Raw genomic sequence first — 52,557 nt, 5'->3', positions numbered from 1 at the left:
TAATATTAAGTACAATTGTATGTTGAAAATCAATAAAGATCTTTATTAGATTACGAATCGGAGTTATAGTTTTTTTACTTCTCTATTAACCAAACCTTGCAAAGAAAGTTGAATGAAATGTTATTAACGAGTGTATTTTTCTGTATCTGTATCTGATATCGTATAAGTCAAACAAAATTGTGTGACAGTGTGAGTTAGGCAAAGGTCTATACATAATAATATAATCTATACATAATATCAATGAAATGGATGTAGAAATATACGGTTTGTACCGCCCCTAGATTGTTATTGATTGTTCGACCATTTCCGTTCCTTGGATGAGCAAATTAAGCAGTCGCCAACCATCTCATTGGGTTATGAGCACTATTGAACAGGGATTGCACCTGTGGCTTTTCGTAATGCGTAAGCCAGTTTTAATATGGATTAGAATGAATACCTTGCTTGCTGATATTTACTCCACGCCCCACTGAGGGCGACAGTGTTTTTTTGAACTTCTTCTTTCTTTTATACTTCTTATGATGAAAAATGAGGGAAGTAAACACCGTCACAAAAAACCGACACTTCGAAGTTTGCATAGTCATCATTTTAAAATAAAAAATGTCCATTTCTATAATTATCTAGAAATATATTGTGATATTTAAATAAACTATGTTAAACTAAATAAATTACTGCAATGTATTGAATACCTTTTTTTCTATTGTTACTTGTTATGCCAAAGAAGTAAGTAGGTAAGTAATTCGAACGCATATACGTAAGTACACACACATGTTTAAAATTTTTTGTACTTGTAAAAGAGGCGAAAACCGTTTTAGGAGCAAATTAAGCGTAGAATACATACTCTATTCTGAATTCGGGCGAGTTGCCAATATGTTCCGTGTTTTAAATAACGTATGCAGACATTAATAGCTTCTAGATTTCCTTTCTTAGCTTTTATTGTATTGCCCAAAGATTCAGATAGCTTTGTAAAATAAAATGATACACGGATATTAGCATATATTTATGGCATTGCTTTTTAAACTGTCACACACTGCACCTTTTATACTTTCTGCAAAATCACTATAATGTACTCGTGTTGCGCCCACGTTGACTAAAATAACAAAATTTGTATATGTGTAAGGTGATACTATTGAACATATTTTTTTTTAATATTTTACAAAGATACTAGCTTTTGAAGTGCAACTTCTTTATCGGCGTTGTAAAAAAAAATTACCGTCACATTTTTCGGTTACGCGTCACATTTTTTCCGTTACACGCCATATTTTTCTTGTCCCTACCCCGGTTGATTCGAAGAGATTCGAAACCATTAATAACAAAAAATATTCAACATACACAAATATATAACAACGATAACAATGGTAGTAATAATTCTATTACAATTGATGAAATTCTGTCTGTCTTAGTAGTAATAAGGTAAAATGAAATAATTGTATAGTTTGTATTCATGTCTATGATAATAAAAGCCTTTTGTTAAACGTTATCATATTTAACTTTCTGTAAAGTTGCATATAGAAGATCATTTTTCTAAAAATAAGGTCATAAATAAATTTCACTTCTTACGTGTGTACACTAGTACACGCACAAATTCTTTTTTAATTGTCATTCAGCCAATTTTAAGTGTAATAAGCACATCAATTATATTTAATATATTTTAACACTATATTTAACCAAATATCAAATTAATAAACGTTGTTTATTTGAATAAATTTTCAATTAGGGTCCTTTGTTTACGTAAGATTCAGTCAATATTCGTTTCGCTTTTCAATTTCCGCTGTCCACGCTGATAATGACCGATGAATGCTAATATTCCAAAGCATATTTTGTCAATAAGTAAATTGACTTTTCATTCATAATTTTCATTATATTAAATTACGACGGTAATATTATATTCCAATGGTGCTACAACCTTTTAAGACTGGGCCTCAGATTTCTGTATCTGTTCTGTGAACATTTCTAATAGGCAAGTAGGTGATCAAAATTTCTGTACCTGTCAAATAAAAATCAACTAAATTTAGAATTAACATAACTTCTTTTCTGACGTTCATAAGTGTACTTGTTTACCTATATGAATAAAGGTATTTTTACTTTGACTATGACTTTAACCAACAAACTATTACTAACCAAGGAGGAACACGCCTTAGACCCAAAAAGATGACTGTGTGTGTATACACAAAGTGGATCAGTTAGAAAAAAACAAATGGTGACGAAACAGATACACACTCTGAGAACTAGATCGAAAAGGTTGTAGCGTGGGAGATTTATTTTCTTAATGTATTAAATCTTTAATCGTTTTTATAATTTGGAAATAATAATCTTAGTCAGGTCATGCAGCAGTCTAACGGTGTAATTAAAAATCGTTACATCGTTTATATGTTATAAAACATATCTTTCTTCTTTATTATTATTAAGATAATACTTAAATATTACAAACGAAGAAACTTAAAAAGGCGAAAGTTAGTTGTTTCGTCAAGGGTAACTTCAGCATAGTCCAAACCTATGCCACGCTTTATTAAATATTTTTCGTAAATGTAACTACTTAAACATAGGTTTAAACCATGTCAAATAGAAAAAAATAAGTAGTTGTCATCATTGACAAAAGAATTAAGAACTAAATAGGTACCAATAGTAAGCTTAACATCATTGTTCAACTCAAATTTTCCTCAATATATCAATAAGAGAAGTTCAAATGACAGATTTGGATGAGTTTCTAAGGGATAAAAATAGTTACAAATCACATATAAAATATAAATGAATCGCAAAATATGTTGCTAAACGCAAAACTCGAAGACAAGCTGGACAAATTCGAGTAATTTTTTTAAATTTATTCCTTGAACTGTAAGGAAAGTTTTAATAGAGTTTTTATTCTGGAATAGCAAACAGTCTCCATGGGTAAGCATACCAATATGTTCTACATGTAGTACTAAAAAGATAGGAAACAAAGTTCGAAAGGGCAGCTAGTATCGAATAAACATAAACTCATATTTCTTTCCAATATTCATATGCTTAAGATTATTACGTTTATTTTACATCCATTTCTTCTTTTGTTTCTTGCACTTCTTTATTTTACTCTACGCTATCCTTGAGCACTTGATTTGCCTTTTAAAGACCACTTGTCAGCTTCCGGCAGCAGTTTTATGTTCTTTTCGTAAAATAAATAACACATTGCCTTCGCAATCGTTTGACGCTGTCGCGTTAATTAGGAAAAAATACAACCCCTAATCTTGGGTCAGTTTGGCTTAAGAGGACACGTAAAAGATGTCAGCGAGTGTTTACTGGGTCATAACAGGTCCGATAGATAAGTCTCGTGAAGCTGTTATCGGACCACAAGGGCAGTAAAAGCTAATTGGCGGGGTGGCAGTTACGAGCGAACGTTAACGCCGCGTTGGGATTGGGAAAATTAACCTCTTCCGTGAAATCCAATTGGTGGACTATGATTAGTTTGTAATTTGCGACAGCCCTTTGTGACTTGCCGCTCATGAGTTTAATGTTAATTACGATGCGTGATAGCGGCAATAATACAACATTTCTAGGAATATACGTATTATACTTGTTATTATGATAATGTTTCGCACAAGTCTATCGTATATTTGTATGATGGATGAATGTTGACAAAATAGTGGATAAGGGCAAAGCAAACTACTGCTTTTAAGGCGAGAGTGTTGGTGAGGGACTCATCGTACGTCATTCGAGTTTAAAATATTGCTTTTAAGGTGGACGCCACTTTTAATGGCATCTGTGAGAAAAGAAATGCAAATTCAGAAGTAGTTTTTGAGATATGTGTTATTTTTTATTTCTTATGATATTTAAGGATAAGCTGGATTGCTCCAACCTTTCAACTAAATTTTGATTTCGTGTACCTTCTAGAGACCCCAGAAGACCGCGTTTTGGCCAAAACTCACCGATATTAAGATTGAGTATTCTGATAAACGTCCATTCATAGTTGCTACACTTTGAAATCAATATTTCGTTGGTATTTGTAATTTAAGAATTGATGTATTTTTTTCCTTCTCGTTTGTTGTGTTTGCCTACAACTGCTGGCAACATTTAATAATATTACTTTTCTTATGTATCAATGTAAGGTTGTGTCGAGCCCTTGCAAGCGTTTGTATATAAATAAATAATTGTATGGTACTTACACGAATTCGATACACGAATGATAAAGTCAGTTTTGTTTAAATCGTTAAGAAATAATGCTTTTTGTTTTTACTTCAGTAGAATTTTTTATAGTAATATCATGAGGGTTCATAAATTCATGATCGATGGTGATTAACATTTACTAACAATATTCACATACCGAATACAAATCCCTTTTAATCCGTGGGGTTTAAAAAGCTACTTTAGTCTCTGTTTACAGGTTACCAACTATATTATAAAAATATATTATTTATTCGAAAATGCAGGCTTATTTCGTACGTATTATACATGCAGTAAGTGTAATTTGTGTTTATAGTTTATTGTAATTCTACTATTAAAAAATTAGGATGAAACTGCTTGAAAAACCAATAAATGCTTTTAATTGAATTGTAAGGTAAGTTAGATTATTGTTCAACAAAATCGAGGCGATCTTATAAATTTTCAATGAAACACTGATTTTATATTTATTGTGAAAATTCAGAATTATTTAATTACATATTTAAACCTGATATCATTAAACTGTAACGTATCTATTAATAAACTTCACAATTCCCATTTAATTTGTATTGCAATAATAACCTGTATAACAATTTAATGTTTTTAGTCACTATTGTGTTTGCGGGTTTTGTAGTTTATATATTTATTGTTGGCAGGGCAATTTGTAATGTAGTGAAACCTAGAGTTTAAACATACATATTTATCATGTTGAACATCTTGTGAATAGGCCATCTCCTGCAATCGTATCTTTGAATCGAGCTGGCTTATAGATGGGAAACACCACGAGAAAACCCGTAAAGATGACAGTGTGAGTCCGGCACAGAACATTGATCACTTTTAAAAGAATATTGTCACAGATAATGAGGCTAGCGCAATTTGTATAAGAACATTATTTTAGGCAAGGAGGTTGAATTTTGAATAGGTGCATTCAAGTTACAGGGTAATTTATTTTGCCTGATAGACGTCAAATAATCGTATTTGCAAAGCCTCAATTGAGCAAGTTCGAAGGTCCAAAGGTTTTTACGTTCTATATTATTGGGCCATAAACCATAAAGCGGGGAGCTTTATAAGCGCTAAAACAAAACCCGCATTTCTCGTTTATACACTCGAAACAACTGCCGTACAATCAAATGAAGTGAGATTTTTACAAAGCTCTTTTAATCCTTTCAAAGCTTAGGCGAGGCAGAAAGTAGGATAATTGAATGCTGTGAGTCGATCTTAATTGTTACTAAGCGTAAATGGGTTATCTACCACGGTCGTAAGAAATTTTCACTTTCTCTGTTCTAAGATGAATTGAACACGTTCCTTTCTTGAATTATGAATCGAGCTACTTTTGTCTTGGAGCTGTAATTTTTGTAGTCTGTAACTGGGTAAACTGAAATTTCTAAACCTAACTGTAGTTATGCTATTTTTCATAAAAAATAAAATTAATACAATGGCGCTACAACCTTTTTAAGTCTTGGCCTCAGGTTTCTGTAAGTAGGTTATAAGCCTTCCGTGCCTGACGCACGTCGTCGACTTTTTGGGTCTACGGCAAGCCGGTTTCCTCACGATGTTTTCCTTTACCGTTCGAGCTCATGATAATGCGCACATAGAAAGAATATCCATTGGTGCACAGCTGGGGATCGAACCTACGCCCTCAGGGATGAGAGTCGCACGCTGAAGCCACTAGGCCAACACTACTCCATTTTTAATAGCTACTGCTATTTTAATAGCATACAATAAAAAAATGATTTAATAATTAACACTAAATCTTAATTTAAAAACAAAAATATTAATTCTATCGATCTATTTGATGATCATTTTTATAACTATCATTTATTTTTACGAAATATACAGTAATTTGCTAGTTACAAAGAAATATTATGAGTTGTTATATAAATGGCTGGTGTGAAATTGGGAACTGTGTTGACATATCATTGTTGTTTTCCATTTAACACACAGTTTACCGACGTTTAAATGAAGTTTCATTAAAAATTAATGACGTAATTACGAATAAGGATTCTTGTGTGACAGTTTGTTATTTATTTAATTAAATCGTTGTCTAAATAATGTATGTTCACGCTATTTACGATGATATTTCAGGTATACTTATGGTATATATTTTTTTTAACTAGTAACAATGTCAAATGGGTATATTTTAACCAATTCTGACTTACCACCTGTATCTCCAAGTCAGGTGTAGGCCTTTTTTTATATAAAAACTAGCTGCCCCCGCAAACTTCGTTTCTCCTTAATATGATTTTACTTAGCCTACCTTTTTAGTAAATAACGCATGGAACATTTTGCTATTCTACCACAGAGACTGTTTGGTTTTCCGGATTGAAAACTTTATAGGTTTTTCTGTGAATTTTATTCTATACAAACCTGAGAGTTCAAGTTATACTTTTTTTATTACAATACAAAACAGGGGTTGATCGTAGAGGATCGTTGAAAATAAAGGGTTGTATGTATTTTTGTATGCTGTATCATAAAAAAAAAAACTTTTTTTTTGTCAAAAATTAAAAAAATATATTTAGGGAGATGAAAAGTTGATGTTGTCATATTCACAAAACTAACCGATTTGCACACAAAATTTCACAAAAATCGGTTGAGCTTTTTCGGAGGAGTTTAATTACAAACACCGTGACTCGAAAATTTTATGTAAAAATTTGGTTTATACACATTAGATTATGAATTTCTTCTCTGTCTATAAAGTATAACTAGTTCTTGCTCAAGTCTTATCTACAAAACCCTCAACCTGCCAGATCCTCTACTGAATTGTTAGTCTCTATTCCAAAACGTCAAAAATAACTTTGTTATATAATAAAAAGGCATGGGATGGTACAATATATAAAACTTGGCATTCAATTGACAAATCTTAAACGTTATGACCTGTGTCGGAACTAAGTAAAGTTCGTTAAGTCAGTTATACAGTTTCTGTTTACATGGTTCTCAGATTATAGCTGACTGGTAATCTAGAGTGAGCCGACGTGGCGGTTTACCGATCGAGTGGCCAGCCGTGTTCAGAACCCGCAACAAACTAACTTTGCTTAAATTTCAAGCTCTGTCAACAACTAAAGGAGTTTGTGCATTCACCGTAGTTTATCTGACTATTTACTTAACAATATAAATATTTTGCTTCAATGTTTTCGATTGCGTCTAATTTAGTATTGGTTTGTAAAGTCCTTGGAAATGTATATATTAGGTCCTTACATATGAAATTGGCGTTTTGTATGGGTTGAACAAAAAGTCGAATATTTTTTAATTTAATATATTTAATTAATCAAAATATGAACCATTGTTTTCTATGTACTTTTGCGATCTCATAGGTAGTTCATGGATCCTTTTACTAAAAAAAACCAGTCGGACGGGAATCAATAAAATCTGTGAAGGGGATTTGGACTGCCCCATCAGAGTTAAATTTTTCCCTTGCAAGAAGTTGACAACTGAACTGAACTTCGAAAAAAATGGTAATCTGTTGGAGCAAGGTCCGGGGAGTACGGAGGATATCTTAGATATTCCAATTGGAGCTCTTCTAATTTGATAGCCGTCTGTTGTACAGAATGTGGTCTAACGTTGTCGTGAAGTAGCAGTGGCGTGGAGCGATTGACCAGCCTAGGTTGTTTAGCCGCTAGCTTTTCCATCATGGTTTGCAATTGCTGACAATAGACATCAGCCGTAATAGTCTGGCCAGATTAGAGAAAACTGCAATGAACAATACCGGCACTAGTCCACCAAACGCTTACAAGTAACTTTTTTGGGGTTAATTTCCGTTTGGGGCAGGATTTGGCTGGCTGGCCAGGATCAAACCATTGCGCTGAGCGCTTCCGATTATCGTAAAGAATACATTTTTAATCACAGGTTTCAGATTCAGTTAAAAATACCTTAATTATTGTGCCGGTTCAGTAATGTAACGCAGCAGTCGACGCGCGTTTACCGGTTTGCTTCAGTCAATTCGTGAGGTACCTACCTTTCAAGCTTTTTAATCATCCCAATTTGCTTCAAGTGAATTAAAACAGTTTTATCACTAACACCGCAACCTGCAGCTAACTCGGACGTGGTTTGCGATGGATCCGCTTCCACAATAGCCTTCAATACTTCATTATCAACTTAGGTCTCAGGCCATCCACAGGACTTGTTCTGCAGGTCGACATTTCCAGAACGAAAACGTTGGAACCAAAAACGAACTGTGTTTTCTTTTGCAACATGACCGCCATACACATTATTCAACCTTCGAGTCGTTTCCGCAGCACTAGTGCCACGGCGGAACTCGTACTCGTAAATAATGCGATACTTAATAAGTTTTCCATTTTGTAAAATGAGTGACGCAAACAGAAAAAAAACCGGAAGAAAAAAACAAATTAATGAAGGTCATCAAAGCACAAATACATGAGTAAATAGCTGTACAAATTTGAATTTGAAATTCCTAACCTAACCAAAGAGGAGGTGTTTGAGGTCAAAGTGGCCAGTACGACAAAACGCCAATTTCATATGTAAGGACCTAATATTTAAAGTTATTCAGTGTAATATTCTTTCTGTATTCATGAGAAATTAATTTCGTTTCGAGAACCAATACACATGGTTTGCAAAGTGAAGAAAAATATAGGAAACTGTAATATTTGAGCCCAAAAATTAACGTCCTAGACGTCTCATGTCTCAGTAATTTCAGTATCACTGGAATGGGGTTACTTAGTATCTAAATTGGACATATAAAAACATTATAATAGGTAATTAAGGCTTATAGTGTTGTTGGGAGCTATTTACATTCATAAATGATTTTACATACATATACTATAGTAAAGCTTCAAGGAAGTTTGGTAATATAGAACGTTGCTGACTACTGAAATATTTGTATTGTTACTAGTTCCTTGTAGGTATTGAATGTAACTGAAAAATATTATTTCATTGGTTGTTCGCATATATCACGACTTTACATACAACCAATTTTTTATTTCAGATTTAAGTCCATTCACTAATAGCTTAACTGTCTTATATATATATACTAGCACTAATGTGCACAGTGTTCACAGGCACTCGAGCGTATGAGGTTTATTAGCACAACTCTGATAGTAGCTAAAACGACACTAGTTTAAAAGGCTAGTCCTTTTAAGTCTACGCACTAGCCCCGAGGTGTCGAGCTGGCCGGCCTCGACTAACTCGTTGTAAAGAATCCTCTAATAGGCTTAGTAATATTTTCCTTCATTCACGGTTTCTGTGTTCAGATCCTAATGGATGTTGACATTCCGGACGTACCAAGTAGCATTTGATATAAACATATCGGAGTACCTATCTTGATTTTTCTATCTATAATAACTATCCTATATAACTAACCTAATTATTATAATAACTATCTTACAATACCAGGTGCCCACTGAAGTATAGCCGAACCAATTTGACTTAGGATCATTCCAGAAAAGACGTACCAATTCTGCGCTGACAGCGCGCTTGCGAGCCTTTTGGCAGTGCGAGTGTCCATGGGCGGAGGTATCACTTAACGTCAGTTGAGCCTGCAAAAAAAATCTTAACAGTTCATCAATGCCATAGTTATTGATCTTCATAAGATGTAATAATCTTAAAAACTATTCAAAAAGTAAAAGTTAATATATTATATGTTAATTATAAATCAAAATAAATTTAAAAAGTTTGATCCCTATATGACCTTTAACGCTGGCAACATTTCCTTGTTGTATTCCAATACTAATTCATTGGGCGAGCAAAGCATCAGCTGTGGTGTTACTGTCTACCAGGCGCAAAAATAAAGCTACTACTACCGCCTGTGCCCACGGTCCAAGAGTCTACTCCAAAGGAAATAAAACTTGGACAAAAGACTCTTATACTTTTACCTGCTCGGCGGCGGCCGCGCCAGTATTTGTGCTTGATCCAGGAGAGGGGCTATCGTATCCACACATGTTGCATACCAAAGCTCTTCCCATCCTCCAAGGGATCAAAGACATCGCATCCGGCCGCTTGCCTAAGTCACTAACAATGCCCGTTGGCTCCAAAATTACACTTAAGGCTAGCACATATACATGTACCTTAATATTTTACTATAGTATTAAACACGAGCAACGTCTTTTTTATGTAATTTATCAAAATTTTAGTTATGTTTTTTTTTTATAATTGTTACCGGTACTACAACTAGTTTTTAAATTATGATCACCAAACAATTCTTGTTACTAATAAAATTCATATTTGCATAATAGCTTGTACAACATAAATCGGATTACATTAAGTCCATGTCATTATGTTTAACGTTAGCACATGACCTCATATGGAGTGAAGTCCTCCAAATTCTTCCCCTTGTCTCTCATCCTCACCAACTCACTCTTTTTTCTTACCATTGAGCCATTCCAATATAAAGAGGCATATTCGTTATCCGTTTAGGTCCAAATTACGTATTACAACAGTAGCTTTGCGTAGAATTACGTCTTTTAAATTTGTGGACCAATCACAATCAAGCGACACGATCCATTGTTTCATATTTAACTTTTTAATTATTTTGTACTTATCGACAGGATTTTAAAGCATAAATGTGATCAATAGTGTATTATGTGTTCAGTGCACGCTAGGCTCTGGAAAAACGTTAGCTTTATCGCGCCAGCTGACATGAATGATAGCAAAACCAATCAGGAAATGCGAGCCGTAATAAGTGTAACAGCTCCCTAATTAAAATTTGCTTGCCGCAACTTTTTTGCTCGCTCCGTCCATCAAAAGTGCTTTGAAATAACCTTTTTTTTGCTGAAATTGTACTATACAATTTTCCCGATGGTAAAAATAGATTAGTATTTCGATTAAAAAATGGTCTTTTATTGAATTATTAGTAATTTTTAAAAATACAACTAATTCTTAGACTAGTTTCAAATTAAAATAGTTGTAACTTTGTTTTACCTAAACACATTTGTTTGAGAATTTTTTTACAATAATCCGACCGACCCACTTTGAAATAAAATTGACAAAACGTTTAAGTACGTACATATTACCTACGTTTGTAAGTTAGACCATAAGTATTTGTTAAGTAAATTAAACAGACGTTCATTAAGAGTTAACGATTACTTAAACAAACATTTAATAGTAGCAACAAATTTGATTAAGCGATGACAAGTAGGATTCATTTCAAGAATTAAGCTCATGGAATATACAAAACATATGCCCATGTACCAAAAATAATTGTGACCAGCCCCATCTTTGTACATATAACCGTGACAGCAATAAATTCTGTGCAGTATTTTTTTTATTTAACGCGACATACAGACGAGGAGGACTTGTTATTGAACGATGAACAGTGAAGAAAAACATCGCGAGGAAACCGGCTTGCCGTAGACTCAAAAAGTCAACAGCGTGTGTCAGGAACAGGAGGCTGATCATCTACTTGCGTATTAGATTGCCAAATCATGAAACAGATACAGAAATGTGAAGCCCACACCTAAAAAGGTTGTAGCGGATTTATTTATTTCATTATATCAAGTTATATGACTTTTTTCTAGAACTCTTCATATAGCTGTCATCGTTCAAGCAGCGTTCGTAAAAAACGTTTTCCTTCGATCGTTTTTTCTTCCATTAACTTTCCCAATGTACAACTACTACCATAAAAAAATATTTTAATTTTTCGGATTACTATTTAGCATGGCACTCACAAATAACGTGGATTTCTATTGGTCAAAGATTTTTCAAGTACAGTTTATTAGATCCTACAACCTTATATATTAATAATATTAGTATAGATAGTTAGATAGAGTTAATACAAAATATCCAGAACAAGCTTAAATAAAGTCTCCAGGAATTCAGTGTCTTATTTATTTACGACGTACTTGGGATGAGCGGGGCAAGTCACAGATGCTGCAACTGTAGCTCCAAGTACAATTTCATGTATCGTAACGATTTAAGCATCCAAGTCTCCACACTCCTTCAGTTTTCACACGAAATAATGCGAAAAGTTAGCTTTTACCGCGAGACTTTGGCTCAAATTTAATCCAATACACGAGATGTCTGTTTAAGTGTTTCCTTATTCCATTTTCAAATTATGCTTCTGTTTCCGTCATTATAGAAGCTCATTCATTTCAAAAATAGAAGCAGACTGACACGCCAGTCACAAAAAGGCTGAGTATCTTTTAAATTACACGGCTAGCAGATTAAAGTGAAAAGTTAGGAACTAACTTTACATATTCAAATGCGAGTTTTAATTAAACCATGACGTACGGACCGTCCGTCCTATTTACTTTACGGACATTCGCTTAATATTGGCTTTAATAAGTACTAATTTCTTATATAAAGATTGAATATAATGAAATGTTATATCATATTAATGGAAATATTTTTTATGTCTTTATAATTACCTGCAGTGTCTTTTAATAGCCTCTTTGATTCACTGGTTCTTGAAGATGTTTTATGAGTAACTAGCATCATTATTATTGTATTAATTTAAAGAAAATTATTATCATTCATAAATAAGTTTTATGCATATGGAAAATATAGACAATAAAAAATATATAATATAATATACAGGAGCAAATATACCTTGTATGTCAGGGCCACAGTTTATATGTTTTGTGTTATTTTTTTTAATAGGCATGTAGGTGAACAGCCTTCACAAGATCCGATTATCTGACACACACCAACGACTCTTTGCATTCCTTCATCGTACTAGAGTGTGTTAAATGCGCAGGCAAAAGTGCTTTGGTGTGACAGCCAGGCATCAAATCTACGATCTTAGGGCTACCACCAACGCGAATACTGCTAAGCCAACATTGCTTAAAATTTAATTTATAGTACTATAAATAAAAACTGAACATACTTATCACATTCCTCTAACTAATAATCTCTTTTCCTCACATAATAGGACAGAAAAGGATCACTACATTCAAATCAACTTGGATTCTGCATTTGTAGTAGTGTAATACATCAGTCCCTTATAAAACATTTATACATAAAACACGGTTACGAGACAGATTTAGTTTCTATGATTGGTGAAAATACTTATTGTAGACGCATTAAGCTCCTGTTTATATCTTTTAATTTTTAATACAAATTCCTGGCCATTTATTTCTCCATTATAATGTATGTCCTGAATAAATTCGATACACGGTATTAAGCTGATATTAGACGAGGTGATAACAAGCTTAACTGATGGTATTATGTGGCATTAAATAATTTGTGCATGATAAGCCGATAGGTTGCCAATGAACTAATAATGTGTAGCTCACTCGGCTACGTTAATACGTCTTAATACCCATACAAAGGTAGCACACTTATGAACAACATATTTAACTTATAAATAACTATCAAACATTTGATAGAAGACAGTATGTCTTTAATTTATAGAAATATAAGTAAATCGCAAAATTTGTTGCTAAGCGCCAAACTGGAAGATGCCAGCCATGTTACACTACATCTATTCGAGTTTTTTTTTTCATTTTACTGAGAGATGTTTATATAGAGAAAATATATTATAAAATCGCATTGTCTCCATATCTACACACAATTTGATGTTTAAGACCATGAGTAAGATTAAGGGATGTCCATTGCACGTGAGATTAAGGGGGGGGGGGTCCGGCAAAAATCACGGAGTATCACAAGCGGGAGGGGGCATAGTAAGATATCAGGTGTACTTATTATTTCGTCAAACGCGCGATTTCTAAACCGAAAAGTGGCTTGTAGTGTGTAGTGTGTACCTTGACTGACCGTTGCCAGGCAACGAACGAAGTGCAATATATGTTTTTCGCCTGATTACACGATTCCTTTAATATTATTTTTATGCCAGTCAAAATCTATCTGCAACCATTTTGTCTAGAAATTTTAACCTTGGTCCTTAATTTTCTAGAATTGGATTTGATTATACTTTTTACCGGTATTTGAAAATAATATTAAAAAATTTAAGATTCTTTGTAGGTGCTAAAAATACACGTGATTTTTGGTAGGGGGTAGTCCTAGACCTCTCCACGTATCACCATGGGGGAGGGAGGGGTTAAACAATGTTAAAAAAAACATTACGTGATTAATGGACAGCCCCGTATAGCGTGGGCGAATATTTAGACTATCGGTTTAATAACTATTATAAATAACTCGACTTATTATACGACATTATGTTAATGTTCTTATTATATGACATTATGAAAATTAATATGACATTTGCATGCCTATTTCTGTATGGCTGATTGTGCGGAATTGCATAATTAATCGATCTAAATTGATTTCTTTGATCGATATATCGAGCAGTTTTGGACAAGTGGCTTCAGCGTGCAACTCTCATCCCTGAGCCTAGCCTGAACCTACGACAGGTTCGATCCCCGGCTGTGCACCAATGGAAATTGGTTCTATGTGCGCATTTAACATTAGTTCGAACGGTGAAGGAAAACATCGCGAGGAAAAACCGGCTTGCTTTAGAACCAAAAGTCGACGGCGTGCGTCAGGCACAGAAGGCTGATCACCTATTTGCCTATTCGATTAACAAATGATCATGAAACATATACAGAAATCTGAGGCCCAGGCCTAAAAAGGTTGTAGCGCCATTGATTATTTATTTATTACATAGCTTTAGAATATGGCATAGCGAAATGTTCCAACGTTGGTATAGTTAAAAAGGTAGGCTAAATAAAAAAATATTGAGATTCGCAGGATTATAAAAAATTCAATCCTTGATATTAGGTATAGCTTGCATGATAAGGTGTGGCATTTAGTTAAAAAATATTATTATTTAATTTTGCCTTTATTTATGCAACATTAGAAAATAAACTTTAAGATAAACGATATGTAACGAAGAAAAAATACTTACATAAAATTCGTTTAGTTTTCCAGGTTTCAGTATCAGAACTATATAAAGAAAAAATAATTATTTGAAATTAATCACGATAAAAAACAAACCAAAAATGGCAATTCAGTTTTATGTTGCTGTCATATGAAACACTGATTTTGGTGAGTCCATAAAATCTCGGAGTGACAGCATCACTCATTATACAACACCAAAAATATAAATATCACCAAAAGTATAAGGAGCTTTTGTTTTATCGATGTCGAGAAATTGACTCAGACAACTTAACCCAATTCTTACATTCGCCGTTGTTAAAGAATCTCAAGACTTCTAGACATCACAATCACTTACAATGCACTCATTTAAGTACTCGTTTTATATTTAACTAGCTGACGTTGCAAATAACATATGGTTGCTGACTCTTTCTTAAACGGTTATATAGGCAAACTGGGAATTGGTAAATGGGGTTTCCTGGATCAACGGGATGCTTTATTTCATAGAGGATATTATTTTCACTCCATATTTCCAACACACGTATAACAAAAGATTTTATGTTAAATTATTAAATAGTAATTAATACTATATAATGAAATAGTATTCAATGCCAAGAGAGTGCTGTAGGTAGTAGTGTAGGTAATCACCACGCTTATAAAGTATGATGGCCGTAGTGAGCAAAATGTACTGCCTTGCCTCGTACAGTCAGAAAAATCATTGACGCAAGGACATCACCTAGGGGTAAAGTAGTTTCCAAGCGGTTCTCTGACCAATATACATAGAAAATGTTATAAAATCGGGCAACCGGTTTTGGAAGAACTTAGTTACAAATAATGTGGCACGAGAATGTTATAAACCCATAGAGTTTAATAAATAGTATAATAAATTTTAGGTATGCAAGCATCCAACCATTGTTTTTTATACCTATGTCATATCTCAGAACTTCACACAAGATTTTTTTTTCATACTTTTACATTAGATGGCGTGAACTGTAAAATTTGGCAAAAAAACCCTTTATGAAAAGATTTGATAAGACATTTATAAAGTAAACTCAATCAAATTAAGGCGAATGAACTCAACATATACGCTAAATATTATGAATTAGTAATCATAGCACAAGTTAAAACCCGCCCTCAACAGCTAATTAATTTAACATAAGTAATATCAAATAAGATGAGGCACATAAAACGAATTAATTATTAATAATAAGTAGAATTCCGGAATTTGGTATCGCAAGTAGTTGCTCAGATCCTCGCATGATTTGATACAAAGACCGCTGCATATTGAACTGCTTTCAATTCCTTTGAATTGCTATTTGTCCGTGTGGGTGTAAATTGCATACATTATTACTTTGTAATTCTTTTTATGTCCGTAAGCCTCCAAAGTAATATAAATTGAAATCCAAAGTAATTAAATTATTTGAATGATAATGATTTTTGAATGAATGATAGTAATAATTTTATAATAATTAATGAAATTCTGTAATAATCTTAGTAGTAGTAAGGTAAAATGAAATAATGTATTATTTGCAATCCTGTCTATAATAATAAAAACCTTTTGTTAAACTGTATCTTATTTAACTTCCTTTAACCAATTTCTGCATATAGTTGATCATTTTTCGAAAAATAAGGTGGTAAAGAAGTTTCTCTTCTTACGTGTGTACACTAGTACATGCACACCTTTTTTATACTATATATCTATAGCTTTTTTATTTATTTCTTTAACTTTAAGGAAGTTTTATGAAGAAAAATTCACCAGAAACCCAAGAAAACAGAATAAAAAATCTGATTAAAGCAAAACGAATTTCCGGGGGCAGCTAGTAAAGATAGAATTCAAAAAGAATAATATTAGAATAAAACAGAAACTACAAATGTGTTAGTCTGAAGTGGTTTTAAGTTTCTAAACACTGAACTCGCAGTATCTTGGATAGTAAATCTGCATAGGAATTACTCGGAAATCTCCCCGATCCTACGAGAGTGGAAATCTATATAGTGAGATGAAATTGCCTGTGTATTTGTGCATATCTTTTATAAATAACAGTTAGAATTAAACTTAAGATAATACCTATAAATAACAACTAAATGATGGTATTTCTCTATTAAACAAAGTACAGTCAAAATCAGCATTGACACATTGTACGTATATTTGTACTGCAAAACATACAATTAACAGTGAAGTCAAAGAAAGGTATAGTTATACACACTCATATATACATATACAAGAAAACAATAATTGTATACGAGAATGTCAAGTAATAAAAATATCTCGATAATAGAGATGCTTTCAGCAAATTGATGGAAACCGGGGTTTTGGAATGTATTGATTACCATAAGAGACTTTGTAATTTTAGATGTTTTATTGCAATAAAACCCAAGACCAATAAAAGCCAGCGGATTGATAAGACGAACAAGAATTTGTTTTTAGCGATGATTCCATCGTAACAGCTTTTGACGTTTTAATTTGAAGCAATTGTCTTGAAAACATGTTCAAGGGAGTCATATATATTATATACTATATATGTTAAAGTAGCGCGAAGCAGTGGAACTTTGCATCTGAAAAGGTTTTCGTTGCCTTAACATTAGTCTTGAAGTCATCTTAAGTTTAAAAATAATAGATATTTTATTTGGTGATTACGTCCACTACAACAATACACAACACTACTTTTTTCAACATAATAACTTTTGTATTTGCTTGAAAACGAAATGCATTTTCAAGGATTACAAAAAAATAATATGTTTATGTACTAGTTTTGAGAGCTTAGCTTACTTTTTCTGACAAGAGGAAGGGGGGGGGGATAAATTGCAGTTAATCTGCTAACATGAACGGCCTCTAACTATAAAAACAAAAACAAAAAAAAATAAAAAGTATATTTCTTTATTATTAAGTACCATCTCACTATCAAACGAGTCAACGTTAGCTGTTCCACATTACAACTTGAACTGTACAATTAATAGAATCGCTCAACTTGGAGAGTGAAGCATTTGGTCGGAATGTAACAAGAACGACGCAAGATAAAACGTTCCGTTTCATTTTTATTGGTCAATCGGTACGTATTGCATACTAAGCGCTCAAATATTCCATCTTTCATGAACAAATGACGATCGAAAACAGTTATGTATGTACCTTTTTAGAAAAATTTTAGAGGTCCATACATGATTTTCGCAGTTTACGCAACGGGTGCTCTCAAATAGGAATATATTTTACCGTTTTTGCAACATGTTTCATTCATACTCCGCTTCTATTAGCAATAGCGATGCTATATAGCCCATAGCTTTACTCGGTTAATGGATTATCCACCACTATTCTTTTGAATTCGAGCCAGTAGTTACTGAGATTTGCACGTTCAACCAACGACACAAACAAACTACTGAAATTCAAGGGACGTGATGAACTCCAGAATATTAACAAAAAATACTATGGGAGGTACGTATTTTTTAAATGGAAATACCATTTAAAAAGTAAACCAATATTATGCACACTGCGATAATCTTTCTATTATTACACTCTCGTAACTCAATATTTATTTGTAAATAAAACAAAACAAATATTTTTATTACTTCCTGGGGTTAGACATAACCAAGATTACATTACGAACTGTATTTCAGAATCCTGTGTCTTCCCAGTTATATAAATAACAATTATTTTACAAAGTACAGATTATAAATTATATTTTATATACAAACATTCGTTACACTACCTAGTTATTTCCACATGTTATTTGATTACACATTTAGCACATTCCACAACCACAAAGAAAAAATGTTTCGAATTAGCTTTGTGCGGAGCAGTTTCGTTGCTAATTGCGATGTAGTCGACAATACCGACTGCGCAACTAAAATAACGCCACACATACTTAATTGTACAATATTTATCGGCTAGTGCACAATTGCTTAATTTGAAGCAATTATATTTATATTTTACTCGGTCAGTCCAGACAAGAAAAAACATTCTGGATATACGAGGTGAAATAGTAATTGAACAGCCTATTTAAGCCCGGCTGTGGTGCTTTTTGTGCGTAGGATCTCTATAGCCCTCTGAATACCAGAGGGCTTTGAGTGTAGACCCAGCCCCATAGTCTCCGCATCAAGCTCAACGAACATGGCGCAGGATTGCGTAAGCGCATTGACACCTCATTAAAAAAACGGTACCGTGTTCGGCTTTCGCATGTACTGTCTTGGCATGGATGCTTCGGGCGTTATCTGGAAAAAGTGCCTAGAAGAGAGGTGCTTCCGTTGTAGCTGAGTGTGTCACCTGGACGAGGCAGCATCATGACCTGTTATCGGTTATTGGGGCGGATCACCGGTTTGGTAATTGTTATCCTTGACTTAAGACATACCGCTCGGACCTCGCATTGTCACCAATTTTAAATAGATGTTCGTTAGAGATAGACAACCAAAATGGGTCTCTTGGTGTGTCACATTATTAACACAGATAGGTCCTTATAAAAAATAACTTTGACCGTGTTGAATACTAGAAGCGCTTGAAGTACAAGATCTTTACATAAACCTCAAATTTACGTAAAATAAAAGTACTACATCAGAAGGCTGTGAAAGGTCAATTTAACTGAATCCTTTGAAAAGTATTTCAAATGACTTTATTTGGAGAATCCGTACACATTTTCTGTAGCTATAACTTTCCAACAGTTATTCTGCTTACATTTGCCGTTATATAAACAATTAATTACTATGACTGTATAACTAGGACTACTGTCTAGTAGTAAACAGTAGACTGTCTTAGGAATTTTATCTTCTAAGCAAAATTTGTAAAATATATGGTCTAAGTACGGTATGACCTCATTCTATCATTTGCTATACGGAATTTCATGTATAAATAATAATAAATATCAACCGTTGTGACTCGAAGGACTGAGACGCTGGCACGGCGCCAGGCCAATCGCCGTATGGATATACATATTTGTATTGTTGTGTTATTGGCTACTATGGGTTTTGTAAATCACAAGAAGAGGCCGAGAGTTTCTTGTAGTAAATTAATTTTAATTTGACTTTACTGAATTATAACTTATAATCTCACGTCTCTTTCTGTCTGTGCGTACGCTATGGTGATAAGGGACATATGCTTTGGGTGTCTGGCGTAGTTTTTATATCGTTAAGTGTAACACGACAAAAATTGGAATGAATGGTTCTTTACTTAAAACGAAACTTGAAAACGAAATGCATTTTCAAGTATTTCTACAAAAAAATAATACGTTTATATACTATTATTGTTGAGAGCGTTGCTTACTTTTGCTGACAAGAGGGGGGTGAGGGGGGATAAATTGGATTAAATCTGCTAACGTAATACTTGAAAGGCCCCATATCGTGGTGCAAGCTAAGATACATACAAAGTCTGTTTGCTGAATAAATAAAAACTTTCGAATTGGTCCAGGCCTTCGAGGTTTGCGCTAAGCAAAATATTTTGCGCTTAATTATTACATATATATATATATATATAATTATAATTATAATTTAATTTTAAGTAATAAAATCAAAAGTAAAAAAGACATGTTCTTCTATTACAAAAAAGTATAAAAAATATTTAGAAAACTTTTACGTATTAAATTATTTTAGTTGAACCATTCTTCAGCTATTAACTTCCTCTATTATCAATAATTTAATGGAGACTTTGTACATTAAGTTATTTATAACAAGGTTCAGGAAGTAAGGAAGTGCTCAGCTGGTTTGTATGAAACTCAATATCTACGTGTCTTCATTTATCAAATAGTTAGTGTTGGATAGCAATCACATCTGTGTTATAATTAATAATCGTACAGCCATTTTATATAAATTGACGATTAATATATAGCGACAATTCTATTTACTTGAAAACTTAATTAAACCTAAAAATTCAATTTGATAACAGTGTTTTGCTGGAAATCGTATTATTACCGTTACGTATAATTAATTAATGAAAAAACTATGGTATGGTAAACTGAAATCAGTTTTAGAAGTTTTCAGTATTTTTTTCAGTTAAATATAAATCTTTGTAGATTCAGTAGGGACAATCTCCAATTTAAACTCAGTAAATTGACCATAAAACAGTAATCATTATGCTATAACTCATTATTTCTTGAGAAATTATGCCACTAAAACAGCATATTGCATGCATACAACATGAAAATAGCATGTTTAAAGATAACAATGAAACAAATTACCAACATTTTAAAATAAATTCAAAGCACCATTCGTTCAGAGCATTCTTCACATTTCGTTAAATTTTAATATGTAATGCTTTATACGAATTAGGCAACCCACTTAGCGTTTGTTGTCAATGTCAACCCCCACTTTTATTTAATTATAAAAGCTTTCCAACGCTCGGCACACTGCTGCATTCGGACAAGAAAAATAAAATGCTATTATGTATTTTATTTTGGTGACTTCGCTTATAGACAAACAAACACTAATAAGTAAATCATCACAATCATACACTCTACATAGCATTACACCCACTCTCAATAACAATTTAGTAATAAAGTACTTTTTAACTTGCTAAAATTAGTAAAAAGGCGACTCTCAGCATCATGCATATGAACTTTATAAGAAATTCGTTTACAAATTGGGATTGTTAGCACGTGTAGTCTACACTAGTTGTTGGCCATGAAAAAATAAGTAGGATTCATGGATTATCTATACTATTTTTATTTTCAGCAATTATCAACCACTCTCTATAACGTGCAAAAGTGCACAGCCCCTTCAGTGTCGTTATATAAAGTTTACACTGTATATCCCTCGCATTCAAGCACCCATTCATCTCGTCACGTCAACTATCAAATCCTCGAAAAGACATAAGCCCACAATTTCTCTAAGGTATATAGATCAGATAAGGTTTAGTTTTATAGATATTTAATCTTATATGAGATTAAATTTAAATTTAAAAATAATTTATTGTATTATTGTGCAATAAACTTTGTTCGTTTTTCTTATGGTCTCCTGTGTATAGGGAGACACTACACACAGTATCTATCTGTGTCCTTTTGCTAAGTATATTACCCTAAGTATGTTGACAATATGTAATGCTAAAGAGTTTTAAAGCATAAATATATTCGAATGAAACCTTCTTTGCTATTAACGTGTTTTAACTAGGTTATATAAAAAACTCGAAACTCGTCGAATTTGGAATCGACACCGTCGTTTTAAAGTGACATTGATTATATAAACTGTAGCTAGTTAGAAGCCTGGAAAGTTCAACATTGAGTCCAGTATAATTTTATTACTGCTCCAACTTTAGAGTACCTACTCGGAACTTTTAATGGCACTTGATTTTTTCTATTCGCTTACCTCTTTAGAATGTTTTATATCGTTCGAGTTTCTAGGAAATTTCATCAAGCAAATAAATTATTTAAAAGTAAACAAACGAAGTTCCGTTTCGCAATTATATTTTGCTTTTAAATTTTCATAACTTAAATTTTAGGTGTGCAGATTTAGCACTATTGTTGATATTATTATTATTATTTTAGAATAGATGATTGACCTACCCAACTTTCATATAATCATACATTATAAAGAGTTCGATGCAAGGTGTGGATGAGCAGCATTTTAGTGGCCTGAGCGAGCTTTTATCCCTTAGGTCGTAAGTTCGAACCCCGGCTGTGCACCAATGATTAATCTGTTTTAATACGCTAACACTCGCGTGCGGTAAAGGAAAACATTGCGAAAAAATCAACATGTGTTCAACCTAAAAAATAGGTACAAAAAGACTTGCATAAAAAAATGCTGAAACCAAAGATTCTCTCGGTACCGCTCTCAATAGCGATACAAAAGTGTTCCCAACGACACATATTTATTTATTAACACTTCGTAACATTACAATCTAAAAAACATTGAACATAAATAGATCAAAAGGAGGGCAACTGGCGGTCTTATCGCTTTCGAGCGATCTCTTCCAAGCAACCACTGTGAGTAATGAAAAAAAATTTATTAAATTACATAAGATAGGCAAGAAGTGCAAGAATACATGTTATACACAGTTATTAAGACAAAACTAAACAGGAACAAAAAAAAACAAACTAAAGTAAAAGAAAGAAAAGATGATACATTAAAAATAAAAAGTAAAAAGTAAAAAGTACTTAGAGTAAGACTCGAGACTTAGCATAGACTATGATTCTCGTATGTTATCTAATACATTTTTGACGTTTCTCCCAAACGTCAGACTTTATCTAAGTTTTGTTTATGAAACTTTAGAATTACGTAATCGTAGCGGCATCCTCATCATATTAAAATAACTATATGGAATGTGTTAACAAAAACTCTGGGATCGCTACTAATACTGCTCGATAAACTAAAATTATTCATAACTCCATATGACTGTTATAACAATGTGTAAAATCAGTAATAAAATATATACATAGTGATTAATTAAACGTGGCTTTATAATTAGTAATCTAACAATTTGTGGTGAATTGGAGCTCAATAATAAAGCTTTAAACTCCGACGAGAATTAAATTAATATATGTAATAATTTTATTCTGCATCCTTATTCTATAGTGTTGGCCGGCTTACGTGTGCGATTATCATTTCTGTGGTTGTAGATTCGATCGTTGTTGTGCACCAATGGACTTTCTGTCATCTAACACGCTTGTACGGTGAAGGAAATCATCGTGAACCGCCATGACTAAAATGGATGATAAAACAGTTATAATCTGAGGCCAAGACTCATTCATAATAATAATTGTGATTATTAAAAAGGGTACCTACTGCAATGTTAGGTGACGATGGCAAAGAACGTCCTTCGTAGAAGGCAAATCAAGGCAAATAGAGGTACTATATGAAAGTGCAAGAGTTTTTAAAACGTTAAATTTTCTTTTTACTTAGTGTCGTAAACTGTAGTTATGAGGGAAATGAATGACCAGGTCATGTTCATAATCTGAAAAAAAAAACAAATGTAAATTGAAAAGGAAAAATATAATTACCTATATACTCTCCTGAAATACGCTTCAATAACTACTGAACTGATTCAGATGAAACTTGGAAACGGAGAGAGTTCCCAAATAGAACACGCACGATTTAAATAAGAAAATTAAATTAAAATCATCTTGATATTGATAACCGATTCTAAGGATAAACATACACTTATTTACGAAATTGACAAGTGCATGGAGGCCTAACTGATAAACATAAATTTTCACAGGACAAACTGAAAACGTCCGCTTTTAAAGCAAAACAAAATAAATTAAAACGAACAAACTTAATAAATTGTAAGAATTAATTAAACCAAATTAACTATTTTAAGCAACTTCAGAAAATTTTAGTGGTAATAATTATATATAGTTTAGCTTTTTGCCTCTATTTTATTCAACTTTTTATCTAAAAAAATACAGTTAAATTAACATATTGAATATATAATATCCTCCATTATACAAGTTAAACTTTTAAAAACTTTCCCTAACATTTCGCAGTTTTTGGCCAAAAACAAACATTTCAGTTTTAAACTAATTTCAAAATGAAATTTCTGTAACCGGATTATATATAATTGTTAAAGCAGCCGTTGCTAAGTGGAACTGTAATATGTTTCAAAATCAAATCAAAATATCAATTATACAGCTAAAGGTACACTTATGAACGTCAGTAAAAAATAGTTCTAAATTTATTGCTAGTTTACAAATCAAGGGCGTAATGGAAGTGAAGAATTGGTCAGAATCTCACCGTTAAGCGCTCAGATTTTTTTGTTTAATGTTTGTAAGCATCTGAGACTGTCATGAGGAGCTTACCTTACGTCATGATTTTCCATGGTAACACTGTCAATTATTGTTAATAAATAAAATAAAACAAGAGGTGAAACTCTATCAGCAAGTCCCAGTGTAATAGGAGCATGTAAACACTATTGTGGGTACAACACGCAAACACGTAGGTATCAAAGAGAATCAAGCGACAATAATGAATACTTAATGGGTTAGTCGAAAATGTCATGGGTTTGATTTAAAAATAAAAACACATTTACAACAGTGTTTGACATCACACAGCAAAGTAAATATTATAGTTACACTATAGATTGTACCATAAAAAATCTGTGTTAGACTACTGCGCACTAATATTAATAATATGCGTGGACGATGAAAGCGTAGACAACAAAACAAATAAAAAATGATACTAAACGTAAATGCCTGATTATGGATGAAACATGAAACATGCTGTGGTCGAAAACTTATATGTATAACGCTTTACAAAGTAAACATCGTAACTGTAAGCTCATAAATTATTACCCGTATAAATGTCTTCAATGATATCTTTATATAACTCGTGGAGGTCACGTATGCTACACGTTGAGATCTGAGAAACGGTAACAAAATATTAGCATCTTTCATATTTTCCTTACAATGTTTTAAACTGCTGATTTCTTTTTCGTCTGTCTTTATTATTCATGAGTTGTTTTGTACAAATAATACTCTAAATCCATGATCATGAATTGAAAACTAGTCACGTCTCCAGAATAATAATAAGCAATGTATTTATTAATTTAAAGTTATCTATAAAATCATTAAAGTATTGCTAATTGAACTCCGTAAGAAACGTTGCGTTTATTCTTTTATTTAAAATGTAAAATGTTGTTTTTGATCCTTTGGTGTGTAACAAAAGTATCTATATCTTTGAGCACCACGTTATATACCAATTAAACAACGCTAAACAAGTTAATTTAATACGATACATTTATTCAAAAGTATATCTAAAAAGGCAGAAATAATTAGCGATAAAAGTTATACGTAAGATACAGACAATAATTAAAGAATTTCGAAAAACCTTTCACATTTATAATCATGATATAGAATTACTTTTTCAAAAGAACAAAGGGTAAGGGCCTTACGTACTAATGTTAAATAATGACGACGGCCCATGGATACCTGCTGTACCGTGATTAAGATAATCATGTTTAGATAACTGTGTGAAATTATTTTCATAAATTAATTTGATTACAGTTATTTTTACTTTATATCATTTCATTGTTTAAGTTAATGTCACGAAAGGATATACATTTTATTTTTATCGGAAACAATTCATTTTAAATTTAAAAGTACCATGATGTATGTACTATAACAATAGCACTTTTAACAAAAATTAAAACTATTTAAAAAGAAGTCATAAGGACAATGATATTGTTTCAGTTTCCATACTTTTAAAAAATGACAAAATAATTTCTATTACTATTTATACTACGGTATGCTTACTTAGTAAGTAGCTGTTTCACTCAAAAAGTATAAATTTTATAAAAACATTAGTTATTGAACTTTTTGACTTAGAATCTTTTATCTCGAACATCTGATTGATATAGATTATAATTATAATATAAAAGTTACTTTAGAATTATAATAAAATATGTGCTGCAGAACATTACCATATTTTCTTTCTTCTGTTAATTACTTTCATTGCTCATTTATTTGGACACAGTTTTTAATCGTCATTATGATGACACGTCATTAGATGATTGTTATTTACATAAAATAGAGCTATATTTTATGTAAATATTTTTTTTAAATAATTGCTCTCAAAGGTCGGCGGCACACACGAAAGCCGCCCGGCATTGCAGGTGTGGCGGCACAGCAGCACTTGATTCAAAGTATCATAAAAAAAATTCTATGTATCCGTTTATTGTCGTGTCTGACCTGCATGGTCACATCTTGGCTCAGTAATTAAGCAATGATTAAAGTCTATTAACATTGTTAGTAATAATGTTTAACTATAAAGTATGCAATTTATAGAAAAGACTTACTTCAGTTCAGGCTAACTGAAATTCACGGCAAGCTACAGATCAATATAAATTGTGTAAATTCAGTTCAGTAATGGCGAAAAGTGGATAAACTGCCGTTTAACTATGCAAAGCAGTGCGACCCGCGACCCGCTCGGCATGCCATACCAAATTTAATATGGCTTACGAAGTAAACAAACCAGTTCGTTTTAAACGTGGTATAAGTTAATTTTTCTTTATTTATATTGGAAACACAAAAATACAATTCTAAATATGTAACAAAGAGTTACAATTGTACGAATCCCTAATTATATCGTATTGTTGGATTTGGTAACTCTTAAGTATAAAATATATATGTCAGGGTTGTATATCTGTTACAACTATACATTTTACACATAATCATTTATATACCTATAATTATTCTCTTTGAACCGACTATTAACAGTTAAACACATAAAACAAGATAAAATAATACAAAGAATCACTAACAAATAATAAATATATATAAGTAATTTAACAAATAACACACAAACTAAATATGTCCTACTATACGTACGGATGTGTATGTGTAAGAGTGTGACTTTATACTTGATATATTATAATGTATATCACTTTAATAGTCTTTGAATGAAATTTCGGATATGCTATAATAACGGTCATTTTTCCTTGTATTGATAATCGTGTAACTGACCATTTTCATATAAATTGCAGTACTAAAACCTACAAGAAGTATTTCTGGGTATGTAATAGAGATATATACTAACTCATACAACATGTTATAGAAGTTGTCGCTGCTTCCTAGAGCGACAATTTTACTTAATTTAACATATACATATGTAGGCCTTGAAACCAAAAGTATCAATTGATATCACTCCTAGAAGAAATAGTATGCAGGGCAGCAGGACGTAAAGTGTAAATAGTATATCAAATCACCTTGACATTATAAACATTAGGTCTTTTCTGTACTTTTTCGGTAATTCATACCACGGTGCATCATATATGGCGGTAGAAACTTCAGACGCCTGAAAAAATGTTTTAAAATTTAACTTTATACGTACTAAGATCTATGATAGCTTACGTTTTGGTCCTTATCTCTTATAATTTGTTTATAAGTATTAAGAATAAAATAACTAGTATTTTTTTATCAACAATTTCTAATAAAATGTATCACAAACCGTAGGAAATGAAATAAATTTAGCTTACGAACGGATATGAGCAAACATTACGGCAGCAATACTTTGGAGTGATCTACCGGAGACGCTAAAAGGTGAGTTCAATATAAAAAAAAACTAAAGATATATAAGGGCAAAATTCAGCGTCTTTAGTGGATCCTATCAGCCACCAAGCCACAAAATCTGTGCGTTCACAAAATAAACTTAATATTTTTAAATAAAATATTTTTCTAAATTAGAAAATGACGGTAGACTTTCTCATCTACTTGCCGGCATGTATTGTATTGGGGTCACAAATACGTCTTTGCAAACAACAAAAGGTTAATATAAATCGTAATATCTTTAACATGAATTCTGCTTACCGTATTTGCTAAATATTCACCACCTCTGCAACAGTAAAACACGTTGACGATGACAAGAAAGGAAATACATAGTGTTTTTAAATCCTCCAAGCTGCCATCCGTCTGAAACGTTATATGAATTTGTAAAATACTGATATGTATTTTATAAGTAAACATTGACCTTTTTACATGAATATTTACTACTAAACGGATACGCTAGGGTGATTTTAAAAGCGATTAAACGGGTTTAATAAATAATAATTTGTAAGGTTAATTTATAATAATAATAATAATAATAATTAAGCCACTATTTATTCTTTGAAAAATTTACAAAATATACACACACATAATATATATATGTATATATATATACATAATTTTTTTTTTCAAGGACCTCTTATTGAGTATAGGCCTCCTCCAATTAGCTCCATCCCCCTCTATTTTGAGATAACAATAATTACCTTTAATACGTTCTTTATTTTTTTGCTGCGTTGAAGTCTCCCATCAGAATAAAAGATTTTGTTGCTTTGATCAATAGCGTGTTGGAGTTGGTCGTAAAACAACGACATCCCTGTATCATGGGTGTCGCTTGTAGGACAATATGCTTAAATAATTGAAATATTTAGGTCTACAAAGACTAAATTTAGGACTGATACTCATTCTGATTGATTGATTCTGACTGATGATTGCTATAAAACGATCAAAATAAGTAACTTCTTGGTTTTAAAATTTGTTGGTTTCGGTTGTTTAACCATACTATTTTGTCATATTTAAGGATCGCCAATCTCCTTTGTTCTCTTTCTTTGTTAACTTCAAATTATAATTATTTTCGTTTATTGAGAATCTCTGGAGGGAAGACTTCTTTTGTGTAGTATGGGGTAGAATCTAATTTTTTCTTATTTTTTGGATATTAACTTTGAGTTTAACTGTAGCGTTAGGACTATTGGTCTGCTTTTTCTGCCCTGTCACCAAGCCTCCTAACATATTTAATGCCATTGTAATCACATTTAACTTTTAAAATACTGTTTATTAAGTCAAGAACTCTGTTTCGTAAGTCGTCGTAAGTTTTTCATTTTCTTCCACTCCAAAAATGAGTAGATTTTTCCTCCTAATTCTTCTCTCTAACTGGTTAATTTTTATTAGTTGTACTTCCAATTTTTCTTCCAAAACTTCATTTTTGGTTTCTAGTTGTTTAAATTTTTCATCCATATTACGTTTGATAGTTTCTTTTATATCCTCTTTCATTTGCTGCATATCAGTTTTTTGCTGATTGATTGCTTTTTGCATAGCCCTTTAATATACTTTTTATTTCCTCCATATTCTATTTATTATTGTTACTTATTTTTTCTAAATACTTAACTCTGTATTTTATCAGTACTTAATTACAAAAAAAGAAAAAGAAGATCTAGACAAACACTGACTCGAACTTAAAATTATTTTGATAAGGCAACAGTTTACGCAAACGGCTAACTGGTTAAGTATAAATTACGTTGAAATTCTGATATAGGTGCCAATTTCTAGTGACGTCGCGAATGACTTATACTTGTTCTGTTAGTCACGTAGGTATTGGTTTACCCTACCGACAAAATCCACAACACAATAGTATCACAATTCACTATAGTCACTATAATACACTTCCGAAATCACATATTTATAGAAAATATAGTAATTTTGAACAAATTTATAAATTAGTCTGCTGTTCACAGTTTATTTTACGTCTATTTTTGACGTATTCTGCTCTAAACTATGTATGTACTCGTCACTTTGTGTTAATATATGTCTTTTAAACATATATTTGAACTTTATTTTCCACAAATATTATTTTTAAATGAAATATAAATACGGGACTTGTGTTGACAAACGCAACCTGAACTATGAAATTTTTAAGGTATATTGTAGCAGGTTTATGATTTATATGATTTGACTTATGATTTACTTTCTGCAAACATCAATAATTTTTACACTATATGTGTAAAGACGTAATGACATCTAAGAATTATTATAAAATCACACATTTATGCAAAAAATAAATTTTGTCGGAAATCGAATCCAAACCTCGATGTTAAACGCTGTGTGCGTTTTTCGTTCAATTCTGATATTGCAATGTAAATAAAATATATGCGCAATAGGTATTTAAAGAGTCTTCTTATAGTATGTAACTCTCATCCCTGAGGTCGTAGGTTCGAGCCCCGGCTTCACCAATACTGCTGTAACAACACTCGCTTGTACGATGAAGAAATGCATCGTGAGGAAATCGGCATGGCATAGACACAAAAAGTCGAGGGTGCAGACACGACACACATACTTGCAACAAAATATTTCCTAAAGTTATTAAAAGTTTATGCTATAAAGCTAAAGTATCAAAGCTTTGTCGTCATCTATTCTATATTGTCTGATTTCGATATTGAAACTTCAATGTTCTCCGTGACAAAGGTGCTACGGCGTAGCACAAGCTATTGGATAGCAGTCTACTATATTTGATAATAATGTTTTGGACAATCTAGGTTTCAATAAAATAAATAAGTCCTCCGGAAAGATTATACAATGGTTAGGTCAAATTTCGAGCCCTTACAGTACAGTTACAGTAATCTGGTATCTATTCTTTTTAAAGATAAGGGTATACTTTACTCGTTAGAGTATTAACTCTAACGAGAAAGTATTTTTAACTATGACAGATTTTTAATGAAAAAAAAGCGTAAAAGTATTCTATAATAGATTCAGATAATGATTATGTCCAATTATTTTCGATTACTTATGTTATTTATGAATGGTTTTAGTTTTCGTGATTTACTAATCATGCCTGATTGTTTACTTACGCATGCTGATATAACACAAAAACAAATGGTAGATGATAGGAAAATATAATTTATTGCGAATAGATAACCAAATGTTCCGTTCAGATCCCAAAGCAATCTGCAAAGAGAAAATTTTAACGTAAATATTCTAAACTATAGTCATAAAAGCGGAATAAGCCGATAAAAACATAAATTGAAATTAATTTATGTTTGTATTATGTCAATTATTATTATCAATTATTATATATATATATATGTTAATGCTATTGTATGATATAAACTTGTGCTTTAAAATAGTCAGTCTTGATTTCTGAAAAAAAATATCTATGCTATTAAATACCAATGAAGATTTTATAAGTTACATCGATAAATTATGTCATTGGCAAATTATAAGGGAAGTAGGAAAGCTATCTAATAATTATTTATTTGGAATTTTGTAAGTAGGCATCAGCTTGAGAGTACTTACTCCAATAGCTTAGAATGTCGTTGTATTGTTTCTTTGAATCTCTTCTCTTTATTCGCATCATTTGGCAAACGAATGACTTCCTTAAATTCGTCTTGTATTAGAATGAACAAGACTCTTAAGTGGTCCATAGATATTGTTATGAAGTATTGACTACACTGCAACTCGTAGGCTACTATCATGGCTGTTGATATTATATATGTAAGTTCCATAAACAAGTTTAAAAATAGAAATAATAAAAAAGGATGTTAAAAGAGAAATCAGGATTCCCTGTCGTGGGAAGTCGCTTCCATTTGACAATTTTAACGTTTTTTTACTTGACGTGATGAATCCCGCATAATTCTTCCAATTCTATAATTAAACTACTTCCAGCTTCAGCATAGGACAGATTTACATCAAAATGAGACAGGCATGGATATGTAAGACACAGGCATTTTATTAGATTAATTTAAGCCCTCTACCCATACAATAATTTTACTAAGAAGTACTTGGATGCGATTCAAGTAAATTTTAAACAATGATCAATGTGCTAATAAAATTCTGTAGTTATCATACTGCTATTAACGTATAAAAACTAAGTAGCGTTTAGTAGGTGTATCGGACTCGTTTGAAGCACGAAAATGCACCGCTCAAATCCAATTGGTTGTCTTGCTAATTGTATTGAAATTCTTGTATCTAAATCTAGAGTATTGACAGATGCAAATATTTGATGAAACTATCATAAAGTTCGAGGTAAACACTTTACGTAAACAAACATACCCAATCGATATTCAACAATAACCAGCAAAATATAACTAAGAAAGTTATCTTCGTAGTTAAATGGGGTAGCTAATCCTAATGCAACGGTATTAGACACGTTCCTATGAAGAATGAACTTGTTTACCAAGACCATAAACAGCGGGTTCAGTAAATATATACTGCAAACAATGGATATTGATAAACAGGAAACTGGAACAATAATAAATGATAATGCGTAAGATGATTGAATTGTATATGACCTACATTTTCACTTATGAAAAGTAGTTGGCTGTGTAGAATACATTTAAAATCCAGTGAACAAACAACTGTTTTATAATTAACAATAAAGATTAGCACTCCTTTGCACTTAGCACTCCAAAGACCTGTATTCGATTTTGAATATAATTAAAAACTGTCAACCTATGACACAGATTGCAGATAATTTACATGCCTATAATTGAACTTCTGACGGCCAACCACCAGTAATTGAGAGGCACCAAAAGAAGAATATTAACTTCTAATTTAACTTCGCTCAATTATATTAATACTTAGACTTTTATTGAACACAAGATTATCGACTTGTCTAACTACTAACTGACGGGCTGACTACAACTAGTCGTATCAGCGTCGTTAACTTTTTTCGTTTTAAATTTTCGAGATTATTAAAAAAATATATAAATACTTTGAATATAAAGATCGGTTTGTTTAACTAATTCCCGCTTTACACTGGTTAGTTTTGGTGACAAGTCGTCATCGCGCCGCCATTGTTTTTCCATTTTAAATACAAAATCTTTTATATCATCCTTTTTTGTAAAAAGTTGAATGAATATCAAGAGCGCTGAAACATAGAAAAACAGAACACAGTTAGTGTTGCAAAGGACAAACTGCATTTAGTAATTTATAAGTTTATCTACTGTATTCCGGATCAAAGGACCACAATAAATGGCCAACATTGCAGTACATAAATAAATAAAGCACCTGACTGGAAAATGTTTTTCAAACGTTAGACAATTGTTTCACCAAACAACAAACAACACCATCCAAAACCAATTCCAACCCAAATTCCAACTCTGTCGAGTTGTCTCGTCTTGAGCACTGTTAAAACAGTCACAAAATGGTTTGACCCTTCCTTAAAGTAGATTTTGCTTTGATTTAGAATACTCGTCAAACAATAATCGCATATATCATGCAATAATATAAAGTGGACTACGTTATTATATTTGTTACATAAATAACAGTTTTTTTTTTAAATTTTGTCTATCGTTATACGACATAACTACTGCAATTAATTTGCTCTAAAAATTGTGCAAACACAATTGTACTGTGCCGCCGGTACGAGTCTTTAAATAGAAGTTGCTACGATACATTTGATTAAGGTACTTGCAGCAAAGGGCTACTAATTAATACTGTTTATTTTAATAATCAACTCCGTCTTCAAACATAGTTGCCTTATATGTAATAGAAACTTGTCTGAGCAAACTTTAAACATCTAACAAAACTAAAATAGAAAAAAAGAATATTAGCTAGCACTAAAACACGCTTTTTCTGCGACACTTATATATGTATACATACCTTCCAAATTATTGTTGCAATATGAGAAATCAATTGGTATCTCCAGCAATTTGGTTCCATTCAAGAATTCCCTAACAACATACATCCAGTGACACAGCATTGATGTAATGTGACAAAAGAAATAAAAAACGTAAAAATATTTAATCTTAAACTGGATTTTATCCTTTTGATTAAATATATCCAGACCAGTCAGTCCTATATAAACCATAATCGTTGAATATGATTTAAAAAACTCAGGGTTATCGTTAAAATGCATGGTTTTTTACCAGATAATATAATTGAGTATAGTATCTTACTACGCGTAAGTGTACTTTCCCATATTACTATTAAAAAGAAAATACCTAAAACATGTCCAATTAAAACGATGATCGTGTTTTGAATACAATTGAAGTAAATTTTAGGTTTAAATAAAAAAACATAGAGGCATAAAAAGCGCTAACGAATAAATATTTGTTTTAGAGGACGCGAAGCTCCACCAATATTAAGTTTAATGGCGTCCGACGCTGCCAATTGGGATAAATGATTCACTATGAATTTAAAAAGCCAATGTTAAATATTTTGTCAGTTCACACAACACTGTTAATTAAATATTTATACAGCTTTGTGAGATGAAAATAAAATAACATTTAGCCTTAATATAGTATAAAATGATCTATGATATAATTACAACTTCGGTGGTTTAGTGGTTGGCTACCGATGGGATTTCATTACTAATTTGAAATACTGATACTGCATTTTCAATTTATATCCAAGTTTTCTATACATATCAAAATACATTGTGTCGGGAATATAGTTTACGTGATTTTGTATGAAATCGCATTTCGCAACGGCAGCACCGTGGATATTATATTTCAATATGAACTTTGAAAATTCTTTTAGCTGTAGTTGCAGTAACGGAATAAATAAATAAGACCGGAAGAGTTACCTGTGTGTCGCTAGATACTTCAATACTACTCATACAATCATTTAATACGATTTTACACTATTGAATGGAAGTTCTTTAAAAGTTCATACGAATACTTCAAGTCTTAATATTAGTGCTTTTGCTGCTATAAAACAGACATTTCATTTACTTATCCAGGTCAATTTAACCTGATGTTACAAAATACTCTTCTTATTGAAATAAAAAGCCTCCCGTTCCATTAAAAATAACATATCCAATTTTTAACGTTCATTTTTGTGTATATAATTTAGTTAAAGCTTTTTCAAACGCCTGCATTATTAAAAATAACATGGTTCAGATTTTGCTTTTCTATAGACGTACCAATTAGGTTTGATAGAACGGCTATTAGTAAGTAGTACTTATATTGAAACAGCACATAAAATCTAAGCATTGACTGTTTATGATTGGCATTTATTAGTTGCGTAATGTTATGCCTGTGTATTAATGTAAAAGTACATATAAATGCGTAATTATGTAAGCGTTTTCTTTGGTCTTAGGAAATATGACCATATGTCTAAATTCCGCAGGCAGCTCGGGCTACCTACTCGTATTCGACTCGGGCGTGGCGCACATCTCCTTCAGCTTCTATACTCAATTATTTTCCATCCCAAAACTGGCTCTTATCTTAAAAATGAATTTAAATTGGGTCCTTATAACTATAGTTACGATCCTCTAATAAATGCCTTTTGGAAATTCCAGCTTATCCTTCTGAGGCAATTGGTTTGTGATCTCCACCATTAAGTTGTGGAATAGGCTGCCCGACTCCATGCGATTGGCTACCTCTCTAACATTATTCAAAACTCTTCTACATAAATATTTCTTAACCTGCTCAATCGTGATCTTTTTAATTCTTATTCTTTTGTATTGCATCGCAATTTATGAAACCGTGAGATTAGCTTTTTAGTGTTTTTTATAAGATTTGGTTATGCACTTTACCCATCATAATCGGTTGGGAGAAAAGTTTTTTTGTGTACCCAGTTTTTTTCAATGCGCCAAAATTATTTTGTGGTCAATTCCCAGTTCTTTATCTACGTCGTAACTACTAATATGGTGATCTAGCTTCACTTTTTCAAAAATGGTATCTATTTTATCCGTAATAGGGCGACCAGAGCGACGTGCATCTTTGACATAGAAAACGCTTAAACCAAATTTGTGCTACTCTCACAGACACTGCACTAGGTCCATAAACATCGCAAATTTTTTTCGCGGCTTGCGTTGCATATTTACCTTTTTTGTAGTAAAATTTCTTCATTAGATTCCCTCATCGTGACAGTACGAAAAATAAATTAAAATCACTCATTTTCCTAATTTTAAGTTGAAATTATCTTCTTTAAAATTTAAACTTTTAATGATACCAAAACCAGCTAGATACAAATAGTATAGCTAAAGAGATTTTATTAGCTACTAAGTTCATACATACATGTGAAAAGACTTTTCCCCCAGCCTAATATTTCTTTTTTTTAGTTTAAGATTTTAGATAAGACCGCCCGATAAGGCAACAATAAAGTAGAAAATAGACTCATCACGTCATCCGTCGACTTTCTTTTTGGCCTGTACACTCTTCTCTTCCCGGGAGGTTCCTTCCATTATGTCGTCTTATATATCCATCTGTTGTCTAGCTGTCGTATAACATGACCAGCAATAGACATTGTCATTTGAGTTTAAAGTTTCTTAGACTCTATTTGATTAAAAATAAGTGTTGCTATTGATAAGTAGAAATTTGAAAATTTGAAGGACTTCATAATTTTGAAATAATTCTGGGACACTAACAATAAAGGGTTTTGAACTGATATAGACAATTCCAATCTTGATCTTTTCATTGGAGGATATCCAAATCCACTTTCCGCTGTGTCTTGTTTTGGTTGTTTTTTTATTATTAATTCATAATTAGGAAAATTCAATAAAATTCTCTCCGTGGTAAGATTAGAATTTCGAACTAATAGTGTGACGTTGCCTACACGCCTACAAGTTTGACATTAAAATATTCTGTCACTTAGATTTCACTGCCTGACGTTTTAAAAATGTTGTTCTTCGTTTTTTTCAGTAATCCAGATGTTGTGGTATCAATACACAGTACAATTTGCTTTTAAAATCAAACATACCAAGCATTTTTATCAAGTTGCATTTCTCTTATGTGATATTCTCATAGGTGATATGGATAACCAGGCTTCCATTCCAGAGAAAAATCACACTAATTGGTAACAAAAAGTACAATCATACATATATGGGTAGGCAAACCAATTTAACGTTTTAAATAAGGAAAGAAAACAGTCAACTAGTTAGAAGTGAGTAGAAATAAAGTTGCGAGAGTGTGAGTTTGTGATAGAGAGTGAGGGTGTGTATGTGTGTGTGAGTAAGTGTGGGTGTGTAGGTATGTATCGGGCACACGCCTGAGAACATAAACAGACAGAACATTGCCATTCTTATAAAACGAATCGCATCGTGTTCGTTTATTATGTAATCTCTGACATATATATTTTTAATTTATAGGTAAAATATTTGTGTTTCGTGAGTTTCTAGTAGGTATGGTGTCTTGTCAACACAACGACATTTCAAGCATTAGAACATTATCTGAAGACATCTCTTTTAATACTCTATACATTCAATGATCTGTCTTGACAAACAAAGTAGTCCATTTTCGATCAGACACAATCGCCATGGTCTATAGTTCAATTTTAAGTTATGCGTTTTAATAAGTGAATTTAGTTGAAAGGCGTTTATATTTTTTTTAAACGGGGCAAACGGGCAGTAGGTTCATCTGATTCTAAATGACATAAATGATCTGGTGCTTAATGAGACCGCCGCTCAAGGACTCTCAGATTGCCGAACGCGTGTGTAAGTATATTATTATTCGAATGAAATCGTAGATATAGACATTAAAATTTCAATTAAATCCGTACAAACCAATTATTTGTGACTAGAAATAAATAGACTACAGTCAAAACCGTTACCAATGACATCGTTTAGAAAGACATATCGGTTATATTGATCAAAATCAAAGCTCCCGGCTGTATTCTATTGTATTACATACTTAATACAACGTCATCGGCTGTTACGACTATCGGTTTTTACTACTGAATATGAGTAGTCCCTTCGATATCGTTATAATAGATTTCTTCTGTACTATCAATATATGAACCGCATCCGTGTCTTTTTGGTTTTGGCAAAGAGATTATCATTATCTTCTATTAAAGTCACAGAAGAGACCGCACTATAATTTTCAACAGATAAAGATACATTAGGATTACATTGAACAAATTCTGCTACAATTTATTCGCAACCGTTTCGCAGCACCAAATAATTGTAACAGCTGAAACAATGTTGTTCCAAAGCGAATTCCTTTTAACGCTCATATCTTCGCACAAAACAAGTCTATATGTCACAATGACGCACTCGTAAAACACGTCCATTTGAACGAAAAGCCATATTGCAGTTACATTTGTCAGGCAAACGGCATGAGTAACGGGTGTAAACATCACCGCAGGATCAGTTTTTAATGTGGTTTTCTAATAACAATTTCTAATTACGTCACAATATTCACATTATAAGATTAAATTCGATTTTATAAATACTTAAAATGCTTCATATAGAAAATAAAATATTCATTTTAAGATCACTGCACCACAAGCCATTGTTATTTATACGGCATTTATACATTTTATGATATGCATTTTTTCTAAATTAAACAAAGTATCGAATTAAACTATTTATTAGGTAGACTTACAAAATACGCGCCATCAAGTCATAGTATATGGGAACTCTTTGATATTGCATACTTGCTTAGTTATGTACTTACAAAAAATATGTCAATAGTACAATACAATACACAGTACAATACAATAACTAGTATTCTAGTACCAAACGTGGACTTTCTTTCGAAATACGTATTTATTGGCGTCATTACTTCGAGAAATATACGTTATTAGTGATTACAAACAGTGATTAAAATAGATATAAAAAGAAGGAAGAGGTTTCAAACGCGTTGGAAGTGTCAAATTCGTTTTACAATTTAGAGTCTGTTAGTTTCTAAAAAATCTTTTTATTTCAAACTCGTAACTGACCTGCCACAAAGACCGCTACAGCGGTGAATAAACCGATTACTTTGAAAGAAACAAACACAATATTTACACAATGTACCTAAACGCGCAACAAGGGAAATTGAGTCATCTCCTAAGGCTATTGTTCAAAGATTAAATAAATACAAAAAGTAAGGTTATTCAAATATTTTTACAAATTATTCAGACAAGGGTAAGTCACCTTTGTAACACATAGGCAATTCATAGAAAAATATATCAGATGTGCGAAAGTTAAATTATACCAAGACAAAATCATTTTTTAATACTTTCCCCACATCGCCACATCCGTCGAAGTTACATACCACTTATTATCCGAGGTCCTCGGTCTCTTGTGATGTCGACTAACCTTTTTGATATACCCTTAAAAAGCCTTATAGCGTTAGGACCGCACGGACCAAGGGTCTCAACACCCTTGTATTTGCAGGCTTTAGCTTTTTCGGCCGCATCGGAAGCCACACCAGCTCTGTTGTTCGTTCAATGTAGATGGGAAGGGGTCAGTGTATCTGAACAGGTTGCATCCCATACCAGCACCCGGCCCATCTTCCATGGAATCAAACTCATGCTGTCCGGTCTCTTGCCATCGTCTCTTGCAATTCCAGTCAGCTCAAGTAGACTTGGCACGTTGCCGGTGGCAAGGGACCGGCGTATGATATCGTTTAGCGCAGCATGTCTCGAGAAGCGGCCAGCACTTATTTGGCATGATAGTCCGTGATGTCCTAGCTTGTCACTGCCACATTGACATCTATGAGGACCGCAGTCCCAAACCCCAAGCCGATATATCTATGTATATTCAAGTAACAGGTAAAGCCTCTATAGTGTAGCACATATCGTGTCACTTACAAGTATTTAAGTTTGATTCTCAGCTAAATTCGTCAATATTATTAGGTGTGCCATTAGTAGGTGAAAATATTTCTGAATATTTTTTGTTGCAAACCAGTTATGCAAGGACGTAAGCCTAAACATCAAAAAAACGTGAACTTCGTTACTTTATAAATCACACTATATTTAAATTAAAGTTTACTGATTTGAGAGTATATAATAATACAAGTATTAAAAAGTTAACATGACAGACATACAGTTAAAAATGACAAAAAATTGAACATTTAAATTTAAGCTCGTTAGCGGGTTTAACGAGAGAAAATCTCAAAAACGATCGCAGCCGGTGCGAAAACCGGATATAATGCAGAAAGAGTTTAGGAAATTGAAAATTGCGCCGCGGAATATAACTCCATTACTAAGGAAATGAGCTACGTGAGTATGTTCTACGATTACTCTCAAATACGATCCAGAAAAGGGCTTTAAATATAGGAACAGATAATACAAAGATTTCGTTTGATGTTCTTGATTTAAAATGTAATGTGCTCTGTGCGGAACAAATTTTGATGTAGAATTTGTATTTAAACTATTTTGACAATTGACAATTATCAACATATTTTTTTTATATATTGGTACGTCACGTGTGTTCAATTTTGATTTACATACTTTAACTCGTTACTGAAAGAAATAATTTATTTTACCCTAAAACCAAGTGGTTTAAGTATTCTCTCAAAAATTACAAAACTTTACATAATCTTGAAGCTACAAATATATAAAAACGCTTATTTAACTCGAACAAAGCAAGTTCGCCAGTATTATAACATTATTCCGGCAAATCAAATTACTTCAAGCAACATACGTTTACAAAGGAGAATTGTTATTTCGATACCATGAATAAATTTACTAAAGCAAACAACTCACAATTAACCCAGTAACGCATGTTATATAATATCCATTAACATATTTAATACATCCGTTGACTGTCAGGGGTAGATTATGAACATATTTAGTAACATATATCAAATTAATTATGTCTTTATTTGCGTAATATTAATACTTACTGATGTAATTTAAAGAGTGTTAAAATGTATAATATTATAGTTTGGGGAAATTCAGTTGAAGTAGATAGGGTTTTTAAGGCTCAAAAGAAATGTATTAGAGCAATTTGTGGAGAAAACTGTATTGATAGTTGCGTTATGAAGCTCAAAATTTTATCTCTTCCCTGTATTTATATATAAGAAATGTCCTTATTCGTGCACAGAAACATGCATATTTTTAGGTCGAATGTAGAAGTCGAAATAAGAAGTAGACATGGGGAGAAATTCGCTGTGCCAAAAAATTATCTGGAAATGTTTAGAAAAAACACCTTTTGTATGGCTATTAAGGTTTACAATAATTTACCAAACGAATTAAAAGATCTTCCGACTAGTCTATAAAAATCGACTTTTGGAAAAAATGTATTATTCAATAAATGATTATTTGCGTGAGACACTGTAGTTGATATAAATTTAATAACGTTTTATATGATATGTACGATACAAATAATATAAGAATTGACCAATTCATATGACTAATAATTTAAAATGTAAAACTCCTTTATAGAGAAATTTGCGCGCCATTGCGTGTGGCAGAATATGCGAACTTACTATTGTACCACCTTTTTGTACCATATTCTTGCAATAAATTATTATTATTATTATGATTTTTTTAAATTCATATCTTATACCCAAAGTACGCCAAAAACATTAATTAGCTGAGCGGCTTTTGAGCCGATCTCAGCTCAGATATACTCCAGCTTCGTCTCATTCGCAATTGAGATGCTTTTCGAAATAAAATGTATAAAATTCACAGATGATCGATAACCCTTACGGGGACTTAGTAACTATAAGACTTGTTTTAAGCGTCAGCATTTCGTATCGTAGAACCTAAAAGGCGTATATACTAAGAGGACCACTTTGATTTTTGTCATTTATCATGTCCCACATATGAACAGTACGTTTAATATGAATGTATAAAAAAATAAAATCTTATAATTACTATAGTTTTAAGTTTAAATTATGATTATAATAAATACAAGACGTACACGACCTGACGGGGAGAAGTGATCCTCCAAATCACACTTGCCTCTGCGTTTACTCTCTAAACCTTTCCCCGCTATCTATTTATTTTGATCTTAACAGCTTTCTGGTTATATAAATAAATAAACGATGAAATTTAAATCGGTATTATATTTAACCATTGACAATCTACGTGAAACATGGTACCTATGTTACACAGTATCTTTAGTCCTCGTTTTCAAAGATATTAGAAGAATTTGTTTACTGAATTAGATATTAAAGTAATAACTACCTTAGTAATAATCATCTATCTAAAAACCAATATATATTAGTTATCAGACAGATAGATATTGGATAATTAAGTTAGGTTTTAGCTTTCTTAGTTCCGTATTCTAATTCGTATTTCACGTTAGATTCTTGTCTTGGCCGCTGCCAATGCTCTGCTGTGCTATGTCAAACATCACATAGAAAATAATATTCGAAACTAGATTTTAGTTTGACTAAAATCTTTTGTTTTAGTTTTAAAAACAAAATTAGTCTTTAAAAGCTTTTATCCTAAGATTTAGACGGCTTAAATTTATTTGTACTGATACTTAGGTCGCTAATATAATGTCTTTATCTCAAGGTTTCCGCCGAACAGCTAATTCGTAAAACCACACCTGTGACTCAGCACTTGTAGTTCACAAGCATCGCCTCGTCTATTTGCTTAGAAATATAACAATATATGTAACATAGCTACCCGATAATTACTTTACATCCACCGAATGTAACAGCGGTATTAGTTGTGAACAGTTTAAAAAAAACCAAATTGTAATTGAAAAATAAAATTAAAAACCGCTGATTAGGTTGTACCCTAATCATGCACATTGGTCTGGCCATAAATACTGTTACAATTGAAAATTAACAAAATTACATTTGAATTTAGAATCTGTCATTTTTATATCATTGTTCATTGATTTTTTTCATGTTGGCGTCAGTACATTGTACAATATTTTTCGATATTACAATGGAGTGTGGTGATAAAGAGAACCGAATCGCTGTGATTGCACTACTCAAAGTAGGTATAGGGCCAATTGGTATCTGGTCTCAACGTTTAAAGAACTGTATTTCAGCCAATGGAGACCACTTTCAATAAGCATTTTATATTTTAAATTGTTTTATACTTATGTACTTTATGTACTATATATATATATATATTGAACTAATACAATGTAAAAGTAAAACATGTTATATGCAATAGAAAAAAATAATGTTTTACTTTGTTTCAGTATTTATGGCTAGACTAGGTCTCAATACATTATCATGTGTTGTTAAAATAAATATACATATTTTTATTTTACTTATGACATAGTTTCATATTGCATCTCATTTTGATGATGTTTATATTACAGTCAAGTAGGTCATCAGCCTATTAGGTTATCACATCGTCGATTTTTGGTTGTAAGACATGTCATTTGCACCATGATGTATCTATATAAACTTCTCCACAGGGCACGAGTTAAAGATGAGATAATCTATCATTTTCATATACAAAGAGAGAAAATAAAAGTGCTTTTTTGCCGAATTTATACAATTCAGGCAAAACGTTTTACATAATTAACAAAGTGGAAAAAATTCCAAGACCAATAAAAATACGAGTCGTTAGTCAGGGGTTATTTCATCCGACACTAACGCAGTTGCAAGAAGTGGGGGCGTTTAGTACGGGCTGTTGGGTATATGCCAGGGACACGCAGTAGAGATAATATTATTTAAATTACTCCTGCAGTAATTAACCATTTTCAAATGCGGTATTGTGGATAAAATACTCATTTTAAGAATGTCGTATGTTAAGCTGTCGCGTATGGGCATAGATTTATTCAAAAGGATGATGTACTCAGCGATTAGCCGGCGCCTGAGTCTGTCTTAGTGTAGGCAATAGAGTGTAAAATTATGGAAATTGTGTGAGTCTTTTTTTAAGTGAAACTTCTTTATCGGCGATGGGATAAAAATTATCGGCACATTTGTCGGTTACGCGTCACATTTTGCCGTTACGCGCCATCATTTTCTTGTCCTTACCATGGTTGATTCATAGAGATTCGATAACAATGATAGTTATAGTTATATTACAATTAATGAAATTCTGTAATAATCTTAGTAGTAATATGCTAAAATGTAATTGTATTATTTGCATTCATGTCTATGATAAAAAAGCCTTTTGTTAAAGTTTATCTAATTTAACTTTATTTAACCAATTTCTGTAAAGTTCCATATAGTAGATGATTTTTGGAAAAATAAGGTCATAAAGAAGTTTCCCTTCTTTCGTGTGTACACTAGTACACGCACACATTTTTTTATTATGTAACAGTTTTGAAAAGGTAGTTTGTTGAAATTAACGCTTTGTAAAGAAACATTTATTATTAATATATAAGTAAAGCAAAAAAAAACAATTGGTGTATACACAATATAAGTTCAAACCCACGACACACTAACGAAGCCGGCACACTAATCACATACCCTTAGCTAAAATAAGAACCGAATATAATGGCACAAACATCCCTTATATCGGAGCGAGTGGCAATGGCAGTGGACCAGTTCCGAATACGCCTGCGAAGGTTTTTGCGAATGAAACAGCGTACGATGCCGGCATGATATATTCTTTCTTCTCTAAGCAATAGACTACATACGTGGAAAATGAATTAGGAATATAGTCTTTATTTAGCTATTTAGATATAATATTTATGTATGTATTTATTTTAGAGTGGTTGCCAGGAAGAGATTGGCTGATAAGTGACTGAAAGCAAAAATTGACACAATCACGTTGACGTGTTGCATTACAAAACTATCGATTTATTTATTAGAGAAATACATATATTATCCAGACAAATTATGCCAATACAATAATTTTGAAAAGAATAAAATATAATAAAGACATAATATACACAATATCGCTACTGTGAATACTCTGCGAACACATAAATATGTCGATAGTGTCGGAGACAGCATTCAGTAGGCATAACGTCTTATTTGTATAGACTAAACTAAAACTAAGATGTGTCAATGTTTATCTTCATGCACTTCAAAGTATTCAGAAATATAATTAGAGAGCCATAATTAACTAAAATGCACGCAAAACTGTATACTTCATAAGGAAAATTGACTTTGACAGGAGATTTGACACATTGAAATTCCATACGCTCTTAAAGATACTTCACTGTGATGTGATTTTATTGAAACTAAAACGAACGTCAAAACTCTTTAATATGTCAGACGATTTACACATAACCGTCTTAAATAGGAATGAAGCTATTTCCTTTTTAAGTTTAGACCATTCTTGTTTCGCACAAGGGTCTGCGTGTTGCAACTTCGATGCATGCAGTCTGATTAAACAATCCTACTTAATAAATTTTGCATAAATATAAATGATATATTGTATTTCAAAGCACTGGCTGTTTGAAAACTGATTCTGATGTGTTCCTATTGTATTAGATGACTTTATATATCTCCAACCTTATAAAAAAAATATAAAATATATAACAACACAATATAAAAAATTATGGAAAATTGAATTTCGACTGTAGTTAAATTACATAAAGTTTTATCTTTGGTGTATCATTGGAACCCCATCATGGCTATAGGCCTCCTCCAACTTACGTACAATAAAAGGAAACAAATGTATTAGAACGCAATATCTTCTACCACTCAAAAACCTTTATAGATAGTAAAGAGTAAATATTTAAATGTAAATGACAATAAATATATATGTTATGTTCTTTAGTAAGCCAGAAGGGTGGCAATTGAAATGCATATTCACTCCAAGGCTGTTTAATTTCATCTGGGTACAAGTTGTAGCGTAGTATGTATTCGATGACGCCACGCTTATTAATATCGTAGTAATAATTAAAGGTTATATTAAAAGTGAATTGCTTAGATTATAATCAAAATTTATTTTATTTATTTAAAATTATACTTATAAAAAAACAAAAAAAGCAGCTTACATAAGTAATAAGGCAACAGGCGACCTTATCGCTAACAAGTACAGAGCTTGTGGCGATATTGTAATTAATTTTGCTAATATATATAGTAGTATATATCCTACTTGCTCTCTGATTCAAATAACATTGGTGTAGTTGATATTTTAAGTGCCTCCTATACTCGATGTATAGGATTTAAAACTGTAACGTTTTAAAGAAAATATAATCGATTTTGGAAGTGTTTACAAAAACTGAAACAAAACAAAATGTAACTTTACCCTGGCTTTCAAAGCTCGTCCAAAATATTGTGAAAGCTTCGATCGTGGTGAAACAAATTGCCCTAATGAGAAAAGTTGGATAGCTTTCGTAAGATTGTGTCAACACTCAAGTTTTCAGACACCGGACAATAAATTCAAATGTTTTTTTTATATTTCCTAAGTGTTTCGTAACGAGCTAATTTAACGGTATAACAACCTATTATGATGGCTTAGTAATTAATTCTTAAAACGATGCCTTTAAATTCAAAAAGTATAAAACGAGGAAAATTTTCCTTTAAGGTTATTTGTTCTCACCCTCATATATTCAGTTTTCTATACACCATATATACTATTCAGATACATTTAATACATATAAATTCAAATACATTTCTCACAGTCACAGGCTGGCGAGCTGTACAGACTCATTTATTTAGTAAAAACATATTTTTTCAACCCTGACGTTAAATTATAATACACTATTACTTTCACTATTATCGAATATACTTAAAATTAACAATACATACCATTAAATCTGTAATTTTCTTATTAAAGTTTGAATCTGATTAATAACTCAGCAGAAGATATCAATGTGGCTAAGGAAACCTGCATACACTATTCAGATGAGTAAAATAAAAACTGGTTTCGGGTATAATTTCACTACATTTCAAACCTACAAGCCTATGAGCTTTAAAAAACACTCAGACGGTAAAAAGCGCGGTCTAAAAGCTCCTCATTGACGTTACGGTACAACTGAGTACTCGTTTAAAGTGATTCCTGCCGACCCAATTTGTTACATCGTTAATTTTTACATTTTATATAAAATTACCGATGTAAGTTATTTATTAATATTAATACGTGTGATCCACAGTTGAGCAGACTTACTCTGTTTTATCAAAAGCGATTTCGATCACAATTCCGATTTCATTATCAAGTTATCAGGTGCCATGTTTCTGTCAGGATTTATGGATATTTTTATTGGCTCCCTGTGTGAATTTATTATTGTAAACGTTTCTAGAGAAAGCCCTGCTTGTTTTAGCAATACACAATAGTTATTACAATTTCAGTATAGAAATTTTGTGCCCCTTTGGCGTTGGCATTAAAAACAGACATGACACTTGCTTCTGATTCGGATTCGTATTGTATGTAAAAAGTATGGAACAGTTTTTTTTTGTGTCACGGGGTAAACGGGCAAAAGACTCACCTGGTATTGAGTAATACCGCCGCCTATGGATGCCTACATTGCCAGTTCCAGGTCTTTAAATAGATTTAATTAAATACAAACGTGTAATGTTAAATGGTTTCACTGGTTTCAGTTAGACTTTCCTTCGTTTCTTTCGTTTACTATGTGATGAAATGAGACAGATTGTTAAACATTAAATGATTAACGTTTTATTAGTCGTTCTTCGTTCTACTCTGCCTTATTACAATAAAACTGGAAACCCGATTTGAAGGTTTATCTAAAGTTTTTAAAATACAAAATAATCTGCCTAGAACATTTCTAAAATTGTAACAGAATTAGTTTTGTATTTATTAAATTTAAAATATTTTACTACTTGACATACAAAAATGTTATAATTTGAGTTGACTTATTTATTCATTAGAAATGTGCCAGCACAAAGCCTGGTTCGAATGTTAGTCCTTCTAATCCCTGCTCTTCCTTCATTTTATATCGCATTGTTTTTATTTTCGCAGTGAGGGGCTGTTTTCGTTTATTTACAAAAGCTTCTAGGTGTGTTTGCTTTTGTTCCCGTAATTACATTGTTACTTTGCACCTGTCACCTTCAGATGATGAATTTTAGAAATTCAAAGAACATTTTTTATTAGATTACTCTTTGTGAAGACAGGGCCGTAGCTTAAGACATCTGTGGTTACAGTTGAAGTAATAATTTTAATTGATAAAAAGTACATAAATTATAGTGTACGTATTAGTCTGTTGTATAATTTCTTTATTATTGACAATAAGGTTACTGTAATCTTTAGTAGTCTGTGAAATGGTGATCTGTGTGACACTTACCGAAATTATATTTAGAATTAATTTTAAATTATGTTCGTAAGATATGACGAATAAATACAAATAAGTAGTTATTTTTTTTAGTTTTTATTAATTATAATATAAACAGATATTACGAAAATAACTAATCATTTGCATACAAACTTGAAAAATAAGTTTAAGTCGATACTTAACGTTACGTATGACTTTCAAAGTTGTATAAAAAACTGTGATATTATTTACTTAAATAAAAAAGTAAAGGAATAAAATACTTGTTTGTTTTTAGAACCAATGTGATTCTACTATACGAAAATGTAAGGCTAAAATTAATCATATAATTCATTGTGTTGTGTATTTATTGATAAAACTAGGAGGGCTTCCTTGAAAAATGAGAGTTCTTGACCACTCTATTTCGGTACTTCGATTAATGGGATAAGGACACGCAAGCTTTGCATAACGTTACTACATATACTATTTTTTACTCTGTAATGTACAAATAAAAACCTATCTCTATAGAATAATTGTAGTAAACAGAAAGTTAAAATTACTTGTTTTGGCCTTAAATGACTGTAATTTTTTTTAAATTATGTAAAATAATTATAAGTTTATATATAGCTTCAATCCGGTAAAAAAAGTGTTTTCTTTCAATGTGTAAAAGCTATGTTAACAAAAGACAATACTATGACTGTATTTGTTCCTTGATTGTTTTGTCTTATAGGCTAGTGATCAGCCTACTGTGCCTGACACACGCTGACCTGATGTTTAGGTCTCAGACGAGCTGGTTTCCATACATTGTTTTCCTACAACGTATGTAGCACGTAGATATATCCATTCGTGAAAATTTTGTATGACTCAGGGTTGAGAGTAGCCTAGCCATTGGTTATTACATATATAACAAAACACGGGGACATTAAAAATAAATAGATGGCGCCAAACTCAAATGCGGTCACATTTTCGCGGCAAATTGAACGGAGCCTCGCTGCTGTAATAAAACCTAATTGTGTGTGTGTTCATTAACGAGACAAGCGTCGCCAAACGATTGATAAAACTCTTTTTTCCGGTAGAAATATTTCAGGCTCTTTGAGCTGAAAGAAGTTAACGTTGAGTTGAGTAGATAAAAAAGCAGATTCATTCATACTTTAATAATTCAATTAAATTTAATAATATTAAAGTCCGTTAACTTTACAAACTTTAGAGCATAATGTAGGCATATAAAATTTGTTTTTTGTCAATTTCTTTTTGGTTTTTACTTTTTGCATTTTTCTTGTTTATAGTACGCTTTATACCACGTATGGCAGTATTAATATATATGAATTGCTAGCTGCCCCTGCGAACTTCATTTCTCCTTAATGTGATTTTACTTAGCCTACCTTTTTAGTACATACCGACAGGGAACATTGTGCTATGCTACCCCAGAGACTGTAAGGTTTTCCGGAAAGGAAACTTTTAGGTTTTTATGTGAATTTTTCTCTATATAAACCTAAGAGTTTAAGTCGTTAGTTTATAATTAATAAATTAAACAAATCGGATAGGAGAGGTGTGAAAATTAAGGGTAGTATGTATGTATCATTCAAAAATTTTGTCTTTATAATAAAAATAAAAATGTAGGGGTGGACCACCCTTTACATTTAAAGAAAGAAAAATAGATGTTGTCCGATTCACAGACCTAACCGATGTGCACACTAGATTTCACGAAAATCGGTCTAGCCTTTTCGGAGGAGTTTAATTAGAACCACCTTGACACGAGAATTTGATAAATTAGATAAATAATAATGATTATGTCAGATACATAATTGAATTTGCTCATTTCAGTATGAACTGTAACATAATTTTGTGTGGTCCCTCCGTTTATTCTAGTTTAACTCTAATTAAACATACATCGTGATGTTATTTTTACAGAAAATTGGTAACAGCAAAAGATCGTGTCAAACGAATTTCGAGGTTTCTGAAGAGGGATTTCCCTTATAAAGTTCATAGCTCAAGCAACAAAACATAAGTGTATTTTGTCTGGTGAGAAGTGGAATCAATTTCAATGGCAAAAACGTTGGGGTTCGTAATCACATTAGTGGAAGTGAGGGCTATGCTTTATCACGCGCGAAGGGCTGTGAGTGCCGGCTCTCTTGACGCCCTCAGACTATACATATTAACTATTGAGGATTAATAACTACGAGTACATAGGTTTATTGGCTTTCCTGTTAGAACGAGCGAGAAAGTAGAAAAATGATTTAAGATTTTGTATAATTAACTTAAATTGACTAAGGTACAATTTTGGTTTGCAAATGAATTACTCGTATCTACGACATATTACGTTTTAAACATAAATATTCTATCTGTTTGTCTCGTATTTATGGTTAAATCGTAGTCAATAATAATAATAATAAAAAATCCTTTTATTAAATTAACTAATTAATAGAGTACATGGTATTGAGGATTTGTTTTCACGTATAAGTTGAGTGGATCACGCAGTTATATTTCAAAATTTGTAAATATTAAATTTCAGAGCTTGCAAAAGTTCAATATGGATTCAAAGAATATTGAAATCAAAGCTAAATTATTTGATAAAATGTTTCAGAGTTCAGGAACGTTTTAATGGTAATTCAATTTACTGTTGGGCTCTCAAACGTTTGATGTAATCTGCGGAAAAGTAGGACAAGCCATTTTTATCAAATGTCATGGTAGTCAGCAGGTTGATGATATTAACAAATTTCGTAGTACGTTTCAAGCGGTTCATTTGCCAATTAGATTTTTTTAGCTTGCGCCTGTAACTTGATTTTTTTAATATAAAAATAAATATATTTTTAGGGCAATAACCTTACAGTAAGTAGCTATTGTGTTTTGTTCTTATCAATAAAGTGATAATTATAAAATTAACAAGACAAGTAACACTTGGGTTTCTTTTTACGCTTTTTTCCCAATCGTTTATTAATTAGTTATAAGTAATACACATTCACTAAAGTCGAAACTTAATTTATTATTATTATTACTAAAAAGGAACATTTAACCTTCTAAGAAATTTTTCTTCTAAGGAATCAAGTGGTTTTGTTTTAAATATGTATGAGTCCGATGTAGACAATATAATTTTAAAGATAACACTAATAAGTGTACGAAAAAGCGTGATAGCTATTGTTTGTGATTTATTTACTAGTTTTCATTGCTGCATAGGTTATCTGCCTCAATCACTTTTATACGGCCCAGGCCAACGTAAATAACATAAAGTAGAGTCCATAACTTGGTACTTAGTGTTAAGACTGACCGTATACAAAAGAAAAAAAAGAATTTGTCATACGAGAGACATACGCTCTAAGTCTTGTTAACCATAACATTAAAAACTTCGCTTAGTTGGCAATGACAATGTTAAGAATACTCATTTTCAAATTAAATTTTAATTACTTCAAAAGTCTTGAATTTAATTTATGTTTTTTTATGTTTAATGTACTATACATTTGCAGTGCATGACTATGATTTATATATTTTAGTCGGGAAAATAAATAAGTCGAAGTCAAAAATGATTTATTCATATATATACATTAAATGCTTCTAATTTTACATTAACTGCCAGTTCTCAAATCAAGGGCGTAGAACCGAAGAGAAGAACTGGCAATAAACTCTCCGCCACTCTATTTAATGGCTAAGTTTTTATTTTATTACACAACGTTTATAAGGAGCTGCAACCATTACACCATGTTCCACATGACATCTTAAGTAATAAATAATAATAAAATAAATAAAAAACAAAGATTTGTCTCAGATTGTCAAAGATCCTCTATCAGCACTATCAGCAGGAGGCATGGTGAAATAAGGGCAAGTACTTACATTCTCGTGGGAACAACACGCAAGAGTTGGGTAGAGTAGAGTTAGGTAGAGTAGATTTGAGTAGAGTTGGGTAGAGAGAGTTGGAAAACGTAGAGTCGGGTATGACATGACATTGATACAGCAATAGTATTTTACTCACTCAGGTCTTCACTTAATCTCTGAACGCTTTAAAATATTCTCCTTTAATCAGATATATATGCTTTTACATATCACTGTCCACAAGCAAACCCATCCCGCCTAATAAATTGCACTCTTGTATGAACTTTCAAACTACATGTCTTTTTCTGGAACCCGGAAAACGCCCTCGCTATTTATCAAAAGTAATAAAGTTAACCAACATTCCCCAGAGTCTAGAATATTTATGTGTATATATTATAGTCAGAACAAATTTTATTATTTAAAGTATTATTTAAAATTCTGATATTTAACATCATCTCAATAGTTTGATATAGTGTAGCAGGGACTGAAAAAAACTAAACTACGCTGTTTTATTAATGATTTATTATAATACTCATTTCTCAGAGTCTAGGAAACATGTGTTTATTACTGCCGTTCTTCGAATATTAATACTAACTATATATGTATATATATGCCAAAAATCAATCTGGAACTGTTAGAAAAAACACCTTTTGTATGGCTATTAAGGTTTACAATAATTTAACAAAAGAATTAAAAGATCTTCCGACTAGAGTCTTTAAAAATCGACTTGGTGAATACACCAAGTAAGAACTTAATAAATGATTATTTGCGTGAAACACTGTAGTTCATATAAATTTAATAACATATGTACGATACAAATAATATAAGAACTGACCAATTTTAATATGACTAATAATGTAAAATGTAAAACTCCTTTAAAGACAAATTTGCGCGGCATTGTATGTGGCAGAATATGCGAAATTAGTATTGTACCACCTTTTTGTACCATATTCTTGCAATAAATTATTATTATTAATAACTATGTATACATAGTAACCTGTAGGTTTATACGAGAATTTAAAAAAAACCCTATTTCGCTATTGATGTCTCACAATTATTTCCGCACTTGAAATG

General features: G+C 32.0%; 1 protein-coding gene across 1 annotated transcript; it reads right to left on the bottom strand.

The window, feature by feature from the left end:
- Positions 1-23,647: 23,647 nt before the first annotated feature.
- On the bottom strand, positions 23,648-33,687 carry LOC123714403 (odorant receptor 85b-like). The gene is made up of 9 exons (XM_045668643.1): positions 33,603-33,687; positions 32,713-32,868; positions 32,052-32,240; positions 31,296-31,476; positions 30,851-30,947; positions 28,056-28,157; positions 27,455-27,543; positions 25,044-25,110; positions 23,648-23,707 (listed from the first exon to the last, which is right to left on the bottom strand). Exons 1-9 carry the CDS (start codon positions 33,685-33,687, stop codon positions 23,648-23,650), a joined length of 1,026 nt encoding a protein of 341 aa, XP_045524599.1.
- Positions 33,688-52,557: the final 18,870 nt, after the last annotated feature.

Source organism: Pieris brassicae, chromosome 9 (assembly GCF_905147105.1).
Source record: "Pieris brassicae chromosome 9, ilPieBrab1.1, whole genome shotgun sequence".
Classification (NCBI taxonomy): domain Eukaryota; kingdom Metazoa; phylum Arthropoda; class Insecta; order Lepidoptera; family Pieridae; genus Pieris; species Pieris brassicae.
This window is presented reverse-complemented; position numbering and strand designations above follow the sequence as displayed.

What these genes read in the sequence shown, in the direction of transcription:
- LOC123714403 (XM_045668643.1), bottom strand. Translation starts at nt 33,687, where the DNA reads ATGTATGTTGTTAGGGAATTCTTGAATGGAACCAAATTGCTGGAGATA. An exon ending in CTAATGTTTATAATGTCAAG is followed by an intron (nt 25,111 to 27,454) that starts GTGATTTGATAT and finishes ACCGTTTCTCAG; the next exon opens with ATCTCAACGTGTAGCATACG. An exon ending in CATTGAAGACATTTATACGG is followed by an intron (nt 23,708 to 25,043) that starts GTAATAATTTAT and finishes TTTTTTTTTCAG; the next exon opens with ATTATGAACATGACCTGGTC.